The sequence below is a fragment of the Dreissena polymorpha genome, chromosome 6, assembly GCF_020536995.1.
Source record: "Dreissena polymorpha isolate Duluth1 chromosome 6, UMN_Dpol_1.0, whole genome shotgun sequence".
In the NCBI taxonomy this organism is placed as follows: domain Eukaryota; kingdom Metazoa; phylum Mollusca; class Bivalvia; order Myida; family Dreissenidae; genus Dreissena; species Dreissena polymorpha.
In genome coordinates, this window is record NC_068360.1 from 65,382,216 (window position 1) to 65,440,764 (window position 58,549).

Sequence of the window (58,549 nt, forward strand, 5' to 3'; positions counted from 1 at the left end):
GAGTTTGTTAAAAAGTATTTCATGATTTACGCGATCAAACGCTTTCTGAGCGTCCAGCGTTGCTAGGAGTAGAAGCTTGTTTAGTTCCCTATGATGCTCCATAGCCTCAGAGATAATGAAGGCTGCATTCATAGAGGATGTCTTTTCTGTAAACCCTCTCTGTAACGGGTGTTGAATAGTGTTAAATATCTTGTCAAGTCTGTTTTTGAGGATTATTTCTAAAATTTTAGCAAATGTATCTGATATGACGATTCCTCGGTAGTTATCTGTGAGAAATTTATCCTTTCCTTTTTTATGTATTGGGTTTGGAATACCACATTTCATGGGGTTTGGTACATCAAGAGTTTTGAAAATGTCATTCACAATGTCAACACGTATGGGCGTTAATTCATCTTTTGCGTATTTAAAGTGTTCACTGGAAATTCCATTCTCATCTGCTGCCTTTCCATTATTCAATGAATCGATTGCTTTCTGTACCTCAGAGTTGTCGGTGTGTTCTAAAGTTCTTGACCATTCTTGATTCTATTATCAATAATATTGTTCTGTTCAAGTGCTAGTGTTACTTTGTCATTTTCCTGAAATTCTCTATCTTCTGGGGTTGCGAGTAACTGAAAGTGATCTTTCCAAGCTTCTAATAAGTTTCTGCTCCATTTACTTCTTTTCCATTTACTTTTAAGGTTTGAATGTTCTAATTTACAGTTTGCCTTTGTTTATTAATTAGAGTATAGAATAGTTTGTCATTTGAGTCAGCCGATTCCATTATATCATTAACATGCTTATGTTTTTGACTAGCATATGCCTGTCTTTGTTGTTGGCGCAATAGCTTCTTTTTCTGTTTTAGTTCTAGTTTGGTAGCATTACATGTTCTATTAGAATTTTTCCATTTATTAAAAGTAATCTTTGCTTCTTTGGAGGATCTCCCTATTTGCGGATTCCATATTCCCCGTCCTGTCCTTTTCAGTCTTTTAAGTTTCATATAATTTGGTATCGAGTGTTTGGCAGCTGTGTGTAGGGCGTCTATGACATATTTCACTTTGTCTCTTACCGTAGACTGTTTTCCTAAGTTATAGTAATCATTTGTTTTACGCCTTATCTCCTTCCTGTACGTGTTAACATCACATTTCTCCCATTTTGTTTTTGCAGTATAGTGGCTCTTTTTAGTTTTCCTATTCTTTCTTGTAATATTAGTTTTCAGAGTCATAGTAATTAGCGTATGATCAGAGCAGTTGAAACAATTCATTTCGTGTACATGGATGTTTTCGATATTTAGCCGTTTGTGTCTTGGACAAAGAAATAATCAATTTTTGAGGTGAATTTCCCATTATGATGAAAGAACGTATTAGCTTCGCACTGTTTTTCGGTCATTGTTAGTTGTGTTTCTTTGATAAAGTTATGTAGCAAATGGTCTCTCCCTGTTGCTCGTTGCATTGAAGCATTCATATCTCCACAGAGGATCACTTCATGAGAGTCTTTATAAATTTCAAGACATTCTTCAAATTCGATCAGCATCTCTTTGTATTCTTCGTCCGAGTTTTTTGAGGTTGAGGGCATGTAAACGTTGATCAAGCATATTTGTTTATTTTCCGTCGCAATTTCAGCTATGATTGTCCTGTCATTACCTTGACTGCTTATCTTTATACTAGAGTTAAGACTCCAGAATATACAGACTCCACCATAACCACGAATCAATTTTTAATCTAATCTAGGATTGTGGTCGTCAACACATTTTGCTAATACTTCAAAATCTGGATCAATGTCATTCAGTAATTCTTGTTCATAGTTCATTAGCCAGTGCTCTTGGCAGCATAGAATATCATGATCTTTTAAGACTTCTTTAAGATACACCTGGTTACTTTTCACGTTTTGAATGTTAATAGAACCCAGTTTTAATGCTGTGTCCGTTCCATGCGAGTTGAGGCGCGGCCTCTCTCTAAAAAAGAAAATATGGCGTCTTGATTATTGAGATTGCTTTCTTGATCACCTAAGTTATTTACAGATTGATTCTGTTGAGTTCTGAGGATGTAATCTTCTCGAGGTGTTGTTTTATTTCAATAGTACTATGATCATCCATCGAAGGCTGTTGATATGTGTGAGATGCTACTTCATGAGGCGATGCTACTTCGTCATTTCGGTCCATTACATCTGGGCTCAGGTTTGTATGATCAGGCGTGTGTTGTATGGTCTTCTCATTAACTGGTATCTCGGGATTTGGCTGGTTTGTTGCGGGGTTGTGATTGTTGACTGTTCCCATTGTTTGGTTACAAGACGCAGTATGCATGTTTCGATTCAGCTGTGATGACTGAGATGTCTGAGTTTGTGTCTGTACAGGATTCACATAATGCCCTGGTGGAAAGAATGATGTGGTGAGCGTGTATGGAACATGCACAATATGTGGACGGTGGGGTATATTATGTATACATCTTGGCATCCATGGAGGATTCGTAGCTCTTATCATTGGTGTGTGGGTCCCTTGAAAATGTGATCCAAGTTGTGCTGTTGTTCCTGTTATTACTGGACCAAGGTGCGTCTGAGATACATAGTGCGGTAAAGGTCTTGTAGTCACATAAGGTGAAGGTTGCATAACACAAGCATTCTGTATTGTTGGGGTACAAGCGCCATGGGTGGTACCTGATTGTTTGCCGATCCATACTGCATTGTTGGCTTGTATAACTCATATGGTGTTTGATATGCCGGTGGTAGAAAGGCCTCTGTCGTTGTATAGGGTACACCGTATTGTCTAGGTACATGTTGTCCATATAGTGCATTTGGTATCTGGATTCCTGCTTGGATGGGCTGTTGATCCTGATGCATTCTGTTTCTTAATTTGGACTCTTCTAATTCTTTCTGTAATTCTAATATTTGAATTTTAAATTTCAGGTTTTGACATTCAAATTCATGTTTCATTTTTATCTCTTGCATGTCAAGCCTATGAATGATGTTCAAGTAAATGTTGGACATTTTTCCTACATTTTTCTCTTCGAATACAGAGTTACTCATTTTTAATTCGGCGTTTTCTAAATTCTCAGTTGGGTTCTGTTGCGTAGCGGTTTTTTCATTTTTCTGATTGTGTCTTAGTAATGTCACTGTGTTTTGAAAATCACGATTTTCGGCTTCCAACATTTGTATCGTGGCCTTACAGTCAGCAAGTTGTTGTTCAAGAGCTGATTTTGGGGTTTGCTTTTTAGTTTTCTGATTTTTTGGTATTGCAATTTCTTCTCGAGTAATCACATTGGAGGTAGAATGTAACATCTTGTTATTCTTATTTGCAGTTTTTGATATCTTGACGGATTCTAGTTGTTCAGTTTCTGGTCTTATAGTAATGACGTTCATTTGTCCATGCGTATGCGGAGACTTACTTGCTACGGTTTGTTCACCTGCTTCACCTATGTTACGTTGTTCTTCACTGTCTGGAATATGGCTGTGTGATCTGGTCTCTGATCGTCTAAGGACTGGAGGAGGTGCAGTTTTCTGATCGACTACTACATGGATAGAAGATTGAGCGTTCAGACATTCCTTTTCATCATTCGAATTGTCATTGTTATGGGGAGTTATAGCACTAGTATTCGGATTGATATTATCAGCTATCTTCACTACAGTGTGTGGGCTAACAGATCTAGTTTCTGCTTCATCAGATATGTCTTCATTGATTAGAACTTGCTGAGATGTGTAATATATTTCATGTTCATTTTCATCGAGCAGCACATGTAAGCTACAATCAGCATTGTCATATGTAGGTGAATGGTTGTTTCTTATTTCAGGGTCTTCATCATCAAGGCATTTACACAATATGCATGTATAGTCATTTTCACAGTGTTCATAGTTTATGCTTTTTTCATGGCACACTCTATGGATCCATTTTCCACATAACATACACTCTATGCTGGTCTCACCTTCTGTACCTTCACTACAGACCGTGCAAGGGAAATCTTTATCGTCTTCCTCTGTACAACGCCCGGTAGAGTCATCCAAATTCATCATACCAGTAACATCCTCCTCCGGTGCCTCATGATATTTCAGCTGAGGTATGTGTAATGTTCTTGACCTATGTTTCTCAAAGCTAGCAATCCTGATCTGACTATCATCTGCTATCTGTTGTTTCTCTTTAATCTGTAATGACACTTTCGAGGTACATGTTTCATTTTGCTGGTCAAAAAATGCAGAGCAAACATCATAGATCATACAATTAAGTTGTTCTATAAAGTCATATTTTTCCAGCATTTTACTGATCTTTGGAAAGTCATCTGTAATAAAAATCTTGTACATATGTCCATTTACATCTATTTTGTTTGTAGTGTTGAAGACATTTACACGGAAAAGTTGCCGACCACCTTTTTTCAATTTTATCAAACAACTTTTTCTACAATTATTTCAGACTCAATCCCTTTAGCAGTTGAGGCCCTTCTCTATATTTCACATTGTTTGTCCTCACAATTTGCGTAATATTCAAATGTTTGTGATTTTAGCACCTCATATGCAGCAGACGATAGTTTTTCTATGACAAGGGTACCATGCTTGTCACTTACCTCCATCTTCTTCTGCGGTATAGTTGCACCGAGTAACTTTTTCTGTATGGTCTTTTTGGGGTTAACCTTGTAGTGTAGTTTCTCAGTTTTATTATCCTGAGTAGGAGTGTAGATGTTTCTGGGGACTCGCAGTCTTTGGGTCCTCTCGAAGCCTGTGTTTTTCACCAGTTGCATCGTGACTGTCTGGATCGTGCGTGTCTATGGAGTGCTATGTACCAAAGTACGGATAAGTAGCAAATAAATGGGTATAGCCAAAAGTGACCTAGTTAAAATTATATAATTACTAGTTTGTTTACTGTGCTTTGACACTGAGTAATAATTTATAGAACTTTTTCATATAGCAGTGTTATTTTGAAATGTTCGCAAACACAACCTGCAAAGAATCACAAGTATATAAACAATATAATGCCAGTTCGTTCAAAATAATGTGATCCGGCCTCGCGACTTTAGAATTAATAATTGTTTATGTCACAGAACTGATAGTACACTGGTAAGCACACAAGCAATGGGACACGCTGTATTGGACTACGAACCACTCTCTTCCGCCAACCTTCAATGCCACGTCACCGGAGTACAGCTACTCATGCATAAAAATTAAAACCTAAAACCTTTTCACACGACATCAATGTTCATAGAAGACGATAAGAACAGGATAAAAACAAGTTAAAACATTCTTGGTCCTCTTAAAAACTATGACTGTTTAACTAAAAAACAAGATGGCCGATATTGGGAGCGCGTGTTTTTCAACACTCAAACCATGAAAAACATTCTTTTCTCCTTTCAGGCGCTTCAAACCGGACAACAAACGTGAATATATACAGTACCTCAACACAATATGTTAGTTAAAAAACTATTTCAAACAACGTTAAAACGTTAAAACACTAAAACTTGTTAAAAATGTGTGCACAAATTTTTTGCGTCCGCTCTCTTCAAATCCTTCCCTTCATCTATGCTAGAATAATCTCTAAACAGAAATCTTTTGATTGCGCGGACCTTATAGAGAACATTTGAAGAAATTCATTAAGTTGATTTCATTTGCTTTCTCTTACAAACTTTCGGTAGACTAAATATTTATACATTTATCCTTAAGAAGTACCTTATAAAGAGCACAGTTCTTTCCCTTGTTTGCGAAATAACGACGAGAAAACAAGGTCAACTGTAAACAAAGTGCAGTCTCTGGATTCTTTTAAAATTTAGTGTGGCCATTCTTTGTTGTGCTGGATATGCTCTTTGTTAAAACAGAAGAGATGATTCTTACTGAAAAAAATCTGATACGAAAGGTTAGTCAGATAGATCTATATTTCAAACTGGAATTGCTGGAGCAAACTGGAAAACATGGATGGATAATACTGGGAAGACAGGCATGTGTATTGAAGCTTACACATCTGAATTTACAGAAACATAATCAAGGAGTTTCCTGACAGGAATTCAATTTACTGGAAGGGTATCTTTGATTATGTTTAGTGCGTCACTGAATTACAAATTGAATGTCCTATCATGAGAAGAACATCAGCAATGTCCTTTGTAAAGAAGGTAGTATTTTTATAATTTCATTTACTGATTAATAATTTGGAATGTACAGTACAGTATGGTTTTAGAAGTACATTTGTATTAACAAAGGTCTCTGTAACTTGTATTCACTTGTCGCATTTCTAGATTATAACAATCAAGATCATGTTTTTACCATGTTTATATTTATACTTGTGTGCCAAATAAAAAAAAACAACAACAGATTTTTACTCATAAATTCATTTAAAATGAGAATCTTTTTATCTGTGATAAATTAGCGACAACATTGTCCATGAATGCTTCATTTCATTTGAGACAATAGGCATTTGCAATAATCATAAAGTATGCTGCTACACATATTTTTTTTTTTGTTCAATATTTAAAAATGCATGGATTGCTAAAATATATACCAGTTGTGGTTAGTTCTAAATACAAAATGTGAGAAATTGGGATCTATCCTGGGTCATTGGTATGGGGTCATTGGTATGACAATCGGGCACTTACATAACCTGAATCACTTTACATGCTTTACCAACATGACTGAAATATTTGTGAAAAAGGTCAGTCACTCATAATATAATTATACATAATGCCATTCACTTATGGAAACTAATGCATCAATTTAAATTCATGAAACAGTTCTACACATCTGACTAAATGTACATATGAACAAAACACAGGGAGAAAGCAAACCATTTTTAAATGTTCCTATTTTCAGGAAATTATATTTAACTTGAATCATAGTGTACTGTAGGTTGAATCATGTCATGATGACACAATTTATTCTTGCAAGTTCCTAATACTTATGCTATTAAAATTATGTGTCCATATACTTGAAATTAAATTTCTGTTAAAATTTCTAAAAAAAGCTGTAAAAATTGTGTTATTCAATTGTTTTTCATGTGTTTTGGAAAGATACACAATTATGAGAATATGTTAAATCTGTTTTTTTCAGTTCAAATCTATTAGGTTTTTTTCAATTGATTTTTGAACACATACACTGCTACCATACTTGTCCGCAAGAAGCTTTATTTAGCGCAAAACAAACAACTTCTTTTGAATTCATATTGTCTTATAAGTTATGTTTTTGACAAATAAATTAATGTTAATATTATGCGTAAATATGGTGTTCAAAGTGAAGAAACAAAAAAATTGAATTGTTTAAATCATTTGATTGCAATGGTAGTAAATGCTTTACACAACACAAAAATTGTCTATTGTCTATCTTATTTATTTATTTGTACAAGTTTATGCATTTAAAACATTAAAAAATACATTTACTTATAATAATGAAGACAGTATATCTTATAATAATCTTTCCGAACAAAAAATTGTATAAAATAAGTGAATGTTAAAAAAAAAAAAAGAGAAAACTTGCAGCATTGCTTTTCACAATATAAGATACAATAAAGTGGGTTTTGCAATGTTTACAGCGTTATTATAGAACTTTAAATGGTATAAATGGACATTACTGTATGTACAAAAACACAGTATAGAGTTTAAAGAAATGTGTTCAAAGATAGTTGAAAATAAAATCGATTGTTGATAATTTTTTGTCAATCTGTGTGATAACCTATAAAGAAAAAAGGTTCTAATTTAAAATAACTTCTTATGACATAACAATTTTTATTTGAACATATCAATCAAAATGCATTTAATGTGTCCATATGGTTTATAGGAAACAAAAAAATAATCTTAAAATTAGTAATTAAATATTTTAGACAGTAAAGATTAACAATTACCTTGATTAAAACTTGACACCTTTTTCATGGCAACTGCATTTATAATAATAAAATAAAAGATTTTGAATGTTGATGATACCATATATAAAACAAAATGAATTGATTTTATATTGTATCCATGGTTTGTGTTCTAAATTTCCTTTGTAAAAAAAAACTTAAAACTAATAAAAATTATTGTAAAGCAAACAGAAACAACAAAGTTTTGCCATTAATATTATATCAATATTGATTACAGCAGATTCAATCTGATAATAAAAAATAAAACTGTATGCATTTTACATGTGTAACTTACCAAAAACAAATCTCATTGGTTTAAAAGTCCTAGTGTTTTTACAGGTTTTGTATAAAATGACATATTTGGTACATTTCAATACATATTTTCAGTAAATTTACTTCAACAGTCAAAACTTTTCAAACCTTTAAAATTAGCCATTATGAATATTCAGATAACTTAAGTTTAAGTTGTTATTATTCTGTAGGATTTAAAAAAAAAGTAATTACCGGTGACAGTATTTGCTGAATGTATTAGACAATTAAAAGTAATATTAATGAACTGTTTGTGGATAAATTTTTCAACAATAACCATTTTTTTTGATTGCCGAGTTAGCCAAATGTGTGACTTGACCGTTACTTCCAGATAATAATTGCAGCGCCTAAAAAAATGGGGATCGACTGGTCATTGTTTGCCCGGTACTTCTTTAAAGTACCTGAGGTACTCTTAAGTACACTACATTGTACCCTGGGTACGAAAAATACTAAATACATGTGCACTAAAATGCACTTAGCCAATATTTAGAATGTACCAGAGATTTATTCCGCCTAAAATCTGTCATAAAACGCACTTCTGAATACCAAACAAAATCCTCTTTGAACAAAACCTAACTCAGTATGCTTTTTTGAGTATGAGTTTCGATAATAATTAATATCATCGCTGAGGCCCTTTCACAGGATATAAACATAAAAATAATTTATTTGAAAATAGAGTCAACAACGGCAGATTTAGCCAAAATATTCCTGGATCGTTTTAATATATTTTCTGTACCCAGGGTATATTGTAGTGTACTTAAGAGTACCCAGGGAACTTTCAAGTAGTATCAGAGGCGACAAAGACCAATCTAACCAAATAAGTATCAGAGCGGATAAAGACCAATCTAACTCGACTGAGAGAATCTGTCGACTGGTTGTATCCAACAGTCTCTACAGTAAAGTATATTTTACGCAGTTTTGAAAAAATTATAAATGCATGATATTCTTTCCAAAGAAATGGATCTTGACGCTGACCTTCTGCTTAAACTGTAAATGCGACAATCAACAATAAAGTGACAACCATATACACATGTATTAGAAGCGATGTTGGCATATCAATCAATATTAGCACAGATTACTGTATAATTGTCATTCATGGACACAGCAGTATTATATCAATGCAACTGTTAACAAACACGTAGATTATACAATGCTTATACATAATTCCTTACAAAAAAGTAAACTGTTACCCATGTTTACAATGAATCAATATTCTATCACTCAGCAAACGTCACATTCGTTGAGTTCAACTTGTCTTGTGATGGGTAGAGCCTTGTCCAAAACGAAACGAAAGTTGAATGAATTGTCAAAAGGAAAATCGAACAAATCATAACAACAATCGATTCGAACATATAAAAATTCCTCTTTTAGCAAAACTTCAATCAACAATCGTACACAATAGATCCTGCACAATCAACGCAGGATTTCCGTTACAGTATCTTCCCATGCCCTGCCATATAGTAAGATCTAAATATAGATAAGGTTTAAATTAACTTAAATGATGTTGCGCTCGTAGATTTCGTAAGCTAAAATATTTATTGGCACTATTATTCCCTATAAATTCGATGCAAACGTGCGGTTCTCCGAAAATTCGTTGCATACGCCGCCATATTTACGTAAAATAACTGAGTTACGCGAGCCTTTGAGCAACCGTAACTTTACGTGCAAACTTACGGTAAACGTAACTTTACGAAGTTTATAGAACGCTACTAGCTTTAAGTTTTGCACTTACGTATGCTTTTTGAACGTACGTTGTTCTAAGAAACGGCCCCCTGGTCCTCTGGAACACCGGCTATTCTGAGGTTATTACGTCTGCTACACTGCTCGATGTTGTTAGCGAACTCGTCGTGGCTTATTGAATCGTCGGCTTTCGTGCGTTGAAGAGCTTCATTTTCTGTTTTGAGCTCCTCGATTTGTTTGTTTTTTTCTGCGGCACTTTCCTGTTTCAATAAGTCAATTTCGCGTTTGTGTTCAAACACATCACTCTCCAGAATTTCTATTCGTCGAATGACATTTCCCAAAAGCTTATCTTTTAATTGCTCGACAGTTTCTTTTATAATTTCTTTAATAAAAGCTGAATCGTCTTTTGTTAGTACGTGTGATAATTTATGGCTTATTTCTTCTAATCGTTTTTCGATTGATAATCCACTTATGTCGCCATTTTCGTTTTGTGCGTTAGTTATACAAGTTGTCACAGTTTTCTGCTTTTTGGGATCAGGTTTATTTTGTTTCAATTTGCTTTTGTTATGTTTATGTTCGTTTTTTTCAAACACGGAAGTTTCTAGCAAGCTGTTGTTGGCAGAAGTTCACTTGCGGCGGACGACAGTGTCCGCTTTCCTGCGTTCATTTTTGCTGACACGAGCGTTTTTTGAGGCGTGAAATTGGATCTTGCGGTAAATGCGTACCTTATGCCAATATATTAATATAATTACACTGTTGAATTCACAAGTATTACTCCTTCAAGCGTGACGATGATCCGCGTATACAGAGCGTGACGAATGAACGGTATTCTACCACCGCTCAAAATAGCATTATTTGAAAATAAAAAATACCCCACCCAACAAATTTGCTTTGAAAACTTTAGAGTTCGATCAAAGTTCTTATTTTGTTTTACATATTTTCATACGTACATTTTATATAGTTCAGTCCTTTATAATCACTAATCGGGCACTTTTTTCACTTTACCTTACACTGATTGTATACGCTATTTTGAAATTAAAGTTTACATTTTTTGTTCTACAGTTTTTCTACAGTTTATACCGGAATACTTAATGCTTGTGCGTACAATGTCTTCTCAGGTTAGCCTGTGGCTAATCAGGAACGACACTTTTCGCTTTTATGGATTGTTGCGTTAAAACGAGGTGTCTTAACGAAAAATCCAGTGTAAACGGAAAGTGTCGTCACAGATTAGCCTGTGCGGACTGCACAGTATTACCTTGGTCGTCACTATATGTACATACATTTAGTCCGTTTTTTTCCAGAATAAGGCTCATGAAACAAATGACGAATTCAAGTTAAAGGAGACGTTTTTATGATATGGCTTTTGTTGATATCATTGTTTGATAGATATATTACGTTTTCGAGATTAAAAATTCAGTCACTCGCTTACAGCATTAAATTAAAATAACAATCCAAAAATAACAATATAAATGCACTTTTTTAAAAGTTGCCATGGACGCATGTTGAAAAAGTAATTGAAAAGTGATCGGTTCAGTGCTAGGTTGTAACGTATGCCTATAAGATATTCCTTTTAGTTTATACGTACATCAATACCGTACAAATGATAATGTTGAGCATTGTAGGTTAAATTCATAAGACCATACATCTATTTTCAGAGCAGCACACGCCCGAAGTTCCAATATATATTAACATTGCAATGATGGAATTGTTTTAAGTATTTTTTTGTAATTCAGTCGCGATCAGAAAAAACTGGGTTACATGCATGTGAAATGAAAGTTTCGTTCCCGATTAGCCTGTGCAGTCCGCACAAGCTAACCAGTGACGACAAGTGCCGCCATAACTGGATTTTTGACTGTAAAATACTTCCTTTAAACGAAAAATTCTAGGAAAAAGGCGGAAAGTGTCGTCCCTGATTAGCCTGTGCGGACTGCAAAAGCTAATCTGGGACGACACAATCTGCACATGAATTGAGCCCAGATTTCTTAAATTTTCACAAACCCTTCGATGTTCGGAGGAAGGTCGTATTACCCGGAATAAACTATACTGTCTGTGTATGTATGCATGTATGTATGCATGTATGTATGTATGTATGTATGTATGTATGCATGCATGTATGTATGTATGTATGTATGTATGCATGTATGTATGTATGTATGTATGTATGTATGCATGTATGCATGCATGCATGCATGCATGTATGCATGTATGCATGTATGTATGCATGCATGCATGTATGCATGTATGCATGTATGCATGTATGCATGTATGTATGTATGTATGTATGTATGTATGTATGTATGTATGTATGTATGTATGTATGTATGTATGTATGTATGTATGTATGTATGTATGTATGTATGCATGTATGCATGTATGCATGTATGCATGTATGCATGTATGTATGTATGTATGTATGTATGTATGTATGTATGTATGTATTTAGACCTTGCAGTCAAGGATAACCCATGAAAGTGCAAGTACTTATTTCCAATGGGGTCCTTTGGTTTTTGCTGAAGAGACAGCAAGCAGAAGAGACAGTATTGGGTTACAAGGAATCTCAGTATATAGCACCGATACACACGAGAATTACCTGGGTTTCATACCAGTACATCTCTAGTTGGGTGAGAAACACTTGAAGCATTTCTGAAATGTCCAATGCCCCGACCGGGAATTGAACCGGGGACCTCTGGAATGATAGACCAGAGAGTTGCCACTCGACCACCGCACCACCCAACTGTCATAATTTTTTGTTAAAATAATCAGATTCAACGAAACATACAATTTTATGCCAAAATGTTATATATTTGAGAAATAAAAAGGAACAAAACAGCAAAAACCTTACTTTACAAATCTTTAACGCAAATGCGCATGACGTTATTATTAACACGTCAAATATTAAAATAATTCCCCTAAAAATGCAGTGTCGTAGCGATAATATTTCACTATTTGATGTAAACAGTTTGACGGAGAGGTATGATAAAAAGAAATACTAACCTGGTACAGAGAATACCGTGATCACGGTGCTTTGTTCCGGAGTCTTTCGTGAATATTTACGACAGATACAAGTACATGTAGTTTGCCGAAAATGTCATTTACAAAACAGCTAGGACCCCTGACTGGGAATGCAATTAATAAAACTTGCATGGATCGAACCCTGAACATTCAAGGACAAAGGGGAGCGTCGATGTCCGCTGTCGTCAACATGCTTCGTGCATACGGATTAACAGAGGATGACATCGACGCAATCACAAGTGCACCACCAGGATCTTCATCCTATGACGTTGTATTCCAGAACAAAGATAAGAGACTTACGTTCATTTCTTCAGGTAAATCTGCCTCTCTCACTAACCAAAATGTTAAATATCACTTTTATGTGTAGAAAAGAGGAGGTATAGAAACTTACCATTCACATCGTTGAGTGATGGAACCTTGATTCTTAAACTACTGTGCAGAGTAGAGGAGGTACAGAAACTTACCATTCGCATCGATGAATGATGTGAACCTTGATCCTTAAAGTACTGTGTAGAGTAGAGGAGGTATAGAAACTTACCATTCACAACGGTGGGTGATGTGAACCTTGATCCTTAAAGTACTGTGTAAAGTAGAGGAGGTATAGAAACTTACCATTAACAACGGTGAGTGATGTGAAACTTGATCCTTGAAGTACTGTGTAAAGTAAAGGAGGTATAGAAACTTACCATTCACAACGGTGAGTGATGTGAACCTTGGTCCTTAAAGTATTGTGTAAAGTAGAAGAGGTATAGAAACTTACCATTCACAACGGTGAGTGATGTGAAACTTGGTTCTTAAAGTACTGGGTAGAGTAGAGGAGGTATAGAAACTTACCATTCACAACGGTGAGTGATGTGAACCTTGATCCTTAAAGTACTGTGTAGAGTAGAGGAGGTATAGAAACTCACCATTTACAACGGTGAGTGATGTTAACCTTGATCCTTAAAGTACTGTGTAAAGTAGAGGAGGTATAGAAACTTACCATTCACAACGGTGAGTGATGTGAACCTTGAACCTTTAAGTACTGTGTGGAGTAGAGGAGGTATAGAAACTAACCATCCACAACGGTGAGTGATGTTAACCTTGATCCTTGAAGTACTGTGTAGAGTAGAGGAGGTATAGAAACTTACCATTCACAACGGTGAGTGATGTGAACTTTGATCCTTTAAGTACTGTGTAGAGTAGAGGAGGTATAGAAACTTACCATTTACAACGGTGAGTGATGTGAACCTTGATCCTTAAAATACTGTGTAGAGTAAAGGAGGTATAGAAACTTACCATTCACAACGGTGAGTGTTGTGATCCTTGATCCTTCAAGTACTGTGAAGAGTAGAGGAGGTAAAGAAACTTACCATTCACAACGGTATGTGAAGTGAACCATTATCCTTGAAGTACTGTGTAGAGTAGAGGAGGTATAGAAACTTACCATTCACAACGGTGAGTAACGTGAACCTTGATCCTTGAAGTATTGTGTAGAGTAGAGGAGGTATAGAAACTTACCATTTACAACGGTGAGTGATGTGAACTTTGATCCTTAAAGTACTGTGTAGAGTAGAGGCGGCATAGAAACTTACCATTCACAACGGTGAGTGATGTGAACCTTGATCCTTAAAGTACTGTGTAGAGTAGAGAAGGTATAGAAACTGACCATTCACAACGGTATGTGATATGAACCTTGGTCCTTAGAGTACTGTGTAGAGTAGAGGAGGTATAGAAACTTACCCTTCACACCGGTATGTGATGTGAACCTTGATCCTAAAAGTATTGTGTAGAGTAGAGGAGGTATAGAAACTTACCCTTCACAACGGTGAGTGATGTGAAACTTGATCCTTTAAGTTCTGTGTTCAGTAAAGGAGGTATAGAAACTTACCATTCACATCGGTGAGTGATGTAAACCTTGATCTTTGAAGTACTGTGTAGAGTAGAGGAGGTATAGAAACTTACCATTCACAACGGTGAGGGATGTGAACCTTGATCCTTAAAGTACTGTGTAGAGTAGAGGAGGTATCGAAACTCACCATTAATACGGTGAGTGATGTGAACCTTGATCCTTGAAGTACTGTGAAAAGTAAATGATACTGGAAAACTTACCATTCACGTCGTAGAGATATTAACACTTTCGTCTGATATTCAAGATTCAGAGCAGAATATGCACCTTAACTAACCATTCACGACGTAGTTAAAACATTCATTAGACCCTCGATATACTCTGTAGTAAAGGGACTGCAAGTTAACATACCGTTCACGACGTCGATTGACGTAAACACTTTCGACTGAGCCTCGATGTATTGTGTAGAGTAATGGATGCACATAAACTCAAGCTCTGTGTCCCGAACTTCGACGTTGGAGACGGTCAAATTTGACGTCAATAAGCCATCATATCTACAAAAGTCGTAAGTTCGAATGAACAATCTTCGTAAATGTTTCGTAAATGTTATTCACACAATTTTGAGGACATTGTGAATATTTGATCCTCTATACTGAGTGTAATGAGTGGGAAGGTCAACACGACTGTGCTTTCCAAGGTTTAAAAAACGGATTCTGACACCAATCATCCTTTATGTATATATATAGTGCCAGTTACGCGGTCTCGGTAGTTTTCAGACTGTACTTACGAGGTCAATATAAAAAACGGGGTCTATATACAACCCCGCATTCTAGGCTCCTTTAATTACTATGAGGGGGGTGTAGGGGAGGTAATGCAATCAAATGTCACAATAAGGTCTTAAATCGAAAACCACAATCACGTCTGAAATTGAAATTGTATATACCTCGCAAATAAGTTCGCTATATATTTCCTTGTATAAGACGTTAAATAAATGGCGTGTTCATAAATAACAATATATAAGGTACCCTTATATACCTTAATTCGTGTTAATATCGGATAAAAAAGGGTATGGAGATACACGTGTTTAAAGTGGGAACCCCATGACCTATTTCTAAATCAGAGACCCCGTAACTGGTCATATGTGTGAATATATATATATATATATATATATATATATATATATATATATATATATATATATATATATATATTCACACATATGGCCAGTTACGGGGTCTCTGATTTAGAAATAGGTTATGGGGTTCCCACTTTAAATACATGTATCTTCATACCCTTTTTTATCCGATATAAACACGAATTAAGGTATATAGGGGTACCTACTATTATTATTGTATATAAATACGTCATTTATTTAACGTCTTATACAAGGAAATATATAGCGAACTTATTTGCGAGGTATATACAATTTCAATTTCAGACCTGATTGTGGTTTTCGATTTAAGACCTTATTGTGAGATTTGATTGCATTACCTCCCCTACACCCCCCTCATAGTAATTAAAGGAGCCTAGATTGCGGGGTTGTATATAGACCCCGTTTTTTATATTGACCTCGTAAGTACAGTCTGAAAACTACAGAGACCGCGTAACTGGCACTATGTATTGGTATATATATATATATATATATATATATATATATATATATATATATATATATATAGATAGATATATAGATATATAGATATATATATATAATTAAAAAAATAGGCATTAAAGCGCGTCAATTCTTTTTAATGGAAAAAAACATCCAATCTTATTATTAAGATTTTTTTAACTCAAAATGTGTATACAGACGTGAAAAGAAAATCGTGCTGAATATTACTTTGAATACACAAAAAAATCAAAATGCAATTGATTAGTCATAGTGCCAAATGAAAACGCTTGAAATATCTTATGCAGTTTTTATGGAAACAATATCGGAAATAGGTATATTGCAAAATACACCAAACAAAACATGTGATAAACAATTAGGTCAATAAATATTTTATTCTAGTTAACTCAAGGGAGTGTCTTCTTGGAAAAACTACTTATACCGTATACCGCGCTTTCTTGTTATTTACAGGTTTTACCTGGTAGACGCACCCACATTTTTCGAAAATGAACATATGAACATTTGTCATAATAATGTGCAATAATTCAAGTGATGCATTTTTTTCTGTTGTTTTTTTCACCAAAAAGAATTATTAAGTCACTGCTCACATAAGGTTTCCTGGTCTTCTTCCGATGGTATCCATGTTTTCCCAACAGGGTCCTTAAAAACGCAAGTTTCTTCACAAGAAATATTTTTCTGGAGAAACCCTGCAGAGAGGTTATGGCAGACATGTGTAAGTTTGTATAAATCCTTTAATTATTGTAGTGGCTTGAACATTAAAGCAGTTTTTCTCCCCTTAATGTCTGAACAAGGCCTACTTCAGGGAGCCACATTTCGCTCATTTTTTAAGAAATTTGTCAGGATTTTTTCTACATGTAGGCCAATACCTTTGTTATCAATATTAATACACAACTGTTTCAAATCGGACTTTGAAATTTTAATTTGTCCAATTTACTTATCCTATGTAAGTTCAAGCTAAAATACCGAGCACTGCTCCAACGGTATTACACTGCTCACAAGGTATCGGGTTTCCTGGGGTGGGTTGGTAGGCCTTTACAAGTAGGGAAAGTACTAACATTTCGATCTCTGTTTGCGCGATTCTGTCGTCTGCTGCAGAAACTTCAACCCACGTCTGATTAGATTAAATTTCCGGCAGTGCGCGCGCATTTAAATCGTCCGGTGTCGGAAAAATCAGCATGGTTGAATGCAATAGTGGCATAACGTTCCAAAAATAGAATGTCGGATATATCCTGCTGTAGAAGTTCCAATGACTGAGATTCTTCGTCATATTTATACCAGAGGGTGTCTAATAGTTCGGCATTGTCGAGATCACAACACTGCAGTTCTTGGTATTGACCATACCGGACGTACACGTACTCTGAAAGATATAAATTCAGATAGCTGATTACTATGTTAAGCGCATAGAGATTGTATTCTCATAGAGCCGGATACTAGTATACGAGATGCTGAATATATCATGGTCCAAACACACATGTAATATTCATACTTAGAAAACACCTAAAAAAGGTAAAAAAAACACACACTATTTACGTTAACTAATTATGAGGATTGGCAAAGCGCACATTCGTTGACTATAATATACTGTTTTTTTCTATTACCTGTATTATATGTTCAACGTTAACGTTCACATTTGTGTGTGTGTGTGTGTGTGTGTGTGTGTGTTTACGATTATTTTTGTGAAACAAATCAAAGATGTATAACTTTACACAATTAACTAGTCAATTGACCACTCGTTTGTTAAGAACATTACATGTATGTGTTGTATACTCATGGACAATTGTCTGTTGCATAAACAATTAACTGGTAATCTGTTATAACTCTAAAATGATAAATCACTAGATGAAAATTACACGTAGATAGTACGCCTAGTTGAAGTACACATGTAAACGCGTGCTATACGCAAATCCGCATTTGTTGTAATGGTAAGAAGCGATACAATATTTATTAAAGTCCATGTTAACATACATACGAATCAATCAAAGCGCTGAAGGCACTGAAGATGTACGCTATTGCATAATCTTAGACGCAACTCAGTTTTCAAAACAATGTTATAGCTTTTTGTATCGCAAGTTTGAAATGAAAACAACCCATTCACATTTATAAAGAGTGTGTCCTAAAGCTAAGGTCGAGATGTGGGTTCACTGTTTATCCTAATATTTATGTTATAGAGATAACTTAGACAAAATAACAACAATATGTCTGTTTATTCGCAATTGGTTGCTGCACTGGCAACCAGCTTTAGAATTTCGGTTGCCTTGCTAAAGAATAACAAGCCTAGAATCATGTACATGTTGTGTTATGTGTATCTAATACTTTATTTATTTTCTGCATCATGTCTTGTTGTGAGCCGGAATTGAATCATTTCCTAGGCCTAATTGATCCACCGTCGCCAATTTGTATTTTATGTTTAATTGGATTGAGTTGTTTCAAGCTTTGAAAAAGCTAGTTGCCCTGGTTTTTAGCCCAACTCGTTGCACTTGACATTGCAGACGACAGCAATAATTTCGCACTGTTTATTAAAACACTAGTTTTACACTGCATACATGTGTTGTGAATTGTTATTATTACGCGGTTGTAAAAAGGGGTGTAAATCAGCTCTATAAATATACACGATAAAATATACATGCACTGGAATTATATTGGCACCGCATCAAATTGTTAACGGGTATTGTTTTTCACAACTTACTCTCAGTGCTATCCACAGGATTTTTTAGACGCCCCGGGGCTGTCATCAGTTGAGGGGGGGGGGGGGAGAGGGAGATGATGCCCCTCTGTACGTTATTAATGACGTTATTTTGGTCTGTTATGACTCTTTAAGAAAAAAGCTATAAAGTCATGAATAAAGACATTCATTTCATTGCTGAACACTTTTTCTCACGCATAGATGCGAATAATCCCTACTCGATCGATTCCCCAATTCATCCGTATCAGCACAACTCATATCAATTACTGCATACTTACTCTTTTCCCCCGTCGCTTTTGATTGCCAGATTATCTCGTATATTTCATTTTTAATAATAAACTCAAGAATTTAATAAACATAAACATTCGCCTTTTTTCTTAAGTAGCAAATGAATTTTGGCATATATGACTATTAAAGATGTGATGAAATAATGTCCAATCGAGACGGGGTTTTCCAACTGAACACACGTATGTCGCCTGACTTAAGTAAGATGGAGGGGGTGGGGGGGATGCGCCAAGTAAATGTCAACAAAAAAAAGGTTAAAAAGCTATGTTGCCAGTTCTGTTGAATATTTTATATATGCTGTTTCTATGTGTGCAAACAGATATTTTATTAAACGATACCTTTTGCACTTAATAGGCGCGTTATTATAGCAGACGTATCACTTTTGGAACAGTTTTAAAATTTTAATTTTTAGCAATGCCACAATCAGCGTAGCGTAAAGAGTAATATAAAGTGAGGGGTTGAACTCATTTACGAGCGCTTGACTCAAGTGGGGCGATGACGTCAAATGGTAAGTAATCTTGGTCAAAATTATAAATATTGTGAGTAATACAAAGGTTCTATTATACAGATTCTTATGGGTCTAAATTGCAAACGGATATATTAAACACAATGGCGTACACATGTATAACAAACGATCTTTGTTTTAGGTAATGGGAGAAAAAAAGGCACAGCATCATGTTAATTTGTATGTTCACAAAAAGAAAATGACGTAAGTATAGAGAAGAGTAACTTTATTTCAACGATCCATTACATAGCGAACACAATTAATACTATACAGTAATCATCGTACTTTAAAAAATACTAAAAGAAGCACCAATCCGAGACGTACACATCTAGTTGTATTATTATAACATTAACGATAAACATATATTAGGATCTTAGCTCTGGGAAAACGGGGCTTAATGCATGTGCGCACAGGCTAATCAGGGACGAAACGTTTCACCGAAACATGAATTTCGACCAGGAGTGACTTCCTTTGAACAAAAAATACAATACAACGGAGAGCGTCGTCCCAAAAATGCCTGTGCGGACTCAACAGGTTAATCTGGTTTGAAACTGTACGCAAATATATAAACCCAGTTTTCAGAGCCACGCTAACATGTAACAATAACTCGGACAACGAAGGTAAACGAGAACACTATTCATGCAAATATTTTTTAGTAATTATAAAAAACGGGGAGATATGTATAACTTGATACAAATACACGCACTTATATCAAAAAGAATCGTGAAGTAAAACAAAGCCTAATTTATTGATTGTCTAAAGACATGAGTAAGGAAAATGTTATTACACAGTTTGGTTGCTTTCACAAGGCTTAGTGGTGATTAGCATAAAATATATAGCTTTAATATGAATCTAAAAACAATGAAGGGTTCGAGTGGAAAACCCTGTATTTCGTCTCTCGAAAACCGGAAGAGGCATCGAACAGTCTCCGCACATATAATAATAATAATAATAATATTTATTATAATAATAATAATAATAATAATAATAATAATACCTTTATTTCATGAAGAATTTACATTAAGACATAATTTCTTTTTTACAATGTGGTCTTAAGTAACATAACACAAGTATTTATTTTCAAACATGCATACGAACATACAAGGGAAAAAATAATTATACAATTAAATGTCATAATAACTTCCTTATCAATTCCGACGACGTGCACGACAACGACGACGATGATGATGACGGTGATGATGATAATTATAATAATACAAAGTATGCAAAATATGATACAAAAATAAAAAAGCAATCTTTCCAAAATCAATCTTTCAAAATAAATCACATCAGACGCATCACAACAAAATATTAACGTAGAAAAAATTAGCATACATGTATATCCATGATAAAAGCCTTCGTACAGGCAAACCGAGCTTAATCTGGGAAACACTTTAGGCATTTGCATTTAGCACAGTTTCACCATAACGAGGCTCAAAAAAGTTTAAACGAATATTTGCCACTATTTCCGCAATGCTAACCGATAAATGCCATAATGCGTTTAATGCCATAAATCAAGTTTGAACACGAACACAAACAATACGTCATAGTAATTCATTATTTGTTTACTATATTCATTGTTACTGGCTACGTTAGTTGACTACAACTATTTTACCCCATCAACGGCTTTCACAAGGCTTAGTGGTGGTTAGCATAAAATTTATAGCTTTAATATGAATCTAAAAACAATGAAGGGTTCGAGTGGAAAACCCTGTATTTCGTCTCTCGAAAACCGGAAGAGGCATCGAACAGTCTCCGCACATATAATAATAATAATAATAATAATAATATTTATTATAATAATAATAATACCTTTATTTCATGAAGAATTTACATTAAGAAATAATTTCTTTTTTAAAATGTAGTCTTAAGTAACATAACACAAGTATTTATTTTGAAACCTGCATACGAACATACAAGGGAAAAAATAATTATACAATGAAATGTCATAATAACTTCCTTATCAATTCCGACGACGTGGACGACAACGACGACGACGATGATGATGATGACGATGATGATAATAATAATATAAAGTATGCAAAATATGATACAAAAATAAAAAAGCAATCTTTCCAAAATCAATCTTTCAAAATAAATCACATCAGACGCATCACAACAAAGTATTAACGTAGAAAAAATTAGCATACATGTATATCCATGATATAAGCCTTCGTACTGGCAAACCGAGCTTAATCTGGGAAACACTTTAGGCACTTGCATTTAGCACAGTTTCACCATAACGAGGCTCAATAAAGTTTAAACGAATATTTGTCACTATTTCCGCACTGCTAACCGATAAATGCCATAATGAGTGCAATGCCATAAATCAAGTTTGAACACGAACACGAACAATACGTCATAGGAATTCATTATTTGTTCACTATATTCATTGTTACTGGCTACGTTAGTTGACTTCAACTATTTTACCCCATCAACGGCAGAACATAACTGACCATGAATACTAAATGTACGCACAGACACTGAGAGAAAACATTGTATAGTGTCCATTTGAGGTAGTCATGCAACTGAACACTGCACACACTATTGAATCCGTCTAAAACAACAATGGCATGTCAGAACAAGATTTGTCATCTGCGCCAGCTGCGTTGTCGTGGATTCCACGCACATGCGCACTCTGTTACCGGCTCCTCCAGCTGCAGAACGCGGTCACTATAGTATGGAACACCTAGCCGTCTTATTTGCTGCGCGCGGTATACAAGCTGGCCACAATTGGAATGTGATTTAATGCCACTTAAATAACTACGTCGAGCACAGCACAATGTCTCATATATCGTTTGGCAATATAACAAGTAGAGCGTGTTTTTTACAATCGCACGCATAAGGGACTGGAATGGTGTTTGGGCCGTATAATATAGTGTGTATGTTGGTGTTCGCCGTGTTGCGACTTCTCGACCGAGTAATCAAAAATGACAAGTTTAGTGTTTAAGTTCTTCAAATTAGAATTTTCAATGCATTGTGCTAAAAGTTTTTATTGATTTTTGATAGAGCCAAGTTTTCGCTACGTCTACATGCCAAAGTTGTTTATTTGTATTATTTTACTGCCAGACAACTGGACTCTGATTGCTGGCTGTCGGAAAATATGATTTTTTGAGTTTAAACACTTGCGACTTTTATTATATTAAATTTTGATTTAAGGCATTTTCGGTCAAAACACGCTATATTATACTACTACATTTTACTGTATATTAGTGTTAATGGAAAGGTGAATGTGATGGCTGTACTCCTCGAGACCAATGCAGCTCCTGGAAAAATGGACATTTACTAAATTGTGAAGCGGTCTGATAAAGGGCTGAATGGATGTGCGGACTTCACAGGCTAATCTGGGAAGACACTTAACGCACATAACGCCCCATTTTCTCAGAGTGCTATTAACAATTGATTTAGTATAGTAGACGGCGATTCACTAAGCAGCTTTAAGGGAGATATGGTCACTTTAGTGCAAAATGAGAATTTACTGCAATTTCTTTAACTTATGAATACGTTAATAAGATATAATATTCCTTTAATACAACTAACATTATGAATTGTATCACATTTAATGATTTTAAAATGCTGCATAGTGATAAACCTTTTGTGTAAGGTATGGAAATACAGTTCAGTTATAGTCAATTCAATATTTAAAGAGATTAAACTATAAGAATTAACAGTTTACCTTTTTCAAACAATTCCTCTGGGGGTAGAACAGAAATCTCCTTCAAGGAACATTCCGGTAAGGATTTCTTAGAATGATGTACTAAAAAGATATTAAATACAACGTAAACCTTAAATCCTACATAATTATAAAACATACAAATCTTTAGAAAATACAGACGGTTTTGTGTTGAGCCCTCTACCTTGATACAATCAATTACGTATGTAGAACGTTACACACATATGCGAGAATATTTTAGCAAAGCGGTTTCCAAACGAGAAATTACCTTCAGACTTTTCACAAACACATCGGTTTTGTCGGCACTCTGTCCAGTTTTCCGGCCTGTCGTCGTCGGTACAGTTGTACATATCATTTTTCCCACAGAAAGAGTTCCACGTGATGTCGGTCTTGAAGCATTTACAGGTCACCTAAAACAGCGGATTATATACTTAAGTAGTAACCTTGAAGGTTTCGATGAGTATAGGCGCTTTGAACCACATATTTGTATACACATTGATAAAATTATTCTACAAAAGCTTCAAATCATCGCACTTGAAAATCGCATCCTAATCACGAAGCATTAATTGAATTGACCCGCGTCATGCGTAAATGGGTGTTTTGTCGTATTGAGCCAGCGAAGATCCAGACCAGCCCGCGCAATTGCACAGTCTGTTCAGGAGCTACCCTGTGCGCTATGACGTCACGCAAGGTTTTGTGGTCTCATAAGTGGACGGATACGCAGGTTGATCTGGAGCTACGCTGGCCGCTTTCAAGTCACGCGAGGTGGTGTGGTCTCATAAGTGGACGGATACGCAGGTTGATCTGGAGCTACGCTGGCCGCAAAAGACAAAATAACCATTTTCGCAATCCGATGATCAATCCATACATAAAGGATACTAAATGTTTGGGATAAAAAAGGCAGCCCATGGCGAAGTTCACGAGTTTCCTCATCGATGGATGGAAATTACTCTTCTTAACAATGGATGGTTACTAGTTTTAACTATCTGCCAAAACAAATAAGATTTGTCTGTTTCTGTATCCGTTTCTCATAGTCGCACTAAAACGCTTTAAAGGTAAAACATATATGTTACATTTTAAACAGATTAAAGATACACACACTGATTTATATGCACGGATCACGCACATATTGTTTGAAAAAAAGCTTTAAAACACTTGATTTATGCTTAAAAGGAGTGGAGCGAAAGACAAGGTATGTGACTTATCATAACCCGAACGGCAATGTTTTTTACATATTTTCATTTCCATAGCAAAGTTGATCTTAGAGTACAATGATACCAAGTAAACGTGTGTGTTCTTAAGAAAGATTAACCATACATTTGAAGAAACCCGCATTTCCGCGCAACGTACACAAACGTTTCGATTTTGTTTGGTAGTAAATGTCATTTTGGATTTGGCTTGTCTTCTTTATAAAATGTGGTACAGTTGACCTTTAAATGCCAATTTAGCAATATATTTTATAATAGACACGAAATTCGGGAAAAAAAAGATTGACATAACAACAGTCTCCATAAAAATATAACACTATAAAAATAGTATTAAATAGTCTGGACCGACGAAGATTTACCCGATAATAAACTACATGCTATATCTATCATACACTAATATCAACGTATCAAAAGTTACTGTCGGTCATGAACGAAGGGCAATACCCAGAAAATAAGAAGCATAGAAGTTCATTTTTGTATTGAAACAAGATCTTTGAAACAATCCTAGTGACACTTATTACACTCGTTGTTCTAAGCTTTCGAACACTCGATTAAAATTAGCTTCGCTCTGGAAAAACCAGGCTTACTGCATGTGCATAAAGTTATGTCCGATATTAGCCTGTGCAGTCCGCACAAGCTAGTCAGTGACGAAACTGTCCGCTTTTATGACATATTGTCATTTAAAGTAGGGTTTATCTAAACGACATTCAGTCAACGCGGAAAGTGTCGTCCCTCATCAGCCTGTGCGAACTGCACATGCCTATTTGTGACGATATTTTACACATATTCATTAAGATCCGTTTTCCCAGAGCGATGCTCATTAATTGTCACAAGCATCACTAGAATCAGACTTGTTTTCTTATAGTAACTTACATTCTCAATCATTCGACTCTCACAACGGGATCCGGTCCATCCCACCGGACACGTGCAGATTGGTTCTTTCTTATCATCTTCGCACAATAATTTCCCGCCGTTGAGACAGTAATCATCCTGACGCATATGCAGCACAGTGCAACCTGAAGGCAAGGAACACAATGCATTCCAGTTGTAAAATGAGCCTCGTTGTGGGAAAACTGTGCCTAACGAATGTGCTTAAAGTGTGCGTGAAGTGTGCGTGAAGTGTGCGTAAAGTGTCGTCCCAGATTAGCCTGTGTCGGACGACGCTTTCCGATTTTAAGGATTTTTTCGTTTAAAAGTAGTGCTTCTAAGCCAAAATCCAGTTTGGGTGGAAAGTGATGTCCCTGATTGCACAATCTTTGCGACACTTTAAGCACATGCATTAAATCCTGTTTTCTCAGAACGCGACTAAAAAATATCGCCCCTGGAACGCCGGAAGAGGCTATAGGCTGTATTTTAAGGTACCCTGGTACTAGTTTTAATGTAAACCAATCAACTTTAATACTGGCTGTTATAATTAAAATAATAATTACTCAGCTTTAGTAGAAATATTTTTTTAGCATATCCGTTTTTAAAGAAACGAAAGCGACGAAACTCTTTACACTGCACAACAGCAATCAAACAGCGAGGCTTACACCCAATTGGATCCATCTCTTCTGTGCAAGGAGAATCTTTGCCCAGATACTGTTCAACCATACTGCTGTAGTTCATACATTTGCCGTTGCATTCTATACACTGGCCGATGCAACCAAAGTTTGGATTAGCGGCACAATTGCGATAACCTAATAACATAAATGTAACAATGGTAATGACAGAATAACAGCATGACCTACTAAGTTATATTTTATCCAGAACAACATATTTTACAACTTATTATTACCGTTATTTTATTTATAATTATTATGATGACTTTATTGATTATTATTTGTAATCGTTATATTATGCTTGCAGTACAAATGTTTTTTTTCTGTGAGTAAAATTTTGCCTTTTATATAAAAATGACAAACAAAAAATTATTTTCAAAGATTTTAAATCAAAAAAACGTAAGAAACACATGTTACACGGAGAAACATTATCACTCAAAACATACCTTTATGGCTTTTACTGATCAAGCAATCAGTACCTGCAATAATTAAAAATGAATGAGTGTACACATATCCCCTTAACTGTTCTCGTATACATAGCAAGGTATATTCAAGGATGCCTTTTTAACCATAGGCACTCGGCATAAGCTACTACCCCCACCCCCGCTGCTACCCCCTTCCCAAACTTTCAAAATTGTCCATTAGTAATAATAAATAACATGACAAAAGTTTGTCGAATTTTTTTTATTTACTTATATATAAATATATATATATATATATATAACAAGGTATGTGACTTTGACCCTTGAATTGCTGATTTCGGCATACCAGCCAATTTCCGAAGCTCACTACTCCATCACTTTTCAACCGATTTGCACAATTCTGGTATCAAACACCGCTGAAGACTTCATACTAAATGAATAAATCGATGCATGTCCGCATAAGTTTACCGTAAAGCGGTCATCAAAAAACAAACTTGCAACAACATTTGCAAGAATCGATCTGATTACCACGAAACTACATTACAAACGTACACACTTCGGTTTGACAGTCATTCGCATTGTACTTATACATTTCATGCAAACAAATACAATCAAAATTAAACAAATGTATTACTTACTAACATATATATCTCTCTATCTCCAATATGTGGCGAAAATCAGCTTTCCAACTATTCAACCGATGCCTTTCAATATCGTTACGCTATTATACAAGAATAGTCACACCTCCGTTATTGACCAATGAAACCACAGCTTTGTTAAAAACTGTTTTGAACTCGACACTGGCGTAGCATTTGTGAAAGGCATCGGTTGAATAGCTGAAAAGTTGATTCTCGCAACAAATTGGAGTTAAATGGATTTATATGTTAGTACGTGTTAATTTTGTTTTGTTTTCATTGTATTTGATCGTATGCGATGTGAGATTACAATGCGAATGACTGTACAACCGAATTATGTACATGTGTAATGTATTTTCGAGGTAATCAGATCGATTCTTGGAAATGTTGTTGCAAGTTTGTTTTTTGATGACTGCTTTACGGTAGACTTATTCGAACATGCATCGATTTATTCATTTAGTATGAAGTCTTCTACGTTGTTCGATACCAAAATTGTGCAAATCGGTTGAACATTGATGGAGTAGTGAGCTTCGGAAATTGGCTGGTACCCCGAAATCAGCAATTCAAGGGTCTAAGTCTCATACCTTGTTATATATATAAGTAAAAACAAAAAAAAATCGACGAAATTTTTTGTCATGGGGGGTAGTAGCTAATGCCGAGTGCCTGTGTTTTTAACGACAAATGAATTGAGTTAATATATGTATAATCGTTAAAAACATATATAATACTTAAAATATAAAAGGTAGATATAACAATATCTTATTTTTGCTGCTTTTCACGTTTAATTGATTTTTAAACAAAATCCAATAGTCATTTACAAGATGTAAGTAATTTTTGGTCTTGACAAATTTCATCAAGTGAGCATTGCACAAATACAAGTTTACAGTACACAATATAAAGTCTACCACGTTCATCCTAAATGATATATTTTGCGATTGACAAGTTCATTATGTTCAATTTAAATAATATAGAGTCGATTTTGCAAATGTTTTTTACAAATGTTTAGGTTCGCCATATATGATAATAAAAGCGTTCTTAAGATAAAATTATTTATAACAGAAACTCGTTTGTCATACCTTCATGATGTTTTACTGGTTTAACAGAGGCATTTATAGCCCACGTGCACCTGCAGTCACCTCCTTGACACGAACTTCCCTTAACATCGATGCTGTACTCTAAAATTGAAGTATTGACCCTTTAATTGTATATGCGTGAACATTTAAATGCTATACGACAATGAGGGGAATAACTGATATGATTGTTTTACAATAACAATAAAATATTACACACAGCATCAACAATAGTGAATTTTAATATTATATGAGTCATGTCATGCAAAACTTGATCTTATGCCATATGCACAAAGTCTGGTCTAGAGTTAACCTGTCGGTTAATGAGATCACGATAGTTCGCGTGATTTCAAAGAGGAGAGCGTAGTTTCTAACCTTATTTCGAGAATGAATGCGACATAAGACCTAGTTTCACATGACGCGGGAAATATAATATCAGTGCCTCGTTATTGAATTGACTGACTATTGATTTGCGATCTATAACACTAATAATCAAAGCGCTGAAGGCACTGAATTTGTACGCTATTGCATAATCTTAGACGCAACTCATATTTCAAAATTATTCTATAGCTTTTTGTATCGCAAGTTTGAAATCAACACATCCCATTCAAATTTAAAAAGAGTTTGTCTTAAAGCACAGGTGGAAATGTATGTGCACTTTTTATCCTCCTATTGATGTTATAGAGATAACTTAGACAAAATAACAACAATATGTCTATGTTTTTTAGCAATTGTTTTCTGCACTGACAACCATCTTGAGAATTGTGGTTGCCTTGCTAAAGGTTAACAAGCCTAGAATCATGTACCTGTTTTGTAATGTGTATCATATAATTAATTTATTTTCTTTTAATGATTGAGCATCAATTTTGCCGACATGACAGACTTTTAATGCATCATGTCTTGTTGTGAACCGGAATTGAATCAAAATTGATCTACAGTCGCCCTTATATGTATTCTATGTTTAATTGGATTGAGTTGTTTCAAGCTTTGAAAAAGCTAGTTGCCCTGGTTTTTAGCCCAACTAGTGGCACTTGACATTGCAGACGACAGCAATAATTTCGCGCTGTTTCTTTAAACACGGGTTTTACATTGCATACATGTGTAGTAAATTGTTATTATTACGCGGCTGTAAAAAGGGTGTAAATCAGTTTACAGTAAAACTATAAACAATGACATTTACATGCACTGAAATAACATTGGCACCGCATCAAATTGTTAACGGGTATTTTATTTCACAACTTACTTGCAGTTCTTTCCACAATATTTTTTAGACGCCTCGGGGCCGTAATCAGTTAAGGGGAGGGGGGGGGGGTAGGGAGATGAGGCACTCTGTACGCTATTTATGACGTTATTTTGGTCCGTTATGACTCTTTAAGGAAAAAAGCTAAACAGTGATGGATAGCGAGATTTATTTCATTGATGAACACTTTTTCTTACACATATATACGCATAATCCCAACTCGATCGATTCCCCTATTGGATTCGAACCAGATCCTCTCGATCTCTTAGCCAGCATTCTACCATTACACCAATGTTCCCACTCATTCGTTCTTTGCATAATTTTACTGAAGTTAGTGCAGGCCTACGAGTGCTGTCGCTCATTCAAAGCGTGCGCTCTCATTGGCCAATATCGATTGTATACAACGACGGTCGGCCTAGCATAGCTAACAGCAGATTGACTTGCAAAACTCGATACATTTATGGCGTACAACTAAAAATAGAGAAACACACGTGACCATTCACATCTTTATGTTATATTATATCCCAAGCTGATAACTTAATTCGAGTCCGTTCAGGGAGAACTGGGTTAAATATATGTGCGTTAAGTGATGTCCCCGATGAACCTATGTCGACTGTGTACGACACTTTGCGCTATTATGGAATGCTTCGTTAAAAGAAGTCTCTTTACCTAAAATCAGGTCTAGGCGGAAAGCGTCCTGGATCAGACTGTGCGTACTGTCGTCCCTGATAAGCCTATTCGGACTGTGTACGGCACTTTACGCTTTTATGGATAGCTTCGTTAAATGAAGTGTCTTTAAGCTAAAATCAGGTCTAGGCGGAAAGCCTTCCCGATCAGACTGTGCGTACTGTCGTCCCTGATAAGCATGTGCGGACTGTGTACGACACTTTACGCACATGCATTAAGCCCCGGTTTCACAGAGCGAGGCTCATTGAAGTATGTACCTGTAAGTTTGGCGGCACAAGGTCGCCCGACTGTTTCCACTACGCATGTCAAAAACACACACAATGCGACTATCTTGGCCTCCATATTTGGTTGTGATCTAAATAAAAACAAAACAAGTCATAGTGCGAAATATTTTTGAAGATATTCCAAATTTAAGTCCCATAAGCCTCATAGGCTGGTGAGTTTGGTGACTGGAAGAGTAGGGTTCTCTCCGTATCCGCCATGATAACAACCATATAACTATGTAAACATTCAACTTTAACATTTATTTTTCAGTAAACTAAATTGCTTGAAATGGTATTTGTTCAACATTCGTCTTAACTGTCTACTGAGGTAATTTGTGTAGAGAGATGAAAAAAGTCCGGGACCTCACTACAGGTGCTGTGCGAGTGACCAAGTCACTTCCGCTCAATTGGTCATTGTCGGCTCGTGTACTACTTACATGTACCATGTTTACTCTTAAGTATACTTACATTTACCGAGGGTACGGTCAATATACTATAACATACCCGGGAATTTTAACGCTGAATCGGTCGTTGTCAGCTTTTTTAAAAATTAATTATGATCACATTTTTTTTTCATTTTTTGTTAAATGGCCTCTTTTTGATCGGAACTCATACTCAAAAAACATGTTGATGCAGTTTGTTTTTAAAAGAGAAATTTGTTTGAGAAAAACAACATCGTTTTATCGTAATCGGAAGCGCGTTTTACGACATCGGATTTATGACGGGAATACAATTCGGGTACAGTCTAATATCGACCGGGTACGTTTAAGTATAGCTCGATTGGTCAGTACTTCTTACATGTACCCCGGGTACACTTGAGTTTACTTACATGTACCCCGGGTACGGTAAATATACTAAAACGTACCCGAGAATTTTAACGCTAAATCGCTCGTTGTCGGCTTAAAAAATTTTATTATGTTCATGTGTTTGTCAATTTTCTGTTATATGGCCTCTGTTTTATCGAAACTCACACTAAAAAGCATGTTGATGCAATTGTTTTAAATAGAAGTTCGTTTCGTAATTACGGTAATCGGTAACGCGTTTTACAACATCGGATTTTGGGCGGGAATACAACTCGGGTACAGTCTAATATCAGCCGGGTACGTCTTAGTATATTTACCTTACCCGGGGTACATGTAAGTATACTTACATGTACCCGGGATACATGTAAGTAGTACCTTAGCCGGCAATTACCAATCGAACTTAAGTATATAAAGTGTACCCGGGGTACATGTACATGTAATTCAAATTCAATATTTTATTGTATTTTAAGGCCTCATGTCCATATACAAACATATGTACAACCAATGATAAATCATAAGTCAGTATGCATGAGGTTACAATACAGATCACAAATGGGTTAAATCAAAAACCAAAATCTAGAAAAGATATAGTCTCAATCAAACATGTCCAAGTATACATTTCGTTCTTTAAAGGCATAATATATGTGAATGAAAATATTTCTTTCTTATCAGTTTTATATCCTCAGTTGACATTAGGCGGTAACATTTCTCTAAAGTTGAATATTAAAAGTAATACAATGGTATATAACATGAACGAATATTTGAATATAACGGGCAACTTATCTTAAACTGGAATTCATCTTGAAGAATGGTTTCGCAAAATACACACGTACGATAATCCCTAGAAATATTGTAATGCCTCCCTTTCTCTACCAAAAGATTATATGAGGGGCTACGAAAGCTAGCCAAACATTTTCTAAATTTGTCTATATCTAAAGCAGTGACATTTTTTTCGGCAGTGAAATTAGTCTTAAACATTGAGTAATAATGTAATTTACTGCTATCAATACATCTTGAGTGCCATGTTTGAATAAACTGATCCTTTAACTTTTGTACATATTGTAGTAAAAACAACTTTGGGTTAACAACATTTTGAGCTTCCCAGATATATCCGAAACCTTTTGTGTATAGGTTACATCTTACATCTGTTACCCAATTTGGATAAAAACCCGACTCTATCATAATATAGTAACATTTCGTAACATAGCCTCGTGTATCTATCTCTTGGAATGCTTGAAAGTCTTATCCAGTATTTATTACAAAGTTTCGCGGCATATATGTTAATCGGGTATCTACCCAAATCTCCAAGGATTGCATCATTACATGCATTTATCTGAACATTTAAAAAACGTTTACATGCATAAAATTGGACAGTCTCAATACATTTTGGATTTTGTAACCTCCATAAATTGGATCCAAGAAAGAATAATTGCTGTAACTTTTGAATAAAATATTTAAAAAAAAAATGTTTGAAAAGGCAGAAATGAAATATGTTGAAATGAATTTAGGATAATACATTAATACTTTCTTTGCTTTAACTGACATTGAACCGCCATTTCAAACATCGACAGTCTATTTGTAAAATATATTCCAACATAGGTAAAACCACTGACAGTTTCTTAGTACGACCCACTATATATCCACTTTTCCTTTAGAGCTAATTGACGACCGCGCTTGAATACAAGAACCTTAGTTTAGCAATATTTACAATAAGTTTGCTCTTTGAACAAAACTGACATACTACGTACAGCTGATTTTGAAGACCAATAAATGTATCAGCAATTAAAACGATATCATCCTCAAACAAAAGGGTCTGTCAACCACATTTACGAAAAAGGAAAAGTTCTAAAGTACCGCATTTTTTTTATAACTATTAGTTTATAGTAATTAAACTATCACGACTGGAATATAACATTACTTGAAAAAAGTTCATATTTTCAGTATATTCGGTAATAAAATTTCGCGATGTGAAATCGAAAGAACATCGCGAAAATAGGTGACATAACGATACACACACACACACACACACACACACACACACACACACACACACACACACACACACACACACACACACACACACACACACACACACACACACACACACACACTACATGTATATTTAACGCAAGCAGATTGATCGTTTTATATATAGAATATATACAATTCACTACGCATGCACAATTTGCATTCCTGGGTTTACCAAGTGACTATGATGATGCGTTATTTATAGTTAAGTGGTAGTTACATGGGAAACAGGATATGGCATGTGATAAATATAGGATTTGGCACGAGTTGTCATATCATACCATATTTTATTAAACGAGTTCAGTAATTGTGTTAGCAAGCGAGCCTTTGGCGAGCTTACTAAAGAATTTCCTGGACGAGTTAAAAAAAAAGGTATGATATGACAACGAGTTTCAGATCTTTTTTATCACATGCTCTTCAATGAGCAAATTTAATAAATATTTACGCAAACATAATGATTAATCCCGAATATTGTTTACATTTCATGACGCCATTTAACGTTGCAACGTCATTTCGGCAAAATAACAAAATGCGATTGGTCAATCGAACGAAAATAAGCCAAAGAAAACGCTTAAAAAGTATATTACACATGCGTAAGATAACAATATTCGTAATGAATATATTACATGAGAAACATGGTATGGGATGTGATAAATAAAATATATACACTTCCCTACGCATGCACAATTTTCTGGGTTTACCACGTGACGATGGTGATCAATCTTCTAGCGTTATTTATAGTTAACTGGTAGTTACCTGGTACACATACCCAGTAAAATTATATAACCGAATATTATGAAAATATAAAAACTTAACAACTTTTTCAAGTAATGTATTATGTCAGTCGTTTTATTTCAATAAATATAAACTAATAATTGTTAAAAATACGGTATTTTATAACTTTTCTTTTTTCGTAAATCTGATTGACGGCCCCTTTAACATAAATATTTCTATAATATCAGGAAACAATTGTATACCCCTTATAACGTGAGTACATAACATATAGCTCATTGATTAATATAGCAAAAAAGAGTTAAACTATACCCTTGAGGCAATCCAACAGGACAGTTGTTATACAATCATTAGACCTTAACATGCTTACACATGCTAACACATGCTTTAACTGAAGAGTAAATATGCTGTATGGCCATACAAAGTTTTCCCTTTTTACACCGCTTGTAAAACAAATAATAATTATAATAATAGACCTAATAATAATAACAAAATAATACACAATAATAATGATAATAATAATAATAATAATTATAATAATAATAATAATTATAATAAAATACTACTACTACTAATAATAATACAAATATAAAAAATAAACAACAACAACAATAATAATGTTCATTATTATTGCTATTATCATTTTTATTATTACTATATATATCATATAACTATATAAACTCACCTTAGTAAAATTCCCTCTGTGACTCTGTTCTGTTGTAGATTCTTCGCTATATATAGTTCGAACGTTAGTGTACTCGAAACAGATGATCGATTTGGGAATCCGAGTCAAACTGGCAGATACGCCCAAAATAACATACCACGTAATGAACGTTATTGTTTATGTTGCAATGACTTGGATTTAGAAGATGAGTACCATTTTATTTGTATATGCCGCTGTTATTCTGATTTAAGGAAAAAATTTATAAGCCGTATTTATTATGAAAACCCATCTGTATATAAATTCCACAAGTTATTACTTTCATGTGACAAATCAGTTATTTACAATATATGTAAATATATAAAAGAAGCGCTTGTTATAAGAAATACGATTCTGAATAATACTGTTCCATAAGTTTCATTACCGCTTTGATAGTTGATTTGTATTTGTATTCCTAAATGTATATTTATGTTATGTAATGTTTATTTGTTATACCTAGTTACGTGACAGAAAATAATATGTAAACTTAAGTATGAAGACGATGTACTTGTGTATAAGTCTGAATAAACTGTCTGTCTGTCTGTCTGTCTGTCAGTCATTGATAGCAGCCTTAGGGATTCCAAAGTTGTGGGTTCCCTGAGGCTCCTTTTAATAACTTGAAAACCCTAATCATTGAAAGCAGCTTCAGGGATTCCAAAGTTCTGACCCATCTCTATGTATTGTAAGTATGAACTATTTAATATAACATCAATTGTATGTATATGTTTTAATAGACGACGAAGAAAAGAAAGAAAACTAAGAGATAGTAAAAAAAATCGCAACTCATACTATACTTTGATTATACCTTAATTGCTAGTATGGACAGCTAAGACCGTTGTGTACACAGAGTATTGCACTACACTTTAATTGGTAAGATAAACAGTGCTACTGTTCAGCAGTGGGAGGCGGAAAACTACAACGGGCGAGGCATGATCAGGGGTGATAACCCCAAAAAAGGGTTAGGGTAAGGGTTGGGATTAGGGGTCGAGTTAGGGTTAGGGTTGGGTTTAGGCTAACCCAAACCCTAACCCGACCCCTGACACTAACCCAAACCCTAACCCTAACCCTCTAACCCCCCCCTTGCGCAATACCATACCATGCCTCGCCCGTTGTAGTTTTCCGCCTCCCTTCAGCAGTTCTTCACTTTGATCAAACGGGCCCTAACCTGGAAGTAAGATATTGCATGTTATCATTTTTAGTAAAAAGCATTAGGTAAGAAATTATTATATCTTTGAGAGTCATAGCTTTCCAAAATTGTCTTTTTAACATGTATGTTTATTTCAACTTATTAATGCTGTTATATTTTCAAATGTCGAATAATTATTGTTATCCTATTACCAGATTAAACTCGATAGTATAACAACGATCGTATAAACTTGAGCTTTATACTATCGCTATGTTTAGATCAGATTTGTTGTTTTTTTTTTAAATTGGATTATCTGTTTTTGTCAACTCCGGATAAACAAAATCGTCAAAAATGCGATATTTGAAAATTATTTATGGAAAATAGATAGGAAATAATAGGATAAATAGAATATTGTGTGAGTTTTGGATAAGATCAAGTTTATCATGCTCGGCGAGAACCATGTTAGCGCTCGGCAAGCCTCGCGCTACATCGGTTCTAAGCCTCGCATGATAAACTTGATCTTTATACAAAACTCACATAAAATTCTCTATATGTTTAATACTAATGCACATTTTCTTCTTGAATGCTCTGAGATTTTATAAATACACCTCGAAGTTCTTCCTGATAACCGCTTTTGTCATATCAAAATATTATGTCTCATGTATGTCTATAAAATCGAGTTCAATCAACCTAATACATGTAACAAACATCTGTTATCACCGATATCAGTTTGCGAGTCTTTGTGGAGAAATACTCAAAACAAAAACTTTATACAAAATCTGAAAACGTCAGAAGCATGACATAGTTGAATAGTTCTCATGAATAATCATTATGTTATTAGAGGACGTCCTGCTCTAAGTGGTTAAGCAAAAATGAAAGTTTTTGTTAATGTATTTATACTGCCAAGCGCCCTTTCGAGCAATATAGACAGACATGGACATTATAGAGTCCTTTACCTGGGAAGAACCAGTACTTGGTGTCAATGGAGGAGATAAAGAGAACGCTTTCCGAGTAGGGAGTGAACCCACGAACTCCCGATCGCTAGGCGGACACCTCATCCACTTCAATACATAACTGAAAAGACATGCGTCAAGATTGAAGGAAATAATGGGGGTTTCCCATTATTTTAAAGTTGCCTGTTATCTATTATAATATTTGCAATAATGCATATCCCAGGGTCGCTGGGAATTGCAACTGGTTACGGCATATTTCGTGTCAAGTCTCCCGCCCGGAAACCAGTCGGCACTTTAATCTGTGATATTAGCAACATAAACTATTTTCTGGCATGAATAAACACTAAAAGATTAAATATATATATATATATATATATACATATTCACACATATGACCAGTTACGGGGTCTCTGATTTAGAAATAGGTCATGGGGTTCCCACTTTAAACACGTGTATCTCCATACCCTTTTTTATCCGATATTAACACGAATTAAGGTATATAAGGGTACCTTATATATTGTTATTTATGAACACGCCATTTATTTAACGTCTTATACAAGGAAATATATAGCGAACTTATTTGCGAGGTATATACAATTTCAATTTCAGACGTGATTGTGGTTTTCGATTTAAGACCTTATTGTGACATTTGATTGCATTACCTCCCCTACACCCCCCTCATAGTAATTAAAGGAGCCTAGAATGCGGGGTTGTATATAGACCCCGTTTTTTATATTGACCTCGTAAGTACAGTCTGAAAACTACCGAGACCGCGTAACTGGCACTATATATTGGTATATATATATATATATATATATATATATATATATATATATATATATATATATATATATATATATATATATCAGTAATGTGCAAATTAAAACAACTTACGTGATATGGTATTAATCCAAAGTTTCAAACACGTCAACGGTTCATTAAAATGTGTAAGTTTTGGCAAATTAAAAAGCCGCGTGTTCTGAGTTTGATAATACACATGAACGCTACCGATTTTGTCCGGAATCCTAGGTGAGAAAGATCTCGTGTCTAATCAACCAATCGTAATACACCAACTAAAATTTAATTAAAGACCATTCTTACTACATGTTATATGAAGTCTTCATTTCTAATCCTTAGATACTGATAAGCAGCAAACAGCATAAAACCTAAACAGACTGCGAATAACTTGCAGGCTGTTCTGGTTTTATGCTGCTTACACCTAGCCATTTTCACTTTGCTTCTAAGTGGGTATTTATGGGTTAAAGTTTTACTAAGTCAGATTAATTTGAATTTTAGATTTGAACATAAGATCAACAGGATAAAAATAGACCAGACCTTGATTAGGTAGATACAAAATAGATGCTTTATTATTGAAACTGCCTAGGGCAGATCATAAAGCCAACCACACACCATTTGAACGAAGAAAAGTCCCCTTTTCCAATTAATACAAGTGGAAATGTTGCATGTAAATAAAGGAATTTCATCTGTAAATCATAATGTTTGAAAACTACAACATTTTAAATACTAATCAGTATAAGAACTCTTCATAAAGTATCAAAGGCAATACAGCCCAGCATACGGTTGTCAAATGTTAAACAATGTGTTTCGTACATGTATGTCATATGGTTAGATCATCCCTTTGGAAAATATCACTGGCTAGCCCGTGATTGTGTTCTGAAGTTGAATAGGAAATGATTTAAGTGCTGAAGTCATTTCAACCAAGCATCTGTGTTAAAATTAACTGTTTTATTGCAATACATTCATTGACATTCGCTCTGTGATTCATTATAAGCAATATGTGATGATTTTTGTGTTAAGTGTTTTAAGAATGTTATTGTTTAAGAGTGACTTATGGTTATCAGGGTGGTGATTCTTTTTCAATGTAAGTGATAACAATATGTATACATGTTTTTAAATGTGCACATTTTAAAAGCATGCAAATTCAAAGTAAAGATTTTTTTTTTTAATTTTACCATTATATAATTATGTGATAAATATATGATTTTTCCGTAGTTTTTGTTTTGTGTGTTCAGCTCATCAATTAGCGCTTATTGCAATTAACATGCAACTGAGCCTCGTTCTGGGAATTATGTGCTTAATGCATGTGTGTGTCATTTTATAATATCCTGTTAAGTCTGCATGGGAATTATGTGCTTAATGCATGTGTGTGTCATTTCATAGTATCCTGTTAAGTCTGCATGTGAATTATGTGCTTAATGCATGTGTGTGTCATTTCATATTATCCTGTTAAGTCTGCATGGGAATTATGTGCTTAATGCATGTGTGTGTCATTTCATATTATCCTGTTAAGTCTTCATGGGAATTATGTGCTTAATGCATGTGTGTTTGTCATTTCATATTATCCTGTTAAGTCTGCATGGGAATTATGTGCTTAATGCATGTGTGTGTCATTTCATATTATCCTGTTAAGTCTGCAAGGGAATTATGTGCTTAATGCATGTGTGTGTCATTTCATATTATCCTGTTAAGTCTTCATGGGAATTATGTGCTTAATGCATGTGTGTGTCATTTCATATTATCCTGTTAAGTCTGCATGGGAATTATGTGCTTAATGCATGTGTGTTTGTCATTTCATATTTTCCTGTTTAGTCTGCATGGGAATTATGTGCTTAATGCATGTGTGTGTCATTTCATATTATCCTGTTAAGTCTGCATTGGGAATTATGTGCTTAATGCATGTGTGTGTCATTTCATATTATCCTGTTAAGTCTGCATGGGAATTATGTGCTTAATGCATGTGTGTGTCATTTCATATTATCCTGTTAAGTCTGCATGGGAATTATGTGCTTAATGCATGTGTGTGTCATTTCATATTATCCTGTTAAGTCTGCACAGGGTAATCAGGGATGACACTTTTCTCCTTTAAACGATGATAATTCCTTTAAATTAAAATTGCCATACAAGGCCGAAGGTGTGGTCCCTGTGCGCAGAAGGCACAGGCTAGTCTGGGATGATTCACACTCGCACGAAGCACAATTTTGCCAGAAAGAGACTTATTAAGAGTGATTTACTGTGTCTGCATAATCATTGAAAATAACTCAACAACTTGGCAAGCAAACATGATCAATCACTTTCCATTTGCAGAGGGTGTAATTACGTAAAAACAAGATGGCGATGTCCATGCCAAGACAGGTATTTTTCGCCGTTTTAAACACTTTATTACTTGTATTGATTATTTAAGTGTCGCTGTCTTTCCATTGATATCAGCGAGTGATTATCATTTATTATATATTAATATTCCCTCTTTATCTCAACTAAACTCGCTGCAAATTTTCTAAGTGGGAGTTGTAATTTTGTGACCCGCTTAAAACTTTCATAGCGAGTAAAGCCGAGATAGAGAGCAAATATTAATGCGATATTAACGCTTATATCTTTTTTGCCGATATGGCTGGAAAGTTAGCGGTATTTTATTAATTAATGAAAGTAATAAAGGGTAAAAATCGCAAAAATACATGCCTGCAGGTTTTTTCCATTCGAAATTCAGGCCCCAATTCCCAATATAAAAAAGTATATAATTTTCCCAAATGGGACCTAACAATTCCCTATTAAATGTAACCCTCCTACCCCTAATTGTTTTTTTTCTCTCTCTCAAAATTGAATTCATATTTCATCCAGCTCTATAAGTTAAACCTCGGTAATTATAAATTTTAAAACACTTGTATACTCACTGTTGAAATATTTGTTAGCAAAACAACAAAAACAATAATTTCCAAATTTAATTCATAATGCCGCGATTTTTCCCAATCCAAAAGGACCAGGTCCCATTCCCAAAATTGTGAAAAAACCCACACTGTGTCTGAAAATGGACATTGCCATCTTGTTTGTCACGTGATTTCACCCTCTGGTTTGGAAGTTTGGAGATTTTGCACAATTTAATAAGTTTGTGTTTAACCATACGCGTTCTAATGGGTTCAATAAAGGGTAAATTATATCAGTTTAGCATGAACAAACAGTTTGGAAATGGAAATTGAAAAGCATTGTTTTGGGGGAAAACTGGGCTTAATGAAATTGTGCAGTCTGCACAGGCTAATGTGGACAGACACTTCCTGCTTAATCTGGGGTTTGCTAAGAAGAAACTTTCTTTTAAAAAATCCATAAAAGAGGAAAGTGACATCCCATATTAGCCTGTGTGTTATGCACAGGCTAATATTGGACATTATGCATATGCATTTAGCCCAGCTTCCCAAGAATAAGTCTCAAATAACTTCTTATAGCACTTTTTTGTCAAATTTAAAAGGAATGTTCCTGATGATATACAATACAACATACTGCATTTCAAAATAAAGTTTCCAAAATTGTTCTTTTGATGACCCTCTACTAAAATCCTTAAGGTAGAGCCACTGTAATGATTTTCAGCGATTTCTTCAAAGATTAAAGAGACTGTGTTAAGTTGCCGTAGCCGAGTGGTTAAGGCGATAGACTTGAAATCTTTTGGGATTTTCCCGTGCAGGTTCGTATCCTGCCGACAACGCATACTTTTTGTGACACGTTTTTATTTTTTGTCTAACGTGATTTGATTTCATATAGCATATAAGCTATGTTTATTGTTAAATATGTTGCAATTTTTATGCACATTCTTCAATTTGTAAACTTAAAACAACGTTATGGCTAAATTGGGCGATTTACTGTTGGGAAAATACGAATCATGTGTGTTGCATTTTTATTTCAAAAAGTAAACGGTAAATCTGTCTTTTGCTTGGTATTTTTGCTGTATATTGTGTATCTATAATAACTAAGTTCAAAATATTACTTAAATGATAATATTTTGAATTTTATGACACTTTGTTTTCAACCAACCCAATTTCTTCTTGGCTGAAACCACTTACATATTATGGCGGTCTTCCATAGATAAGTAATACAAAATAAATGTCTGTAAAAGAATACTTATTTAACCGTGTTTAAACTTTAAACACATTTACTGCATATGTACACACCAACTGCATGCCCATATTTGGAAATCTGGATGAATTATGGAACTTTCATATACCCCAGGGGTGCAAATAAACTAGACAAAAGCCGAGCGTAGGGGTGGTTTTGACAAAATCAGTATTATTTTTTTTTAAAGCATGGAAAGCCTACCTAAAATGTGCATGTTGTTCAGTGAAATGATGCTGATTAAGAAAATTATAAATTGGATTATATTTAGAAAGGTGCCCATTACCGTGACTCTACCTTAATATACAATTAAATAAGCTGTAATTGCAGCTGTAAATTCATGTGTGTACAGTATTGTCTCTAAAGTCTAATCAGCTTATCAGGGATGACACTTTCCATTTTTTATGAAATTTTTCATTTTAAAGAAATTTCTTCTAAACAGATATCCAGTCTAGGAGTATAGTGTGGTCATTTGTTAGCCTGTGCCTAATACACAAGTACAATACTTTATGGACATGCATTAAGCCGGGTTTTCTCAGAGTACAGCGGATGTGTGTCTTGTTTCTTAATCATCCCAGTGAAATGGGCTCAGTCAATCATGTGTTTTTAGACACCATTACCAGGGTGCAGAATCAACGGGTTTTCGTGGGTTTACACACGGGCTGGACAAAATGTAAACACACCGTTAAGAACTTTATTTTTGCAAATATCTCAAGTTGTTGAAATTCATTTGCACAAATCTTTAGTGCATTAAAGACAGTTTTTCTGTCAGTTTGTGCAAACGTCTGAAATTGGTGACACTATTTCACGTTGTGTGAAGCGGAACTGTATAAATGAACTTAGTTCACATATAATTTTTAAACAAGAATACAATGTCATGCTCATTAAATAAAGAATTTTTGATGTATTTCACGTTTCCATAAGCGGCATCAAAATCTGTCTTGTATGCACTAGTTAAAATTCTTAAGAAAAATTGTTTTATAAAGTTATTTGAAAAAAGCACCACTTACCGGTTGCGACAAAGTAACAAGATCCTGCACCCTGATTACATATACCATGACAGTACTTCTTGAACAGGGGTGAGTTATTATGGGCCTTCATAGGCCTCTTGTTATCACATGGTGAACACAATTTCATAATCGCCCCATTGGTGCAAAAAAGGACCATGTGCCTTTTTTGTCAATGTCGCATGGTACCTTTTTGCTTCAATGGGGTGATTATAATGTAATCGGGTATGTTTTAAGTGACAGCATACTATAACACTGAACAATTTTTTTTTCTATTTTGAATGTTTTTCTATTAAATATGATTTAGTGTATGGACGCTCAGCATGCCCAGCATGAATCGATGGGAAACCCAGTTATAAGCCCTTGGCGTTCTGGCTCTACTGCTGCCATTCTGGCAAGTGTCTGGCCGAATCTGTGGACCTTCAAGTAGAACAGGTACAGTATTGTTTATGCTCCCGGTATGGTGGCATATAGCAGTTGAACTGTTGTCCGTCAGTCTGTCCATCTGTCCGTCCGCTTGAAAACTTTTAGATTGGCCATAACTTTTGCAATATTGAAGATAGCAACTTGATATTTGACATGCATGCGAATCTCATGAAGCTGCACATTTTGAGTGGTAAAAGGTCAATATCAAGGTCATACTTCAAGGTCAATAGTAAAAAATACAATCAAAGGGAAGTAATAAGCTTAAAAAGGGAGATAATTTCTAAACCTGCCAAATGAGATATTGAAATTTTATTTCAAAGCAGCGCATTAAGGGGCAATTTGTTTCTGACAAACACATCTCTTGTTTCATTCAAAATCCGGTCCGGTAGTCGGCCCCATTCCTAATGGACAAACAGTATATAAAAAAATTATTCATAATTTTAGCTCACCTGAGCACAACGTGCTCATAGTAAGCTTTTGTAATCGCCTTTTGTCCGTCGTGCGTCGTGCGGCGTCAACATTTAGAGTTATGACCACTCCATATGCCACATTTATTGTCCGATATTCGTGAAACTTGGTCAGAACATTTGTCCCATTGATACCTCGACTGAGTTCGAAACTGGGACATGCTGGGTCAAAAACTAGTTCACTAGGTCAAACAAAGAAAACACATTGTGAACACTGTAGAACTCACATTTGATGCCCAATCTTCATGTAAATTTGTCAAAATGTTCGTCTTAATGATATGTTGGTTGAGTTCAAAAATGGTTTCGGTCCCTTGAAAAACATGGCCGCCAGGGGGTGGGTCAGTAATCCTTATATGGCTACAGCGAAACATTGTGAACACTCTAGAAGTCACAATTTTTGTTCAATCATCATGAAACTTGGTCAAAACATTGTTTTCATTGATATCTCAGACGAGTTTGAAAATGGTCTAGATTGGTGAAAAAACATGGCCGCCAGGGGGCGGGGCAGTTTTCTCTATATGCATATAGCGAAAACATGTGAACACTCTAGAAGTCACACTTTTGGTCCAATCTTCATGAAATTTGGTCAGAACATTGATCCTTATCTGTCAATCAAAATCTCAACACTACTCTTAGACTATGTACAAGCTAATTCAAATTGAGATAGGCCCAGAAAAGATGTATTGAAGTATATTCTTGGATGTTGACTATTATTGTTCTAGCCTGAGGGTTATCAGCATCCCGAAAACAATTTTTTTACTGCTTAAAGAATCTGCGTTACTGGTAATTTATTAATATTTTGGACATTGAAGATAGTTTCTAGAAGTGTACATTTGGGAAATTGACCAACATCTAAGATAGTTTATTAAAGAACAGCGATGAAGATGATTCCAATTTTTATAAGTTTTATGTTTCTCAACTTACTATTTAACTTACTTATTTTTGGAACAGTTTCAATCGGAATCAGTTTCTATGTGTACTTAAACTATTGGGAACAAAGCTATCTTACATTAACCTGCGCAAAGAACCGGTCATTTCTTTTTATCTCAGGTGAGCGACTTCGGGCCTTTCAGGCCCTCTTGTTTATTAGATCCCAATATTTTGTTCATCGCCCTTCCATATACGTTCAACCTTACTGTAAATAATGCTGAAAACACTTGTATTCTCATTTCTGAAGCACTTTTTTACCAAGACAACAATACTAATTTCCGAATTTAAATCAAAAGGCCGCTTATTTTCCCAATCCAAAGGGGCCTGGCCCCAATCCAAAAATGGTGAAAAAAACCCTCTTGAGGTAACAAGTTCAGTCATGCGTTTGTCTGGGACACAAGAATTTTAGACTTCCTTGCGCATATCCAGCCTGGAAGCAGCTAGGATATTTTAAGTTTTAAGTCATTAAAAACAAAACAGAAATGAAAACTCCTGAGTAACTTGGCCTTGCTGTACAGTGTGCACAGGCTAATCATGGATGTAAATGGATGCCTAGACTGGATTTTTGTTAAGAAGTGATTTCTATTTAGAGATTTCTTTAAACAAAAATTTCCATGAAAGCGGAATGTGTTGTCCCTGACTGCGGACTGCAGTGGCTAATATGGGATGACAAATAGCAGTCACATCGTCCATCATTATTTTGTCCGGCATTCTTTTTTCCAGAGTTTTTTACCCAACGCTTTCAGATATTGGGCTTATTTTTAGAATGTTAGTCTACCAACATGATGCGAAGATGAAGTGTGAGTTTGTTCCAGTCCATTATTTTATGCGAAGTTATGTGAAGTGTACTTCAAAATATTTTGTTTTACAGAGGTCTTTTACACAACGCTTTCAGAAGTTGATTAATGGTATGTGAGTCTAACTGCATGACTTATAGATGAAGTGTGAGTTTTATCTGGACCATTGACTTTTGATGAAGTTATTGGCCTTGGACTTTGATTTTTGGGGTAGTTATGTGCCTTGGATTTAATAATGTTATCTTTAATAACCGTTTGCCTTATGTATTTTACGAAATGCTTTCAGATATTGAGCTGATTTTTGGTATGGGAGTCTTCCTCAATGACTTACATATGAAGTGTGAATTTTGTTGCGGTCCCTTTTTTACCAAGTTATGGACTATGGACAATATAATTCTCACATTTATGAAAGCATTATATATTATGAGGGCTACATTACATTTTCTTTAAAAAACAAACAAGCCTAATGTTGGTAAAGCAGGTAGAATTATAGTCCCAAGTCAGCCTACACATGATAAAGGCGCCTTCAGACTACAGTGAAAGCAAGTAAGTTGGAAATGCTCAGGATGGGTCTTGAAAGTTTTGTTAAAGACATAATATTTTTCTATCATGGTTTGTTGTCGAATAACCCACAGCAAGGAGTTTAGATGCATATGAATTAAATAACGAATGCGAAGCACGAGTGATTTGATAGCACACATCTATACTCCTTACTGTGGATTATTCGACAACAAACCATCATAGAAAATATATTAAAATATTATTTCGATTCAAACACGATTCTGATTGACTTGGTTCAAGCTGTTGGACGTGAACTATATTTTTCAATACTCCGCCCTTCTTAGTACAAAGTTCACTATTTAGTGACGTCATTGAATTGTACAAAAATATGTAATCGTTTTCATTGATGCTACTGAAAAGCTGACATGCTATAAATGTTTTCTTAATAACGTTTCCTAATAAATAACATTCTGTGTAGGCGTGGTTATGCCACTTATCACCAAATATACAATTTGTTGTTTCATTACATTTATATACATGCTACATGTATTACATTTCTTTTAGAGCGGGTTTTAGCACGTGCATTTTACTGCAATATTTTCGTTATTTATTCGGAACTATGTTCAAAACATACAGCTCCGCCCATAATAATTGCAGAATAACCCACACTTGATTTCCTTCTTTGTCTATTGAAAACAAGTCGCGTGTAGTGTTCGAATTATGGTCAATAAACCCTGGTTGTCCGGCAGAAAATGACATATACCCCACATTGTGATGTATAGTAAATGTTCAAGTGTTTTGTGTTAGGGAATATGCTACTGATGAAGAATCCAAATGATGCTGGGCTACTATCTTTGGGATTTATTAGAAATCCAAGATGGCGTCCAAGATGGCTGCCGTTTTCATCATTTTAACGAATATTGTAATATAATTATGACTTTTTCATTGTTTTTGGATCTGTTCAGCCTTTAATAGAATGATGTTACATGTAGGATGGTTACTGTTTTGAAAGTGAATCAATTTAAGATTATATGCAAGATGGCTGCCAATATGGTCGATTATGCAAATAGTTGCAATTAAAATTCCATTTCCACTACATTGAACCGAAATTTCATGCTATAATTAAAACTGAGATACTTCTATTTCTGAATGTTAGTTTTAAAGACCATTCAGCATCATCAACTTAAAGCCCTTAAATGTATTATTTTACCTTAACAATACGAGATTATTGACAGGGAAACTAAGAACCCATTATTAACATACAAAAGAACTGCTTAAACACTAGGTACACACATCATGTACACATATTCGTTAAGAGCAAATGATTTACAGCTGTTTGATTTACATCGGGTAAGCTTGAACTACGCGAATGAATTAATTATAATTTTTAATTATGTTTTATAAACATTAAATAACAGTTAACCAACGTTACTTTCATTTGATGAGTGAAGCGTGTTTAAAGATTACTTGTTGGGTCAGTGGGCACGCTTATTGCAAGTAATGGTTTGGGAGTGCTGCTTGAGTCTACATTTGCTGGAATCCCCAAACTCCTTAATGGGAGAACTATGCACAGAATCTAAGGGCATTGCGAATATTGAAAGAGGAATTGCCGCACAAGGTATTCACTAAGAATACTTGTCAGAGATATGATGATCTAGAAACGTATCTTAACAGTACATGTATAGCATGCGCCAGTCGCACGTCTAAATTGTTGGGTGATTGTTCGATTTAGGCATGACTTCTTATAATGATGTATGTTCGAGCAGAAAGAAAATGTGTTTGGTCGCTGCACTTGGCATCAGTTAAGTTCATGACACCATGCCTATTGCTCCTGCACATCCAAACTACTTGAGATACGACCTCTATTATCTAAGCGCAAGACAAGTTCTTAAAGGATGAGCATGTCATGAAACATTTTCCGGAGGTATGGAATGCCATATGGGGCGACATGTTAAAAGAAACAGCTTGTTTTAGATATGGCCATGACAAAAAGAGAATAATAGGTTCATCACTTCAACCAGAATATCTCAAGGTTTTGAGTTTGAGCCTGCATATTTTTGCAACAGGATAGACAAGATCTGAGAGAAATTAATGCAGATGCTTAGGATAAATCAAGTATTTTGAGAAAGTTGACAGAATGTATTGATTCGTTAGATCCAAGAAAGTATCCACACAGTCGAGTGAATATTGTGACAAGAACAATAGCGCCAAAGTCTGATAATGTTGACCAAACAAAAGGTATTGGTAAACCCCAAATGATGGCATAAGAAAACTCATGGCCGCAGAGTATTTATGGGTCAATTTCTAAAAAGGTTGAAACCAAGGTTGTGTCTTGAAGCACATTAGGGGTGCAGACACAAAAGTGTTTGACGTCAATCTGATTAATTCAAGCATGATTTACTGACAAGCTTATTATAGGGAAGTTGATAATAACCATATACAAAACGATGTATTGACTCCAGTACCCAATGCTATGTTAACTGAAAACGGAACTCAGAATAGGAAAAAAACAAATAGATGCTGAAGAATCAATAAAAGTGTGTGAGCGGCACATTGCAGCCAGATCACATGTTAATTAATATATGCATCTGATTCCCTTTGTGTATTTCATTGGCCCTTAGACGGACAGATACATGACTATATTGACATCGTTCATGACTATATTGACAACTTTAAGCATAATATAAGAATCATCTGAATAAATGCGATGTCTACGTAATGTTTTGCCGGATCATAGGGTTCAGCATCAAAGAGTGGCGAGGCCAGTTAGACAAGCCAATGTCGAAAGGGTGTCGATCTAACAGGTGACATTTCTGTACCACAACATAATATAATACTAGGTGTCAATGAGAACAAACAACAGCTGATTGGATGCAATAAGGTGGAAGGATAGTTTGGTATCTGTGAGGGAACATGTATGCAGCTGCTGAACGCGGGGAACTCCATCAGACTGTTAGGCGATATGACAGTTTGTATGAACGAAAATGTGAAGGAATATTTTTCTCAGATTGCTATGGAAATAATGATATAGAGAAAATAAGTATTACAACTTACAAGACAGAACCTTGTGCATCCAGGGTAGGGAAGTCGAGTAAGGCTTTGCAATCGCTAGCCAGCTTGTCGCTTACCACGGAAGCATTCTATGCAAAAGTGAAACGTGTTCACATACAGGCGTGTTAATAGAAACACGCATACGATGCAGTCCGCCCACCCGATCTGAATCCATGCGATTTACACCCCTTTACCCATTACAGTAGCATCAAATGTTGCTTAAGCTACACTCATTGTTAAAATAATAAAATGTGGGTGTATAAGCGATATTCAATGTTCAACACTTGGGTGCTCGTGTAAAAAGCACGACACTCATGTACTATCTTTTGCGCTTGTCAATTATAGATTCAGCTTGACATAATACGATTAAACAATGATCAGACAAAACATGCCCATGAGTTAACTTAATTTGTCCATGAGGACGGAAAGATGGAGAATATTTGTATATTGCGTTACATAACACCCAACATGAGCTTAACTAGTATAAATACTATGTTATACCATGATGTTTGAACAAATGTCACCTTATCATAACCTTGATGAACAAACGTTGAATTATAAGATTTATGGTGTTTCAATTGATATATAATATGCTTTTTATGACAGTGGTGTATTTTCATAACAGAAATTATACCTTTGACGCAGTTGATGTTACTGTCCACACGTTTACTCCAATGGTCAGGATTAGGTCGATATGTTCTTGTAATACTATACTATGTATATGCATTATTGGAATTAATTGAATTCATTGAACACTTATAAAACACTCCATTGCTACTAAATTGTCTTAGAGACAATTTTTATGTGAATTTTTTTCGAACAGAAAAATCGATTCTGGGAGCCATTTCGTACGCTATCTTTATTATTTGTTTATTGTTTTGAAAACAGGACGTATTATAGTTTCACCCTTGGTGGCGGGCGGGCGGGCGAACTGTCGTGCGGCGTCCACAGAAATGTCCACTCTCTAATTCAAATAGTTCTCATCCGATCTTCACCAAACTTGGTCAAAAGTTGTATCTAGACAATATCTAGGACAAGTTTGAATATGGGTCATGCTGGGTCAAAAACTTAGTCACGGTGTCACTAAGTTCATTTCAATGATAAAGCATGGTGTCCGCTATCTAATTGAAGTTGTTTTCATCTGATCTTCATCAAATTTGGACAGAAGTTGTATCAATACAATATCTAGGTCAAGTTCGAATATGGGTCATGCCGGGTCAAAAACAAGGCCATGGGTTCACTTAGTGCATTTCAAGAATTTAGCATGGTTTTCGCTCTCTAATTGAAGTAGTTTTCATCCAATCTTCACCAAACTTGGTTAAAAGTTGTGTCCTAATGATATCTAGGGTAAGTTCAAATATGGGTTTTGTCGGGTCAAAATCCAGGTCACAAGGTCACTTAGTGCATTTCAAGCATTAAACATGGTGTCCACTCTCTAATTAAAGTAGTTTTTATCTGATCTTCACCAAGTTTTGTCAGAAGTTGTGGCTAGATAATACGTAGGTTAAATTCAAATATGGGTCATGGTAAAGTTATCAAGTTGTCCAAAACCTTCAAACGGGCGTATCTTGTTACAGTTTGGCACTCTTGGTTGTTTATATCACACACCTTTGCATTTCTTTGTTCATATTTAACATGTTTAACTGTATACAAATTACATTAAAATACATACAATAATGCATTTCTTTTGTTTAAACAAATCAGACTGAAAATGGCCGCCATCTTGGACGCCCTCTTGAATTTCTCGTAACCCCCAAAGATGCCAGCCAGGCATCATTTGGATTCTTTCTCAGTAGCATATCCCCTAACAAAAAACGTTACACTTTATCATTTACTATACTATCTAATTTCGAGTTTAGTTAAATATGGCCACTCTTCTGCCGGAGTATGGTCTATAAGGTTTTGTGTAATGGCATCAAAGCTTTTAAGCTAACTGACCTTCACAGCATGGCAATGTATGCATGTGCTTGAATTTTCCAATTTTGATTTTACTAATTTTATGTAGTATTTTTACTTTGGTATTGACTCTATTTCAAAATGATTGCATTTTTAAATTCCATATCTGATTTCCACATAATGTCAATGTCTTCATGAATGAAATTCTCTAACCATTTTATGCACTCTGCAAAGTGCTTGAATGTTTGCTGTTAACTCATAACGTGCAGCAGGCCAGTTTTCTGACAGCCCCACTGGGATGTTTATTTTCTTATACAAGATCCTGCGAACTTCACCCAAGAGCTGAATGTGGTGGAGTACATCAACTACGGAGCGTCCAAACCCTTGCTCTGCTGCGCCACTGGTGTCCAATCCATTCAGTGGTATATCCTGGACGAGGGCCCGGCCTAGAAACCTTAACACCCTGACTCCACGGGCACAGAAGAACCCCACACAGAAGAGGATGACCAGATGGGTATTCTTATTATATCTTAAGGTATTGGGTAACGAACCATTCTATACCGTTTTTTTAAACCATTTTGGGAAATGGGCCCGGTCCCTTTTGATTAGGAACATTCATAGTGTTTTGACTAAAATTGGGTAATTAGTGTTGTTGTTGTTTTGCGAAAAAGATCTTCAAAATTGAGAAAAAGAGTTGTCTCAGTTTTATATTTACTAAGGTTCAAGTTATAAAGCTGGATGGGAGATAAGAAAATAGTTGATATCGTAAAAACAAATTATACAAATAATTTGGGAAACCTTTAATTGGGAATTTTTAGGTTCCCATTTGGACAAAATTATATACTTTTTTCGATTAAGAATGGTGCCTTATAAAGGACCTGATTTTTTAACGTAAAACAACACTCCTGATTTAATCATTTTTGTGCGGCTCTGCTTTGTGACTCTGTTTTTGAAGCATGATGTAGCCCTCTCCAAGAGAATAATGTACCACGCGCCTTTATTGATAACGAATTTAATTGTGACTTGTCCAAATTGTTAGCCTAGATGTAAGCAAAAACAACTTACTATAATTGTCTCTGACGATGTGACTGTGCATAATTTACTCCAAGAGCTTACATGTATAATTGAGTATTTTGATCAAAATGATTAAATTCTTTGCAGTGCTTGATCTATTTCCCATCTTTGAGACCTGTCATATATCAGCCCTTACTCTTAGACATAATTTCCCCCCCCCCCCCCCACCCTGTCATAGCATTATTTTTTTCTATTTTCTAATCTAAATCTAAATTTGTTAATCTAATCTAATCGCAAACGGCCCTCGGTCTTAAAGCCCTGGGGCCGTTATGCTCGCTGCGGGCCGATTTTCACTGCCCGGCTCGGCTCAGCCATGTATTATCCTCTTAATATTTACCCAGCCATTCAATATACCTAACCTGTTTAAAGCAAGACCATTCATATTGAGCCCACACATGTAATTTAAATTAAATTATAAACTCAAACACAGTCTGTCTGGGAAGTTCTCAAATTGGTAGTGACTATTTTATATACCTTTTACCACTTTGATACGTATTTTGACGCATTTGTAGTCCCTAAGAAAGTAACATTTAATTAAAGACCTTTCTTACTAGATTTTAGTTTTAAACGCTTCATTTCCAATCTTTACATGCTGATGAGCAGCAAACAGCATACACAGACTGCAGGCTGTTCTGGTTTTATGCTGTTTTCACATAGCCTTTTTCACTTTGCTTCTGAGAGGGAAAGGGTTAATTATCACTTTTTTTATAGTATTCTTATTTAAGCAATTCACTTCAGGTGCTTAGGATTTATCACGCCATGGATTTTCAAAACACAAAATTCCGGTGTGACTTGGTTGTGAACGGATCAGTGGTGTTCAGTCACACTGTACGGCTGTATGTCTCTCGTAAGTTGATTGATTTTTTTATTTCTACTGAATCATGTTAAAATGGTATTGATTGGGTTTGTAAGTGAACTGTGTGTCAGTTGATCATTTGGACTGAGTTTATGATATGTGTTTTGCGTATTTTGAATTTTAACATTGTTAAGCTTGATAATGAATTGAACCTCATTCTGAGAAAACTGGACTGAATGTATTTGCTTTAAGGTTAATCCCAATTTAGCCTGTGCAGTTTGCACAGGCTAATCATGGGCGACACTTTCCGCATTTATGGAATGTTTTGTGTAAATAATGCCTCGTATGTAAATCAATTGTAGGCAAAAAAAGTTGTCTATAATTAGCCTGTGCAGGCTGAAAAGTCGGTATTTATTTGGATGGTCACTGTTTATCATATTAGTTGATATCTTCTTTTACACCAATTTTTATCATTGATATGAGTTGATATCTACTTTAACATCAATGATAGTCACTATAAGTTGTATGAGGTGATGGGAGTCGGTTTAATTCTTATGAGTTGATATTTAGTGTAACAACAATAGTTTTAACTGTTAATCATATGATTTGATATCCACTGTTACATGAATGATTGAATGATAATTGCTACAAGTCATATGTTTTAATATCCACTGTTACATGAATTATAATTACTAAAAGTCATATGATTTGATATCAACTGTTACATTAATAATAGTTGCTATAAGTCATATGATTTGATATCCACTGTTACATGAATGATAATTGCTACAAGTCATTTGATTTGATATCCACTGTTACATGAATGATAATTGCTACACGTCATTTGATTTGATATCCACTGTTACATGAATGATGATTGCTACAAGTCATATGATTTGATATCCACTGTAACATGAATGATAATTGCTACAAGACATATGATTTGATATCCACTGTTACATGAATGATAATTGCTACAAGTCACATGATTTGATATCCACTGTTACATGAATGATAATTGCTACAAGTCACATGATTTGATATCCACTGTTACATGAATGATAATTGCTATAAATCATATGATTTGATATCCACTTTTACATGAACGAGACCTTTGACCGGCATATATATGGGTCCGTTAAACGGGCACATTCACAAACTGAATTTGTAAAAAACATCCCAAATTTGAAAAAATCAATCCAAACGTTTTTAAAAGTAATTCTCTCAATTTATTTGAATTCAATCTAACAAATTATAACTATAATTTTTGTGATTTTGTTCTTCTTATTTTATGTATAATAAAATTTGATATTAAATCAGAGTTACAAAATCACTGGACTTTAAGCGCAAACAAATCCCAATCCTAAAATTGCACTTTTTCTCAAAATGGTAAGGAAATAGCCTGTGAATGATAATTACTAAAAGTCATATTAGTTTATTTACATTGTTAAAACAATGATAAAACAATAATAGTCACTATAAGTCATAGCCATAGTACTTCAATCATTTAAGTCATATGAAGTTTGTTGTTATTTTTTTCGTGCAGATTTATATATATTTTAAACCATTATGTACATACCTCTTCGGGTAAATCCATATTAAAAAGAAATAATGAAATATAACCGCTACGATGCTGAATAATTTTTAGTGTGTATGAATGAATATGATGTTTGTTGTTTGACATGTTGATAAGGCATCATGAATTATTTCGCCTAATATTGTAAAAAATATATGGGTTTGTTCTTTTTCTACCTGTTTGTATCTACAATATATTACGGCTTGGTATCAAATCGTTTTTTTTTGTTGAATCTGATTCTATGTTACCCAAACTTATGACTTTATAGTTGATAACAAGTAAAATGACGTACCTCAAAACATTCATGGAAGCAACAATTTCCTGTTAAGCATATATCAGGCAGCTTTATATTAAGCAGATATTAATGTATGATACGAGTTGATAGCCAATGTAATGATGTGCTATTCTCCTCGCAGATTGTTACACACGAGCTAGGGGACCAATACTCATTGAGCCTTTCCCACAAAACCAAACAATTACCGACTATGGAGGGAAAATACACTTTTATTGCACTGGCGATTTTGGGTGTTACCAGCAAGGTGACGTGCAGTTTGTTATGTGGTCAGTGGACACTTTTGGCAATACTGCTTCAGATGTCAGCGACAGATACCATCTTGTGACAAATGAAAGGTTAGAATACACTATATTTATATTGATTTTAAAGCATTTTATGTTTTTGATAGACCTGCAACTGGCCATTTGATGTGTATCCAATACATGATATACATATATTTACCCCTGTTTTAACATTAAGAGAGTTAAACAGACACAATATTATTTTATATGAATATAAAATTTCAGAATGAAAATGTCAGTCTTGGTAATGAAATAAAATGTTTTGTCCATGACAACTTCAATAATAAGCGCTGTCTTTATAATGTTTATTTGGATGGGATCGCAGACCTGAGCGGAATAAGGCACTTCAAAAGTATATGATTTGGCAATAATCAAATCAACTTATGTTTCAATCTTAGATATGCAGCGAGGACAAAACAACACTGGGAGTAAATCTGACCATAGAGAAAGTGGAGTCAATCGATACCACCAGAACTTTCATATGTACCATCATGAATGAACAATTCGATCAAGGGCAGTCTAACAGATCGGTGGTGATAACAAAGAAAGGTAATGATGCTGGCATTTGCATCATTCCCCACTAGATTCCTTCTATTGGTCGGATTTGAGTTATTGAATCTAAGATGTATCAAAGTTTATTGATAACGTTTTTTGATTAAATTGAACCCTATAATATGCCATTACAATGAATTAACAAACATAAGGTATTAATGATTTTTTAATACCCTATTACTTTAATTAACAGAAAAACATAAAGGAAGTTTAACACTCAAAGTCTTAGGCAAGTGTTTACTCAAGCTTATAATAAAAGTATTCCAGAAAGACCAGAGATAGCGATTCCGATAGTGATTGCAGTTTCCTTTTGCATTCCTGGGTTTACCACATGACGATGATTTTCAGTCTACTGGCGTTATTATCCCCCGCCAGAGGCGGCGGGATATTGTTTTGGCGTTGTCCGTCCGGCCGGCCGGCCGTCCGTCCGTCCGGCACTTTGTGTCCGGAGCCATATCTTGGAAGTGCTTTGGCGGATTTCATTGAAACTTAGTATGAGTATATATATGCATAAGAGGATGATGCACGCCAAATGGCATTGTACACAAACTGTTAAAAACAGAGGTGTGGCCCTTTGTATCTTGAAAAAATGCGTTTTACTATAGGCACTTTGGTGTCTGGAGCCATATCTTGCAAGTGCTTTGGCGGATTTCATTGAAACTTGGTATGAGTATATATATGCATAAGAGGATGATGCACGCCAAATGGCATTGTATACCATTTGTTAAAAACAGAGTTATGGCCCTTTGTATCTTGAAAAAATGCTTTTTACTATAGGCACTTTTGTGTCCGGAGCCATATCTTGGAAGTGCTTTGGCGGATTTCATTAAAACTTGGTATGAGTGTATATCACCCACCAGAAGCAGAGGGATATTGTTTTGTCGGTTGTCCGGCTGTCCGTCCGTCCGTCACTTTTGTGTCCGGAGCCATATCTTGGAAGTGCTTTGGCGTATTTCATTGGAACTTCGTATGAGTATAAATATATATATTCATAAGAGGATGATTCAAGCCAAATGCCAGTGTACTCCATCTGTTAAAACCAGAGTTAGGGCCCTTTGTTTCTTGAAAAAAAATGCTTTTTACTATAGGAACGAGTAGTATGAGTATATATCCCCCGCCAGAGGCCAGAGGCGGAGGGATATTGTTTTGGCGTTTTCCGGCTGTCTGTCCGTCCGTCCATCACTTTTGTTTCCGAAGCCATATCTTGGAAGTGCTTTGGCGGATTTCATTGAAACTTGGTATGAGTATATATATGGATAAGAGGATGATGCACGCCAAATGGCATTGAACACCATCTGTAAATAATGGAGTTATGACCCTTGGTATCTTAAAAAATGCTTTTTACTATAAGGTAATAGCATCTCCATTAACCCATTCAGCCCTAGCGTCGTATAAATGCGTCCAATTTATCTACAGTGGAGTTCCTAGAGTCTTATATAAATGCGTCCAATAATCTACAGTGTTCATTCCTAGCGTCGTAAATATACGACAAATGTTTTTTGTGGAAAACGCACGACTTATTAATTCACCTAAATAAATTTTGAAGGCTCAAGAACCTTCCTCTGTCTTAGTTTTGAGTTATTGTCCTCCGTCCGCCCATCTGTTAGTATGTTCCTCTGTCCGATTTGCACCCATCCTCAAACAAAGCATATGTTGCGGGGGAAATCAATTCTACGAATTTGCTTGTTTACTTTATGTCAATGTAAAGTTACTGTTGTTGTTTTGTGTAGTTGTTTGTACTTAATCTAACCTTATAAATTATGTTTGTGGTGCTTCTTTCAAAACGTGTTTATGTTTTACTTTCAAAATAACACACCACATGAGGAATCAGTTGCTTATGTTTGTTCTTTCTATACTTTAAGATGTATCTTACAGGTTCTTGGTGAATAGTTAATATATTCAACAATACTGATTTGTACTTTTCTCTGTTTATTTACTATTCAACTTGTTTTTGCAGATGGGGAAGGTATTGTAGCTTGTACGATATTACCACTATGTCATGCACATTTTTGTCTTATGGCATCCGTTGAAAGCATAGCTCCAGATCAGTCTGCGCAATTGTGTAGTCTGGCCAGGAGATAGGTTATCCTGTTAAAAGTCACACAAGGTACTGTGGCCTCAATAGGGGACTATGTAGCTCCTGACAAAACTGCGTAATTGCCCAGGCTGTCTGAAGCTATGCTTGCAGCATATGGCATAAGATCTATTTTCCTATAACATGGCTCATGTGTACAGCATGTGCCTCAATATACGTTCAATTACTCTTTCAGAGACAAAGCATGAATTGTAGGAATCAAGTAGTTATCCCTTTTTACAATATGTCTGATTTATAATTCAATTGTAAGGTTTGTGAAACAAATTTCTCTAATTAATTTGATCTATTGACACCAAGATGTGTTTCTTTCCTTCAAGAAAAGTCTCAAGACTGTCTCAATGAGCCTAAGACTTTTGATAAAATAAAGCCCAAATATTTGTTTCCATGGGAGATCTCAGGAATGAATTATACATGTTTTTGGAAACTTTTGCGCAACATCCTTAAACTGCAGTAGTTTGCAAATGGACATATCGTCAGGTGATTCTTTTAGTGAGTTAGATCATTATTGATATTATTTTCATCACTCATTTTTACAATCAATCCATCTATTGACAAAGCCCATAATCATGGAGGTTCCGTCAGTTTTTTATGATAAACAATCATTTTTAACAGGAAAGCGTACTCAACCAACATGTCTAGTAACAACATGGTATAACAAATGAATGCTGACATGCCAAAATTATTAGATAGTATGCGATTCTAAAGCAGACACGTAAGCATTGTGTATACGGGATCCTTTAAATTCTATATTTGGTACAATTCTGGTTTTTACAACAGGGAATGTTAAGGTGACATTATTTCAGAGAAAGTATTTACAATTCCAGAGCAGACACGTTACATAGCGTGATAGTGATAGCGTGATATTATGGAATCCTCTTCTGTGTGTAAAGCATGTAAATTGCAACTAACGCTAATGACACACCTCTGCAAGTTTGAAATTCTAAAACACGTAAGCCTATAATCACAGGATCCTTAGAATTCTATTTTCAGAAGCAAGCTGGTTTTTACAATCTTATATTACGATACAAATGTTCACTCATCTCGTGATTGCCGATATGCATGTCAGTAATTCTCGTATAAACACGTCACTGTTCAATTATTCCTCTGGGATCCTCATAAGTTACA

At 35.2% G+C, this 58,549-nt stretch overlaps 2 protein-coding genes and 1 non-coding gene across 6 annotated transcripts; 2 read left to right on the top strand and 1 right to left on the bottom strand.

Annotated features, from left to right (window-relative positions):
* Positions 1–19,914: 19,914 nt before the first annotated feature.
* LOC127835430 (neurogenic locus notch homolog protein 1-like) lies at positions 19,915–36,905 on the bottom strand. Of its 3 annotated transcripts, none has more exons than XM_052361856.1 (9): positions 36,788–36,905; positions 30,437–30,534; positions 28,259–28,357; positions 26,572–26,604; positions 26,117–26,263; positions 25,458–25,600; positions 23,645–23,786; positions 23,380–23,460; positions 19,915–22,969 (listed from the first exon to the last, which is right to left on the bottom strand). In XM_052361856.1, exons 2-9 carry the CDS (start codon positions 30,519–30,521, stop codon positions 22,896–22,898), a joined length of 804 nt encoding a protein of 267 aa, XP_052217816.1. In that variant the 5' UTR covers positions 30,522–30,534; positions 36,788–36,905; the 3' UTR covers positions 19,915–22,895. The 3 variants fall into 3 exon arrangements, with proteins under 3 accessions (XP_052217816.1, XP_052217815.1, XP_052217817.1); XM_052361855.1 differs by lacking the exon at positions 36,788–36,905 and adding an exon at positions 34,691–34,813; XM_052361857.1 differs by lacking the exon at positions 36,788–36,905 and adding an exon at positions 34,318–34,423.
* A 1,621-nt stretch (positions 36,906–38,526) lies between these two features.
* LOC127836513 (uncharacterized) lies at positions 38,527–56,586 on the top strand. 2 transcript variants are annotated; one of them, XM_052363157.1, is made up of 6 exons: positions 38,527–38,666; positions 42,995–43,122; positions 51,075–51,290; positions 52,568–52,676; positions 54,618–54,831; positions 55,176–56,586. In XM_052363157.1, the coding sequence occupies exons 3-6, from the start codon at positions 51,102–51,104 to the stop codon at positions 55,207–55,209; spliced, it is 546 nt and encodes a 181-aa protein (XP_052219117.1). In that variant the 5' UTR covers positions 38,527–38,666; positions 42,995–43,122; positions 51,075–51,101; the 3' UTR covers positions 55,210–56,586. The 2 variants fall into 2 exon arrangements, with proteins under 2 accessions (XP_052219117.1, XP_052219118.1); XM_052363158.1 differs by having other exon boundaries at positions 51,075–51,269.
* Trnas-uga (transfer RNA serine (anticodon UGA)) lies at positions 41,195–41,276 on the top strand. The gene has a single exon. It is a non-coding gene; the product is annotated as a tRNA-Ser (tRNA).
* Positions 56,587–58,549: the final 1,963 nt, after the last annotated feature.

What these genes read in the sequence shown, in the direction of transcription:
- LOC127835430 (XM_052361856.1), bottom strand. Translation starts at nt 30,521, where the DNA reads ATGGAGGCCAAGATAGTCGCATTGTGTGTGTTTTTGACATGCGTAGTG. An exon ending in TTGTGCCGCCAAACTTACAG is followed by an intron (nt 28,358 to 30,436) that starts GTACATACTTCA and finishes CTTCAATTTTAG; the next exon opens with AGTACAGCATCGATGTTAAG. An exon ending in AGAGGAATTGTTTGAAAAAG is followed by an intron (nt 22,970 to 23,379) that starts GTAAACTGTTAA and finishes CCATTTTTCCAG; the next exon opens with GAGCTGCATTGGTCTCGAGG.
- LOC127836513 (XM_052363157.1), top strand. Translation starts at nt 51,102, where the DNA reads ATGTGGTGGAGTACATCAACTACGGAGCGTCCAAACCCTTGCTCTGCT. An exon ending in TATTCTTATTATATCTTAAG is followed by an intron (nt 51,291 to 52,567) that starts GTATTGGGTAAC and finishes AATTCACTTCAG; the next exon opens with GTGCTTAGGATTTATCACGC. An exon ending in CATCTTGTGACAAATGAAAG is followed by an intron (nt 54,832 to 55,175) that starts GTTAGAATACAC and finishes TTTCAATCTTAG; the next exon opens with ATATGCAGCGAGGACAAAAC.